Here is a 69,546-nt window from a genome sequence, read left to right as displayed (position 1 = left end):
ATATACACCCTAGACAGGGCCGGACACACACACACACCCTGTTCATTTCTGTAGAGGATTGAACCCAGGTGTCCGGTGAAGAGACGTGACTTATGCCGGGTGGTGTTACCAATACACCACGTCTCTGCACATGTATCCATATTTTTCCTGTTTTACTGGGACTGTCCCGGCATTGGTGTTAGGATGAATAGATACTTGTCATCACTGCTCAAACACACACGCCCCCATGAGGTTATGTGCCTAATGTTGATAAGGAACTCTCACACAGCGTCCATCTCACTACTGTAGACTGGGTGTGTGTTTGAACTCTGCCTCCAGGACTGTTTGTTGTTTATCTGTGACGTTCTTGGGAAGGAGAAACTCCTGGGAACTTGGGTTATGTCCCGGCTGTGTTTTCCAGTGTTTGAATACCAGGAAATACAAAAGCCTCTGATAGCCACAACGTTTTAGTTTTTCATGCTTTGATAAACATGAATTACTGTCCATGATGAAAACACTGGACTATCAAAGAGGAGCACCATCCCATAGACCGTGTTAGGATGACCGTATGTTTGTTCACTGTCCAAACTAACAAAATTACCCAATTCCTCACTAGTCTTCACTCAAGGATACATCGGCAGTGATATTACAGACCTGTCTGGCCTAAGCTGACAGAAAAGTCAAGTCAGTAGTGTTAATAAATAATGTTTGCACAGTAATAATGTTTGTTTCCTGTCTTCTAGCTGTGGTGGATCTGAACGGGAGGTTCTTTGGTGGTCGGGTGGTAAAAGCCTGCTTCTATAACCAGGATAAGTTCCGAGTGTTGGACCTGGGAGAGCAGATGTGAGACACACACACGGTCCAGCCCACCTGAACCATTACGACCCGCCTTATCCATACCCACAGGGACAGAAGAAATGCTCTGACACACACACACGCGCATTGGTAATCACCAGTAGCTCTTTCTGTCTCTGATTAGCCCAAACATTTATACTCTCAACAGCAGCACAGTGTGTCTGTATTTAGTATAGTTTCACGTGTAGTTTCTGTTTTGCCAGCAGAAAATTCATGTATGTGAGGTAATGAACTTGGTCTCTGTGTCCTGATATGAACCTGTACAATTGAAACCTGGAAATAAATGTTCCTTTTGTTTTAATCTCTCACTCTTCTAGGGCAGATCGTAGTCTAGGAAGCCCAGTTTTTTTTCCTCTGACATAAGAGGCTCTCAGAGGACCAGACCCTCAGCTTTCCATCTTTACATAGCCCGGCACGGTGAGGGGGTACTGGGGCAGTTATGAAAGAAACACAGCCCTCCCCCCTCTAGCCTCATTCAAATCTTATGTAAAACAGACAGGGGGCATAGGAGAGTTAGAGGACTGTCATAATGACAAATCTCTGGAGGATTAAATCAGAACAAATTTATTTCGATATGGTAGTACACAGAAATTAGCTAATTCATAGAAAGGGAATTAAATTCTACTCTCAGACTTTATGACTAACCTCAAATTAAGGTTAGATACATAGAAACTAGTGGAGGATGCTGAGGGAGAACGGCTCATAATGGCTGGAACCGAGTGAATGGAATGGCATCGAGCACACGGAAACCATGTATTTGATATCATTCTGCTCCAGCCATTAACACAAACCTGTTCTCTCCAATTAAGGTGCCACCAACCTCCTGTGATAGAAATGCAAATATGTTTGGGTAAAGCAAAGTTGAGATTAAGTGTGTGTGTCTGGGGGGGTTTATTAGGGTAAGGTTTTCAGGTCACGCATGCAGAGGGTGGAAGGAGAGCATGCTTGGCTCATGCAAGGGGAGTGAGATAGTGTCTGGGTGGAGGAGTGACAGTGCTCTTTGCCTAACCTAAGTACCACTGGTGGAGTTGAGCTGGGTCTAGGAGGTCAGAGAGCATGCGTATTAGGGAAGGGGGGGACACAGTGTGTTTTATGGGGAGGGGAGCCTCTCCCCTGGCACCCAGACTGGGTCACAGTCTTGTCAAGGGGAGGTATTCCCTAGAATCCCTAGTGTGGGTGATTGGGGTCTGTGTCAGTCTCTGACCTGGCCTGGTTCAGGAGAGAAACAGAGGGATGAAGAAGTAGGCTAGGCTATGAAGAGTTGTGTGTGTGTGTGTGGAGAGATTGACGGGCCCACATACAAACACATGCACTCTTGTATCTCCCCCACTCTGAAATATACACCTTGCACTTGGAACCAGAAGAATTTAGAAATAATCAGATCCAAATGGCGCAATACCATTCTCTCTATTCACTGGACAAATCCTTTCACTGTTATCTTAAGTTTATTGATAACACAAACTCAAATGGTCCTACATGACTGCAGGCTGTAGCCATGCTCAGGGCAAGTCTACGTGCCACTATGGCAGTAACATAGCCAATAATCACTGTTACCCAGAAGTAAAATTCTTGCCGAAGTTTGTCACTTCCTGTTTTATGCAGACTCTGTCCAAAAGAGATTAAAGAGCCTATTGAGAGTGGAGCCTGTTATTTTGAAACCCAGCACTTCTCTACTTTGTATTTTCCTTCACCATATCCTATGTTGCTGGACTGAAAAACATTTAACTTGATAATTTAGGGTGATATAGTTGTTGCCAAATTGTTAGAATGATTTGCATAAAATAAATACTAATCTGCACCAGAAAGTGTCTGTATAGGACATTGGCATGACACTACATAATATTTGGAGACCGCAAAGTGCAAATGCAGTAAAAACCTCTCTTTGGGTCATATTTGTTCCTCTGTCTGAAGGTTTACTGGGATGCAATTCTGCACGTGCACCGCCGGGATACTTCCATTTGCCATAATAGTGGATTACCGTCATCAGCCACAAGGGAGCGCAGCATCACCCTCTCCGAGAGCGCGGTGGATGTCATCGATGTCAAGTTGTTTCCTGCTGGGACAGGTTAAATAAAGGAACTGGGACACAGCGGGGTAGATTAATACACCGGCAAAGGCTGAACAGCATTAGAATAGAACACAGCAGCTCTTAACGAGTGCTTAGCGCGCCAATATATTTGATTACAGGCTACTTGTCTGGTAGAGAGAACGACAGCCGATCCTACTGTTTTTATTTCATCCGTGCTGATCTGAAAGCACGTAAAGGTGGTATTTTGGGGGGACCGATATTAGTGGGAAACCTAGGTTTCTTTCGTGTTTTATTTCACTACCCTCTAGGAATGCTTACCCAGAACAGGATACAAAAGATCTGGATTCCTTCAAAGGATGACAAACCGGCAGTCTCCCGGGGAAGTAAGTAGTAGCCTAACCCGCGGCTGGTATCAGCACCCATCTGATTCATTCAGGTTTCATTTAGAAAACGTCCATAGGATAAATGTATTACATGCAATTATCTTTGATAAATATTATGATTATCTTTGATAATCAGATAAAGAATCATCTCATTGAGCCTCTAATAATATATACAATGTAGCAGCTTGTTGGAATATTAGACTACATTAGCGGTCCAGGATGGGGAGACCCCAGACAGGTCACCAGAAATCAGGGAACGTTGAAAAATGTAGTGTATTGAACTTTAAGTTCGAGGGTGCACAGAATGTGTGAAATAAAAACAAGTAATGTGATTGCATGTTTTGATGTTTTACTCGCATGGCTTTATTTTCAATTGGCGTGGCATACAGTAGGTAGCCTACTTTTTGAAACCATTCAACAGAATAATTTTAAAACCGCTTAAGTTTTCAAAATAACCTACCGACTTGAAAAAAATAACACTATGTGTGTAATTACAATAATTATGCTAAAAGAATATGCCCTATTACCCTAGCCTATCCAAACTGGCCATTGGCACGCAGCCAGGTCAGGATTCACAAGTAGCTGTAGAGGGTAATGGTTGATAGTGCTCACTATAGCAACAAAGCCCCTATCCGGTCCCTAGTTTGCACGAGTTACCACAGCCACAAAATAAAAAATACTTTTTGATCTTAATTTAAGGTTAGGGCTAGGCATAAGGTTAGCAGTATGGTTAGTTATGTTCAAAATTACATTTTAATAAGAAGAAATAGGCGGCCTGTATGACTTTGTGGCTGTGGTCCCGGGGGCTCCCCGCTCTGCTCGTGACAGCCAGGAACCGTTGTGTGGGTGGGAGAGACTGGGGGGATTTTACATGCAGACGCATCGGGATTGGACGAACTATCGTGCGTGTCCGCATGGGGCGAGCTGGATCATGGCTGAGAAATTGCAGAAATGGGCGGGGTTTATGACTTTGTGGCTGTGGTAACAAGTGACGACAGGTTGTAAAGAGCCGACTGATCAATATCAACGGCCTGAATAGCCACTGCTTAAATCAATGACGTCAGTTTGTTTGTCCTGTTGTGTGTCATAAGGAGGGTGAATGAGTTTATGCCGCGTTCATAATAACAGTGATCTCGCAACTCAGAAATCTCCTACTTCGGAAAAGAACTAGGTCAGACTTGGAAAATCGTTTTGAAGGTCATCCAACTCGGAATGCAAATCGGAAACTGGAACATCCCTAGGTCGCTCCTCTTTTCATTTCGCTGCAGCTAGCGACTGGAACGAGCTGTAACAAACACTCAAACTGGACAGTTTTATCTCAATCTCTTCATTCAAAGACTCAATCATGGACACTACCTTCTTGCCTTTGTGTTGTTGTCTGTGCCCAATCATGTTTGTACCATGTTGTGTGTTGCTGCCATGCTATGTTGTTGTCTTTTGTCTCATTATGTAGTGTTGTCTATTGTCGTGATGTGTGTTTTGTCTTCTATTTCTATTTAATTTATTTTTATATTTAACCCCAGCCCCCGTCCCCGCCTTTTGCCATTTGGTAGGCCGTCATTGTAAATAAGAATGTATTCTTAACTGACTTGCCTACTTAAATAAAGTTTTTTTTAAAAATACAAATTATTTATAGAACTCCAACTTTCTGACCTGAAGATCACTGACATTATGACCTAGTTTTTCCCCCAAGTTCCCAGTTGTCTTGAAAGCACCAATAGCTGGTGATGTCTGTATCACATGGAGATTCAGGCAATGAAAACTAATACCCACAAACATTTTCATCCCTTAAAGACTGACTTGCATAGACTAATGCAGTGGTTTTGACATTGGAACCATCTCTCTAGTAGGAGGTTTATCAGCCGACTGTTTAGTCAGGTTGGGGGGGGGGGGGGGGGGGGGGACAGCTTCAGCAGTGTCTGCAGGTAAACGCACCATCTTGACCACTGGGGAAGGGTCTAGCTGGGGGGAGCACAGCAGACAAGACTGGTGGGAGGGAATTACTATTAGTGTCTATCCATGACCATGACCATCACTGTGCTGCAAGGACCAGCCACACAGACAGAGCCTCAGTCTCCCAAAGTCTATAAGAGGATGTACAGCTCTCTGACACTGAATGAGAGATGGAGAATGATAGAGGGAGGGAAAGGAGGGTGTGATGACCTAATAGCTTTATAGCTGTTTTTCCATCGAAGAGGTACTGTGTCCTGGAAAGTGGATTAGAGCTGGTAGGAGCGTGTGAATGAGAGCCATTCGTCACTGAATGAAGATGCAGTATTATTGTGTGTAAATTAAGAGTACACGATTAATCAGATTGATTGTGTGTATGGCCATTGAACAATATTTTAATCTCTCTGTCTCTAGCGACGGGGGCCCCACACCTGGCCAACCCCCCCACAGTGATTGTGATGGTGGGTCTGCCAGCCAGGGGGAAGACCTACATGTCCAAGAAACTCACCCGATACCTCAATTGGATCGGCATGCCCACCAAAGGTACACAGCAAACACACACAGTACACACACTCAGCACATGACGAGACACATCAACAGGTGTAGCTAACAGATTAGTAACTTTTGTTATTGGTCATAGTAATGTGCCTCACACTGCCCTAAAATTACCTTTATTTTAGAAATGTTTATTTGATCTTATTGTTGTATTTGTTCACTAAGAGGAACGTTGGGGTTAAAAGGGCGTAGGTTGGATTATTGTTCTTGAATCGGCATTCCTGCCATCTAGTCTAGTTCCTTTCCTCTGTTTTAGTTTTCAGATTTACCACAAACTGGGCTTGGGCTCACTTTCTCCCTCCAGAACATTCCATTTACCATTGTTAGTTTGTTCTTTGCCTCCAGTCTTCAATGTGGGAGAGTATCGCAGAGAAGCAGTCAAGAACTACAGCTCGTACGACTTCTTCAAGGCTGACAACGAGAGTGCCGTGAAGATCAGACAGTGAGTCCACCCCTGCTCCCCATCCTACTCTGTGTTTTACCATGACAAATTCTGAGCATCATGTGACGTCACTGATCATCAGTGTACTTGAAACAAGGCTAACAGAGATTATTTATTTTCTTGCTTAGACAATGTGCCTTAGCAGCTCTGAGGGACGTTGAGTCTTACCTGACAGAGGAGGGAGGCCAGGTTGCAGTCTTTGATGCCACCAACACTACTCGTGAGAGACGAGACATGATCCTGGACTTTGGCAGTGAGAACGGCTTCAAGGTCAGTGGTGTTTCTATGGTTACGAGCGGCTTGATGCATTCTCAAACAGATACGCGATCGAATGACTCATCATGTCTTTCAATGTGAAGATGATAAAAGGACTCTAAATGACTTTAAATGTATGTGTGCAGATCTTCTTCATTGAGTCGGTGTGTGATGATCCCAGCGTCATCGCCACAAATATCATGGTGAGTCAGAAATCTGAACAGAACATCTGAAGAAACATGTTAATGGTTGGCTCCTGCAAGGTTCCTCTAATGTTGCAGCCTGACGTTAGCTACTGACGTTGTAATATCTATAATGTAATTTTAATGAGTGTCTTACGCTGTCACCTGACCTTTTACTTCCTCCCATGACAGGAAGTGAAGGTGTCCTGCCCAGACTACCAGGACTGCAACAAGACAGACGCCATGGAGGACTTCCATAAGAGGATAGAGTGTTACAGGGTTCACTACGAACCCCTGGACCCAGACCAGTACGACAGGTAGCCCCTAAACCTCATATAGCTTATTCACTGTTTATACCTGTTGACCCTAGCTACTGTTTACTGTGTGATCTGAGAGTGGCTTAAACCTGATTTAGAATCAGTTTGGCCTTTTTAAATAATAATAAATAAGATTATATGGAACTCTGAGAAATGTTGTGAATTCAGGCCCTAGACTAAACTTGTTCTAACCCCCTACGTAGGAGCCTGTCCTTCATCAAGGTGATCGATGTAGGCAGAAGGTTCCTGGTGAACCGGATCCAGGACCACGTCCAGAGTAAGATCGTCTACTACCTGATGAACATCCACGTCCAGCCCAGAGTCATCTACCTGTGTCGCCATGGAGAGAGCATGCACAACCTGCAGGGACGCCTGGGGGGAGACTCAGGGCTGTCGCCAAGGGGGAGAAAGGTACGAGAGTAGAAACACACTCGTATACACACACACGCACACTAAGTTGACACATGAATACACACACACACTTTCTGGTCTCTTACTCTTTCCCCTTTCTCTATGTGTAGTTTTCTGGGGCGTTGTCGACGTTTGTTAAAGAGCAGAACTTGACGGATCTGAAGGTGTGGACCAATCAGATGTGTTGCAGCATCCAGACTGCTGAGAGCCTGGGAGTGCCATACGAACAGTGGAAGGCCCTTAACGAGATAGACGCTGTGAGTCACACACACTAGAATAGACTACTCACTGGACTGTGTGTGTGGTGCTTCATTTAAACAGCTCTAATGTGAGGTGTGTGTTGTGTGCACAGGGGGTGTGTGAGGAGATGACGTACGATGAGGTGAAGGAGAAGTACCCTGAGGAGTTTGCTCTGAGAGACCAAGACAAGTATTACTACCGCTACCCCACAGGAGAGGTTAGCACAGTACAATATACTACTAGAATCAACCTGCTACTGCCAACTACTGTACAGTTAGTTACACATGGACATAGTTCTTGTGTTTAAAATGCTGCGAATCGATGTGTCTGTGAAAATATCGAGTTAACCCTTCTCTCTTCTTTCTCTCTGTCTGATCCCTCCCTCCAGTCCTATCAGGACCTGGTCCAGCGGGTGGAGCCAGTGATCATGGAGCTGGAGAGACAGGAGAACGTTCTGGTTATCTGTCACCAGGCTGTGATGCGCTGTCTTCTGGCTTACTTCCTGGATAAGAGTGCAGAAGAGATGCCCTACCTGAAGTGTCCCCTCCACACGGTGCTGAAGCTCACCCCCATTGCCTACGGTGAGAACTTGTGTACACTTCTCACATTACCAAGCCAATGTGACCAAAAAATATCAGAGACAGAATAGTACAGTTCAGATTGGCTCTATAGTGTGAATTGGGCATTAGGGTCAATTGTATGTTCTCTAGCTTGTCTAGGGCAGGAGAAATAAGGTGAGGTCTAAATATCTGTTCTGACTGTGGTGTGTGTGTGTGTGTTTTTACTCTGTGTGCAGGCTGCAAGGTAGAGTCCATCTCGCTCAACGTGGAAGCGGTGAACACCCACAGAGAGAGACCAGAGGAGATGAAGAAGAATTCTGGGACTCTGATCAGGAGGAACAGTGTGACCCCCCTGACCAGCCCCGAGCCCAACATCAAGAAACCCCGCATCGACGGCCTGGACGAACCCCTCCAGGAGCTGCCCATGTCCCTCTGCACTCCTTCCCACCTCGCCTTGGCCGGACAGGTGAGTGTCTCTCTCGCTTTCTCTCTCTCTCCTCTCTCTCTCTCCTGCTCTAAGCAATTTTCCATTCTACACTGTTGTCTCTTTGCTCTCTTATCATTCTTATCATGACCTCACACATGTCTCTTTGCTCTCTTATCATTCACTCTTCTTTTCTTTCTTTTCTTCCTTCTCTTCTTCACCGTGCAGCACTGGCTGGGCAAACTCTGTCTGTAAGTACCTGTCTCTCTCCTACAGGAATACATGTGCCAAGTGCCTCCCTCCTTCCCGCTCACTATGACCTCACGTCCTGTGTACCATTTCAGACTCGCATTTTTTTCGAACTGATTTCAGAGCATTGCACGAGCTTTGTTGTCTGCATGTTACTACGGCAACCCCTACACACTGTTCTGTCACTCACGTCTTTAGAGCGTCTATATTTTAAATGTATTTTCTGTTCTGTTTAAAGACCTCCGCCCATCTGCACCATCCTTCACTGTCTGAAACTCGTCTCTCTTTTAGTGTTTCAAAGGTAAAGTGCGAAAGCAGCTAGATTTAGCTCCCAGCTTATTCTGTAGTAGTAGTGTTGTTGTGTCTCAGACTCTGCAGGCACATATTGAAAGGTGATAATTATTCAGGGTGTGGTAAGATCCGGTCAACTTAAGTCACAGTCAGAAGGGGCACTTATACACGGAGTTTGCAAAACATTAAGAACACCTTCCTAATATTGAGTTGCACCCACTTTTGCCCTCAGAACAGCATCAATTAGTCGGGGCGTGGACTCTACAAGGTGACGAAAGCGTTCCCCAGGGATGCTGGCCCATGTTGACTCAGTGCTTCCCACAGTTGTGTCAAGTTGACTGGATGTCCTTTGGGTGGAGGACCATTCTTGATACACATGGGAAACTGTTGAGTGTGAAAAACCCAGCAGCGTTCAATCTTGTGTCTTGCCCGTTCACCCTCTGAATGGCACACATACATGTCTCAATTGTCTCAAGGCTTAAAAACCCTTCTTTATCCTGTCTCCTCCCCTTCATCTACACTGACTGAAGTGGATTTAACAGGTGACATCAATAAGGGAGCATAGCTTTTACCTGGATTCACCTGGTCAGTCTATGTCACTGAAAGAGCAGGTGTTAGTGGTTTGTCCACTCAGTGTACAGTAACACCCATAGACAAGTAAAGACACACACTCTTACACACTTATTGTAGCTCTATAGTTAGTTGTTGAGGTGTACTTAGACGTGGGATAGGGAGATTGGATCATCGTTTTTGAGCCTACACATGGTTGACATTTACCATGGAATATGAATGAGTAGCTCATCGAGGCTTCAGGCGACATGGATGAGCAGAACCAAAGTCTCTGTCATGTTACGTCATCTCATGTTAAGCCTCGAGTCACTTAGCCTATAGGACAGGGTCTTTCCCTCACTTTATGTTTTATGTGTCTTGTCTCACAGACGACTCTTAGTTTGTTTGTTATATTGTGATGGTTTCCCCAAGTCTTCTTAACCATTTTAGGCCTTCTGTTTCCCTCAGAACATGAAGAGAATGTCCAACGATCGCCATGAGATCCTGCAGCTCTGCCAATGAGATCGCACTGCCTCGTTACCTGATCCAAGACCCCAGGAAGTGAAAGCCGGCAAAGAAAGTTCAACAATGTCACCAAAATGGACATTGTTGTGTGTGTGTGTGTGTGTGTCCCATCTTCCTCTTTCTGGAGATCACAGGGCACTTCTGTTTTCTTTTCTCACACAGGCGTGTTAGTGCGTTTCTGGCCTGTGTTATCTGCCAGTGCTTGTAGTTCAAACACTTTGCCTCTGGGAAAGAGAGAGATAACACTGTACATTAGAGGTCTTCACAGGTCCACCCAAAATACCCGAGCGTGCCCGGGTCCAAAATTCTAAGTTTTCCATCCGGTCTGAGCCGGGTCTTGGGTCAATGTAACTATAGCCGAAAGATGCGACTGGACCCGGCCATGGCTCTGCATAGCCTATAGCATATTTATTTACCAGTAAAACATAATGTATGCTACTATACAATACTGTACAACATGTCTCAATCACTCTGCTTTCTCTGGTTCCTCCGAAGTGAATCTGTAGTGACAGCTCACCCTGCAATTATGGTTTAATTAGTGTAATAGCTCTGTGATTCTAAGGAACTATTATATCTGGTTTGAGTGACTACTTGGCACTCGGCAACGCATCCGTCAGAGAGCTGGAACCAGGCCAAATATTTGAAATCTCCCTTTCTTGACAACCTCCTGAGGTCTGAGTAAGGAGTCATGGTTATATCACTTTTTTTTAAACAGATGGAATCGTTTAGTTTACGATGTAAACATTTTTCTATAGGAATGCCTCTGAAATAATGACTACCCAAATTGTGTTTGTCACTTTTGTTGATGTTGAGCACTTGTTCACTTTTTTTGTTATGATTTTATTTCTAAAGATTTGAGTATCATACTGTTACTGAACAACCGGTGTACTCATGCTATGACATGAATGATTATTTTGCACAGCAAAGTTGATATTCCTATTGAGTGGTGTGAATGACTGTGTCCATAGACACAATTGTCTCTTTCTGTCTTTCTCTCTGAAAGGAGATTTGGACCTAGAGTGCCTAGCTTGTCCTGCAAGCCCAATGCTGCTTCTGCACCCATATAGCTGCCAATAGAAATTCAGACATATGCTACCTTCCGAGTACATGCAGTGTAACGTGTTTCACTTTTCTTTGTAAGCCAGCTACTAACATGTGTGAGCATTTATATCTTTGTTATGAAAATACGTTCTGTAAATAGACATGTACATATATCAGACTTGAAGGAATGCTCAGCGTTTGGAATGTTCAAGTCTAGAACTGAGTGGAAAGGTATTTTGTAGATGCTCTTTTTTTTTTACCTCTCTCTGATTGGCTGATTTCTACTTAATTGTAAGTCGTGTACTACTCTGCCCTACAAAGGTAAAACGCAGTAATTACGCCAACAGTGAAACTGAGAAAAATGGCTTTGAAGTTGTTTTGCTAGCCAGCCAAATATGTTCTGCATATCACATTGGCAGTACTACTTTTGTTCATTTGTTTGCTTCTGATACTTGAATTTTGTTTTTTTGTAAGACATTTTTTCTCAAGCTATTTATTTCTATGTAGATTTAGATAATCGTTTGGAGCGGATGGCACCTGGTCTTGCCTGAGTACTGTGTATGACTTGTGTATGGCAAGCAAAGCGTCTGAGAGAACATGTGTAAATTCTGCATTTGCTGGGCCAATAAATCTCCAGGAAAGTAAGCCATCTTGTGGATGTCATATCTTCATTATTTATGTTTTTTGGGGCACACTATCTGATAGGCAAACACCCTATCAATGTGTTTCACTTTGGAGAAGTATGCTAGAACCTTTAAAGCAACTAAATTGTCACCAAAACACTTCATTCTAAAAGGTACTATAGGACAATATAGAAGTGTTTTGAGAGTGCTGAGGCCTGTCGAAACACTACTTGATAGACAAACACCCTATCAATGTGTTTCACTTTGGAGAGGGAGCCCAGAAACTTCAAAACAACTGGAAGCTGGAGTTTGTTTTACCATGCCACATTCAAACACATCTGTTTAAATAGTGTCACGCCAGATCAACACTAGCTGTCAACACCTATACTGACCTATAGGTAACTGCCAAAGTAAAGGAAACACCAGCATAAAGTGTCTTAATAGGGCGTTGGGCCGCCACGAGCCAGAACAGCTTTAATGCACCTTGGCATAGATTCTACATAGATACTCCTATTCTAACCATGGTAGACAAAATAACGGGCAACTGGGCATTTTTATACATCACCCTAAGCATGATGGGATGTTAATTGCTTAATTAATTCAAACCACAGCTGCTTTCAATATACTTTGTATTCCTCGTTTACTCAAGTGTTGGCAGTTACCTGCTGTAGCTTGATGTGTCTGGTGCTGAGAACAAATGAAACCATTCTCTGTTAAAAATGCTCTCCCAGACAGTCCATGGAGTAAAACATGTTAGAGTAGCTGTTTTACAGGTCAGTAGAACACACACTCAAGAACAGGGATGAGTGTTTCGCAGTGTTTCTTAATCCTAGTCCTGGGGACCTAAAGGGGGGTTATTTTTTGTTTTTGCCCTAGCGCTACACAGCTTATTCAAATGATCAGCTTATCATCGAGCTTTGGTGATTCGAATCAGGTGTTTGGTGCTAAGGCAAAAACTAAAATGTGCCCCTTTGGGTCCCCAGGGCCAGGATTAAGAAACACTGGTGTAATGTAATTGGACACAGTACAATTCATTAAATCTGTGTTGAACTGAGGTAGGTCCAGCTGTCTCCGAACTCCTCTTGTTATTTACCCCTATTCCTGTCTCCTCTCTCCCCTACTCTTCTCATTTGGCTGTCAGATTTCAGTCAGATGGATATCAAAGGAGAAGTCAATGATGCAACAAAGGCTCTGAAGCAGTGCCCCCGGAATGAAGCTGCTTGTGTGTAACAACAGGGGCTTTATTTATTCATTATTAATCCTCCTAGAATAGCAGGGTCCAAGCCTTCTCTGTCCGTTTCTCTATTGTCTAGACACACAGAGCTGCATGACAGTACAGAATGTCTCTGTGTCCTACATTCAGGGAATCCCTGTGCTGTACAGGATTAGCCTAGCATTCTGTCCTCTGGCCCTCAGCACTACAGCAGTCTATAAACCACTGTCTCTCAACCCATACCCAGCTCTACCATGTATCGCCCTATTGGAGAGAAAGTGACAGCAGTCTCCCTCTTCATATCTGAGACAAGCACCGTTCTCCATCTATTCTACGGATGCATACCAAATGCCATCCTATTCCCTACAGCCTGTTACTTTTGACCAAGGCCCACAGGGCTCAAAATAAGTGTACTATGTAGGGAATAGAGTGCCATTTGGGACACATCCTATTTCCATGTGGTGGTCCAGTAGCCTTCGTCCTGGTGAGATTCAGTAGTGTCCATAAAACAGCTGAGGCCATCAGGCCCATGTCATGTGCTGTTGATATGGCACAGGCCAGAGGTTTGATGTGTAAACCAAGGGCAGGCCAGCAGCACTCTAGCTCTGATGGCAATACAGTACTATTTACAGTGGTCACATGGCTGCAGTTACATGTAACTCAATCACTCATGATTGCAAGGTCGAGGGATTTTTGTCTTGCAAATAGTCAGACTATGTTGTCTGGGCAGAGTTAAAGATGTTGCTCTTGATAGTTGTTGCTGTGTTGTCGTTGTATAATTAATTCAGATGGGGTTTGTGCAGGGAGCATGGGGTAACTGTGGCATGCATGCTGCGGTGATTCAACTCCAGCCAAACATACACTTTTGCTACTTGCCAACCCCGGCAGGCGCTGCTGTCGGATTCACGGCCCGAAGTGGCTGGCCTGTGCTGGGTTGGCTGGGGTTTTGGTCTACAGCAGCCAGAGTGTATGTGACTACTCTCATGTACACTTGTCTCGACCCAGTCACATGACCTCACACAAGCAAACTTCAGGAAAGTTAATTTGCATTGGATTTTGCATACCCAGCTCAGGTTGAACTAATGTTTGATAGACTCAAAGTCCCTATACATGACAGATACCTGCATAGACTATCTACTCTCACTTGTGTATGGTTATACATAAAGAATCCTGGTTTTGGCTGCAGGCTATTGGGCCATGTTTCTGTCTGTGTTTGTATGTTCAGTATGTGGTGGTGCAGACCGGCTTTCTCCCTGTGTGTGTGTGTACAGTATATGCATGACTGTATGCATGTGTGATAATCTCTGTGGGAGAGAAGAGAAGCTGCAGTCAGAGTCATGAATGGAACATGGGTCTGGTTTACAGTGCATTCTGAAAGTATTCAGACCCCTTGACTTTTTCCACATTATATTACGTTACAACCATATTCAAAATTGATTCAATTGTTTTTTCCCCTCATCAATCTACACACAATGCCCCATAATGACAGAGCAAAAACAGTTTTTTGGAAATTTTTGCAAATGTATTAAAAATAAACTGAAATCACATTTACATAAGTATTTAGACCATTTACTCAGTACTTTGTTAAAGCACCTTTGGCAGTGATTACAGCTTGGAGTCTTCTTGGGTATGACTCTACAAGCTTGGCACACCTGTATTTGGGGCGTTTCTCCCATTCTTCTCTGCAGATCCTTTCAAGTTCTGTCAGGTTGGATGGAGTGTTGCAGCACAGCTCATTTCAGGATCCTTCCGAGATGTTCGATCGTGATCAAGTCTGGCCTCTGGCTGGACCACTCAAGGACATTCAGAGACTTGTCCCGAAGCCACTCCTGCATTGTCTTTGCTGTGTGCTTAGGGTTGTTGTCCTGTTGGAAGGTAAACCTTTGCCCCAGTCTGAGATCCTGAGCTCTCTGGAGCAGGTTTTCATGAAGGATCTCTCTATACTTTCCTTTGTTTATCTTTCCCCCTATCCTGACTAGTCTCCCAGTCCCTGCCACTGAAAACATCCCCACAGCATGATGCTGCCACCACTATGCTTCACCATAGGGATGGTACAAGGTTTACTCCAGACGTGACACTTGGCATTCAAACCAAAGAGTTCAATCTTGGTTTCATCAGACCAGAGAATCTTGTTTCTCATGGTCTGAGAGTCCTTTAGGTGCCTTTTGGCAAACTCCAAGTGGGCTGTCATGTGCCTGTATTGAGGAGTGGCTTCCGTGGAGTGCTGCAGAGATGGTTGTCCTTCTGGAAGGTTCTCCCATCTCCACAGAGAAACTCTGAAGCTGTGTCAGTGAGCATCAGGTTCTTGGTCACCTCCCTGACAAAGGCCGTTCTCCCCCGATTGCTCAATTTGGCCGGCGGCCAGCTCTAGGAAGAGTCTTGATGGTTCCAAACTTCTTCAATTTAAGAATGATGGAGGCCATTGTGTTCTTGGGGACCTTCAATGCTGCAGAACTTTTTTGGTACCCTTCCCCAGATCTGTGCCTCGACACAATCCTGTCTCGGAGCTCTACGGACAATTCCTTCGACCTCGTGGCTTGGTTTTTGCTTTGACATCCATTGTCAACTGTGGGACCTTATATAGACAGGTGTGTGTGCCTTTCCAAATAATTTCCAATCAATAGAATTTTAGCATAGGTGGACTCCAATCCGGTTGAAGAAACATCTCAAGGTTGATCAATGGAAACAGGATGAACCTGAGCTCAATTTCGAGTTACTTCTGTTTTCTAAAAATATGTTTTTGCTTTGCTATAATGGTGTAATAAGTTAGACGAGGATTATTTAAAATAATACATTTTACTATAAGGCTGTAACGTAACAAAATGTGAAAGTCAAGGGGTCTGAATACTTTCCGAGTGCACTGTAACTGTCTCTGCTAAGCCAGCACTCCACAAATAGATCCCTAATGCTGCACTGACTAACTGATGCTAATCACTTTATCTATTCATGTTCTGTATGGGAAACTAGTGTTGCAGACCTGCGTCAATGTCACTTCCTCTCATGTGTCATTTTCATGTCCCCGTTCAGGGGAAGTTAATTTTAAAGTGTTGTCTCATGTGCTTTCTTCTCTCTCTTTCATATTTGCTCATTTTTTTCTCGCTTTGTCATTATGGGGTGCACTGTAACTGTCTCTACTAATCCAGCCCTCCACAAATAGGTCCCTAATACTGCACTGACTAACTGATGCCAATCACTGTTTTATCCATTCATGTTCTGTATGGGGAACTAATGTTGCAGTGCCTAGTAATTTCATTTCTGCTCATGTGTCATGTCCCCGTTCAGGGGAAGTTCATTTAAAAATGTTGATATACTTTCTCACTCACTCACATAGCTGTGTCATGACTCAGCTCTCTGTCCTCTCCAAGGTGATGAGCTCTTCCTCATTAACAGATCAAGTTCTGATAAGACAGACACAGTAATCCTGTCAGTCTAAACTGACCCCTCTGATCTACCCAGCATAATCACACACGCACATGCACGCACACACATACAGTTCCTTCAGAAAGTATTCACACCCCTCGACTGTTTCCACATTGTTGTTTCACAGCCTGATTTTCTTAACTCGCCTACACACATTATCCCATAATGTCAAAGCAGAATAATGTTTTTCAAACCTTTTACAAATGAATAAAACATGAGAAGCTTACATTTCTTGAGTCAAGAACCATTCAACCCATTTGTTAAGACTAAATAAGTTCAGGAGCAAAGATTTGCTTAAGCATGGACTCACTCTGTGCAATAATAATGTTTAACATGATTTTTGAATGACTACCTCATCTCTGTACCCCACACATACAATTATCTATAAGATCCCTCAGTTGAGCAGTGACTTTCAAACACAGATTCAACCACAAAGACCAGGGAGGTTTTCCAATGCCTCGCAAAGAAGTGCACCTTTTGGTAGATGGGTTAAAAAAAGACATCCTTTTCAGCATGGTCAAATATGAATTACACTTTGGATGGTGTATCAATACACTCAGTCACTACAAAGATACAGGCATCCTTCCTAACTCAGTTGCCGGAGGAAGGAAACCGCTCAGGGATTTCACTATGTTAGAGTTTAATGGCTACGATAGGAGAAAACTGAGGATGAATCAACGACATTGTAGTTACTCCACAATACTAACCTCATTGACAGAGTGAAAGGAAGGAATATATTTCAGAACGTGCATCCTGTTTGCAACAAGGCACTAATGTAATACTGCAACAAAATGTGACAAAGCAGTTCAACAGTTTTCAGGCTGTAACACAGCAAAATGTTGAGGAAAGCGAGGGGTGTGAATTACTTTCTGAAGGCACTGCACATGTACACTCACATATATACACACACACACACACCTGGAAAAAGTCATCATGATGCGACCTTGTGACCATTAATCATCATGTTGTAAACAGTCCTAAATGGCTTTATTAGTGCTGCATCAATCACAAGACACACCTTCACACACACTCACTGTCACACTCACTGTCACACTCCCTTACAAAGCCTGTGTTTGTCAAACCTGTCTGTAACCCTAAAAGGAAATTAAATTAGAGACAGTCACAGAGCCACTCCTCTTTCCATTCCTCTCTCTTTGTCTGGGGGTCATTGACGGGGAGATTCCATCCCTCTCTCCCCTAACCTGGACAATGCTGGGCCAATTGTACACCACCTCATGGGTCTCCCGGTCACGGCTGGCTGTGACACAGCCTGGGATCGAACATGGGTCTGTAGTGACGCCTCAAGCGCGGCGATGCAGTGCCTTAGACCCCTCGGGAGGCCCTAAGAATAGGCTGTTTAAGTGCAAATCGAGGGCTTGTCTCTTTCTGGTGTCACTTTATTTTTCCCTCATTGGAAAATATTGGAGTCCAAACGTTGACAAGAAAATACAGATGAGTAGGCAGATAGACAAGTGGTTCTGTCGTTTATGAATTGGTGCCCAGAATTGGTTCCAACTGTTTTAGTATTTCCTGTGACTGTTTTGATATTTCCACTAAAGAAACAAAGGCAGTGATTCAAGTTAGGACAGCTTCTAGCCATGATGACCCAGCTGAAACTGCCAGACGAGCTGGGAAGGATTGCTGTCGAGGGAAAGTTAGAGTAACATTCGGTCGGAGATATTTGGTGTACAAACTTAAGGGGGTTATAAAATGGAGGTAAAATCTGGGCCTCCCTCACTACAGTAAATGGGTTAAAGCTTGCTGTGGGCTAACAGGATTGCTGCGGAGGACACGGCAATGCCAACTGGCACTGGTACAGATGGCATCACCCTGTGTGTGCATGTTCCTTTCCTCTCCAAGAAATACACTCTAGTCTCCACCACTCCCCTTTTCAGACTTTTCAGCCTCAATCATTCTCATTTACATCTCTCCTCTCCCTCCCTTTCCACTATTGAGCCTGACCCGCTCAAGGGTACGTGAGCCTCCACACATCACTTTACATCACTCTCTGGAATCAATTATAAAGTCACAGTGGAGGCCAACGTATCCCTGAGTGGGTCAGGCTCAATAGTGCAGATGAGGAAAGAGAGAGAGAGAGAGAGAGAGAGAGGCATTAGGAGGGTGGGGTCATTTAGGTGGACGTGAGTTTATTCACATCCCACTGAGGGGCATGAATCAGGATGGCTGTGTGAAAGCACGTTCCAACACTATTCTTCCAGTAGGCTGACTAACAGTGTATCTTCTCTCTCACAGCTGTATCTCAGCGTTGCAACTTCAGACTCCTTCAGCCTGTCTGGCTTCAGTACCATGAAACCAGTCAGACTCATGATCCAGATTGCCCCCAGCTCTCGTTCTCTCTGTTCCACTTCACTCCCCAGTGACAGATGGAATGGGGTTGGTGGACTGAGAGACCAGTATCCCCAGTTACCATTTACCCAGCAACAGGATCAACATATATCTGCTGTAAGTGACCTGCACCTTCACCCACATACACCATGTCACGGTTCATTCACATTGATGGTTAAATGATATTTCTGTAGGCTATTGGGCCATGTGTTTGTGTGCTCTGTATGTGGCGGTGCAAACTGACTTTCTCCCTGTGTGGGTGTATGTTCATGCATGAGTGAGTGCACACGCGTGTGTGTGCATGTGTGTGTACAGTATATGCATTAATGTGTGTATGTGATCATCTCTGTGGGAGATAAGAGAAGCTGCAGTCAGACATGAATGGAACATGGGTCTGGTTTACAGTGCATTCTGAAAGTATTCAGACCCCTTGACTTTTTCCCCATTTTGTTACGTTACAGCCATCTTCAAAATGGATTCAATTGCTTTTTTCCCTCATCAATCTACACACAATGCCCCATAGTGACAGAGCAACATTTTTCTTTGCAAATTTATTAATATCACAAATATCACTTATTCAACATTTTGTTGTGTTCCAGCCTGAAAAAGTTCATTGCTATGACACATTTTTTGCAGTATTACATTATTGCCTTGGTGCAAACTGTACGCATGTTTCAGAATATTTTAATTCTGTACTCTGTCAATGAGGTTGGTATTATGGAAAAGCTACCATGTTGATCCATCCTCAGTTTTTTCCTTTCATAGCCATTAAACTCTGTAATTGTTTTAAAGTCCCCATTGGCCTCATGCTGAAATCCCTGAGTGGTTTCCTTCCTCTCCGGCAACTAAGTTAGGTCGGAAGCCTGTATCTTTGTAGTGACTGAGTGTATTGATACACCATCCAAAATGTAATTTCATATTTGACCATGCTCAAAGGGATATTTCATGTATTTTTTCCCCATCTACCATAGGTGGACTTCTTTGCGAGGCATTGGAAAACCTCCCCTGGTCTTTGTGGTTGAATCTGTTTGAAATTCACTGCTCAACTGAGGGACCTTACAGATAATTGTATGTGTGGGGTACAGAGATGAGGTAGTCTTTCAAAAATCATGTTAAACACTATTATTGCACACAGAGCGAGTCCATGCAACTTCTTATATGACTTGTTAAACAAATTTGTACAACTGAACTTATTTAGTATTGTCATAACAAATGGGTTGAATTCCTATTGACTCAAGACATTTCAGCTTCCATGTTTTATTAATGAGTAATTGTTCATTTTTTTAAATCCACTTTGACATTATGGGGTATTGTGCGAAGGTCAATGGAGAAAAAAATCTAAATTTAATCCATTTGAAATTCAGGCTGTAACCCAACAAAATGTCAAGGGATCTGAATACGTAATGAAGGCACTGTGTGTGTGTGATAATGCTGGGTTGATCAGAAGGGTTAGTTTTGACTGACAGGATTACTGTGTCTGTCTTATCAGACCTAAGAGAACATGATCACATGATCTGTTAATGAGGAGGAGCTCATCACCTTGGAGAGGACAAAGAGCTGAGTCATGACACAGCTGAAAGAGAGAGAGAGATAGTAAGTGAGACATTTTTAAATGAACTTGAGCAGAAATTAAATGAAATTACTTAGCACTGCAACACCAGTTCCCCATACAGAACATGAATGGATAAAACAGTGATTGGCATCAGTTAGACAGTGCAGTATTAGGGACCTATTTGTGGAGGGCTGGCTTAGTAGAGACAGTTACAGCGCACCCCATAATGACAAAGTGAAAACATATTTTTAGACATTTTAGCAAATGTATTACAAATAAAAAACAAACTTAATTTACATAAGGATTCGAAACCTTTACTCTGAGACTCGAAATTGAGCTCAGGTGCATTCTGTTTCCAATGATCAACCTTGGGATGTTTCTTCAACCGGATTGGAGTCCATCTGTGGTAAAATTCTATTGATTGGAAATTATTTGGAAAGGCACACACACCTGTCTATATAAGGTCCCACAGTTGACAGTTCATGTCAGAGCAAAAACCAAGCCATGAGGTCGAAGGAATTGTCTGTAGAGCTCCGAGACAGGATTTTGTCGAGGCACAGATCTGGGAAAAGGTACCAGAAAAGTTCTGCAGCGTTGAAGGTCCCGAAGAACACAATGGCCTCCATCATTCTTAAATGGAAGAAGTTTGAACCTCCAAGACTCTTCCTAGAGCTGGCCGCCTGGCCAAATTGAGCAATCGGGGGAGAAGGACCTTTGTCAGGGGGAGGTGACCAAGAACCTGAAGCTCACTCTGACAGAGCTTCAGAGTTTCTCTGTGGAGATGGGAGAACCTTCCAGAAGGACAACAATCTCTGCAGCACTCCACAGAAGCCACTCCTCAGTAAAAGGAACATGACAGCCCGCTTGGAGTTTGCCAAAAGGCACCTAAAGGACTCTCAGACAATGAGAAACAAGATTCTCTGGTCTGATGAAACCAAGATGGAACTATTTGGTTTGAATGCCAAGTGTCACGTTTGGAGGAAACCTGTCACCATCCCTATGGTGAAAAGAATAGGCTTTTTTTTTTTTGCCCCAATTTCGTGATATCCAATTGGTAGTTACAGTCTTGTCCCATCGCTACAACTGCCCTATGGACTTGTGAGAGGTGAAAGTCAAGAGCCATGCATGCTCCTAAATGCGACCCTACCAACAGCACTGCTTCTTGACACATTGCTCGCTTAACCCGGAATCCAGCCGCACCAATGTGTGGGAAAAAAACACCATCCAGCCAGCCACCGAAGTGCTTTTTCATGTGCCCGTCCCACCTCAAGGAGTCGCTAGAGCGCAATGGGACAAGGAAATCCCAGCCAGCCAAACGCTCCCTTAACCCGGATTACGCTGGGCCAATTGTGCACCACCTCACGGATCTCCCAATCACAGCCGGCTGTGACACAGCCTGGAATTGAACCGGGGTCTGTATTGACACCTCAAGCACAGTGATGCAGTGCTTTAAACAGCTGCGCCACTCAAGAGGCCCTAAGAATAGGCTGTTTAAGTGCAAACCGAGGGGTTGTTTCTTTCTGGTATGACTGTATTTTCCCCTCATTGGACAATACTGGAATCCAAACAGGAAAATGCAGATGTAGACAAGCTGTTCTGTTGTATAAGAATTGGTTCCAACTGTTTCAGTATTTCCTGTGACTGTTTTTGTGTTTCCACTAAAGAAACTAAAAACAATATTTCTTGTTAGGACAGCCTCTAGCCATGATGACCCAGCTGAAACTGCCAGATGGGCAGTGCTGTCAAGGGGAAGTTAGAGTAACATTCGGTCTGAGATATTTGGTTTACAAACTTAAGGGGGTTATAAAATGAAGGTAAAATCTGGGCCTCCCTCACTACAGTAAATGGGTTAAAGCTTGCTGTGGGCTAAAAGGATTGCTGCGGAGGACACGGCAATGCCAACTGGCACTGGTACAGATGGCATCACCCTGTGTGTGCATGTTCCTTTCCTCTCCAAGAAATACACTCTAGTCTCCACCACTCCCCTTTTCAGACCTTTCAGCCTCAATCGTTGTCAGTTACATCTCTCTCCTCTCTCCCTCTTTCCTCCTCTCTCCACTATTTAGCCTAACCCACTCAGGGGTACGTGAGCCTCCAGACATCACATCACTCTCTGGGATCAATTATAAAGTAACGAAGGAGGGGGAGAGAGGATGGGGAAAGAAGAGAATTGGGGCATAGAAAGAGAGAGGGAGAGAGGCAGAGGATTAGGAGGGTGGCGTCATTTAGGTGGACGTGAGATTATTCACATCCCACTGAGGGGCATGAATCAGGATGGCTGTGTGAAAGCACGTTCCAACACTATTCTTCCAGTAGGCTGACTAACAGTGTATCTTCTCTCTCACAGCTGTATCTGAGCGTTGCAACTTCAGACTCCTTCAGCCTGTCTGGCCTCAGTACCATGAAACCAGTCAGACTCATGATCCAGATTGCCCCCAGCTCTCGTTCTTGCTCTCGTCCACAACTCTCGTTCTCTCTGTTCCACTTCACTCCCCAGTGACAGATGGAATGGGGTTAGTGGACTGAGAGACCAGTCTCCCCAGTTACCATTTACCCAGCAACAGGATCAACATATGACCCATATCTCCCGTAAGTGACCTGCACCGACTGCACACACACACACACACACACACACACACACACACACACACACACACACACACACACACACACACACACACACACACACACACACACACACACACACACACACACACACACACACACACACACACACACACAGTCACTGTTCATCCACATTAATGATTAACTGACACAATTACTCACGTACGGTGTCTGTCTACCCTCACCTGTTGAATATACTGTATGCAGGCGTGTTTGCACCTTCACCCATGGAATCTGATCCATTGGAAGGTAACTACATTGATCTTCTAAGGTAAACTGCACAGATCAGATGATTGAGTAGAAGAAAGGTTACGATAGAGTTAACTCTCCCTTTTGCTGGGTCTACAAGGCCTTGTAGGGATGTGAGCTTTCATACTGTCCAGTAGGGATGTGAGCCTTCAAACTGTCCAGTAGGGATGTGAGCTTTCATACTGTCCAGTAGGGATGTCAGCTTTCATACTGTCCAGTAGGGATGTGAGCTTTCATACTGTCCAGTAGGGATGTCAGATTTCATACTGTCCAGTAGGGATGTCAGATTTCATACTGTCCAGTAGGGATGTGAGCTTTCATACTGTCCCGTAGGGATGTCAGATTTCATACTGTCCAGTAGGGATGTGAGCTTTCATACTGTCCAGTAGGGATGTGAGCTTTCATACTGTCCAGTAGGGATGTCAGATTTCATACTGTCCAGTAGGGATGTGAGCTTTCATACTGTCCCGTAGGGATGTCAGATTTCATACTGTCCAGTAGGGATGTGAGCTTTCATACTGTCCCGTAGGGATGTCAGATTTCATACTGTCCAGTAGGGATGTGAGCTTTCATACTGTCCCGTAGGGATGTCAGATTTCATACTGTCCAGTAGGGATGTGAGCTTTCATACTGTCCAGTAGGGATGTGAGCTTTCATACTGTCCCGTAGGGATGTCAGATTTCATACTGTCCAGTAGGGATGTCAGATTTCATACTGTCCAGTAGGGATGTGAGCTTTCATACTGTCCCGTAGGGATGTCAGATTTCATACTGTCCAGTAGGGATGTGAGCTTTCATACTGTCCAGTAGGGATGTGAGCTTTCATACTGTCCAGTAGGGATGTGAGCTTTCATACTGTCCAGTAGGGATGTCAGATTTCATACTGTCCAGTAGGGATGTCAGATTTCATACTGTCCAGTAGGGATGTGAGCTTTCATACTGTCCCGTAGGGATGTCAGATTTCATACTGTCCAGTAGGGATGTGAGCTTTCATACTGTCCAGTAGGGATGTGAGCTTTCATACTGTCCAGTAGGGATGTCAGATTTCATACTGTCCAGTAGGGATGTGAGCTTTCATACTGTCCCGTAGGGATGTCAGATTTCATACTGTCCAGTAGGGATGTGAGCTTTCATACTGTCCAGTAGGGATGTGAGCTTTCATACTGTCCAGTAGGGATGTGAGCTTTCATACTGTCCAGTAGGGATGTCAGATTTCATACTGTCCAGTAGGGATGTCAGATTTCATACTGTCCAGTAGGGATGTGAGCTTTCATACTGTCCCGTAGGGATGTGAGCTTTCATACTGTCCCGTAGGGATATGAGCTTTCATACTGTCCCGTAGGGATATGAGCTTTTATACTGTCCAGTAGGGATATGAGCTTTTATACTGTCCAGTAGGGATATGAGCTTTTATACTGTCCAGTAGGGATATGAGCTTTTATACTATCCAGTCAGCAGAGACTCTGGTTCAGAATGAGAATAATAACATTGGGCATAGCTCTAGACTGTTACAACACAGTGAATCAATGTTTTATATGAGAAGAGCGTTAGGAGTGAGTATTTTTCCAGTGAACATGTGGGACAGACAGACATAGGACTCTGTTTCTCCTTTCAAAACCGTGTTCTCATAGCTGACCCTGGTCCCCAGTTGCCCGCAAAAAAGGATTTCCTGTGAGCTCTCTGAATGGTCTCTAGCCTGTGTGTGTGTGTGTGTGTGTGTGTGTGTGTATGTGTGTGTGTGTGTGTGTGTGTGTGTGTGTGTGTGTGTGTGTGTGTGTGTGTGTGTGTGTGTGTGTGTGTGTGTGTGTGTGTGTGTGTGTGTGTGTGTGTGTGTGTGTGTGTGTGTGTGTGTGATTATAGCAGCAGCAGTGGTCAGAGACCCAGCAGTAACAACTATGGAGATTTCCCCTGAGTTTAGTCCTCTGGTAACAAGGCTGCATTGTACTGTGTGCATCTGGTGTGGAGTCATGTCTCCCAAACACATGCACACACACACAATTCACAACCACTGTCTACCTACTACACGGCTTGGTGTCTCACTCCGACACTATGCCGACACTAAGTGGGTGGAAGAGGGACTAAAATAGACTATTTAGTACATGTGTGGTCCAAGTATAGAAAGAGAGAGGAGGAAATGGGAATAGTTGTTTTCTAAAAAGGCAGGAGGAGATGGAGGAAATAATTGTGAGAGCTAAACTTCAGTGTATGTGTTTATAGACTATCTGAACAGTATTCTGAATGAGGAGAGGAGCTGATGAGAGTTGAACTGGAAGTACAGCTAGAGAACATACAGTTGAAGTCGGAAGTTTACATACACTTAGGGTGGAGTCATTAAAACTCGTTTTTCAACCACTCCACACATTTCTTGTTAACAAACTGTAGTTTTTGCACCCATGGCCTCAGAAAAATATTTGTAGACCTCCACAAGTCTGTTTCATCCCTGGGAGCAATTTCCAAACGCCTGAAGGTACTACGTTCATCTGCATAAACAATAGTACACAAGTACTATCGTTTGGCAGCATCATGTTGTGGGGGTGCTTCTCTGCAGGAGGGACTGGTGCACTTCACAAAATAGATGGCATCATGAGGGTGGAAATTTATGTGGATATTTTGAAGCAACATCCCAAGACATCACTCAGGAATTTAAAGCTTGGTCGTAAATGGGTCTTCCAAATGGACAATGACCCCAAGCATACTTCCAAAGTTGTGGCAAAATGGCTTAAGGACAACAAAGTCAAGGTATTGGAGTGGCCAACACAAAGCCCTGACCTCAATCCTATAGAACATTTGTGGGCAGAACTGAAAAAGCGTTTGTGAGCAAGGAGGCCTACAAACCTGACTCAGTTACACCAGCTCTGTCAGGAGGAATGGGCTAAAATTCACCCAACTTATTGTGGGAAGCTTGTGGAAGGCTACCCAAAACGTTTGACCCAAGTTAAACAATTTAAAGGCAATGCTACCGAATACTAATTGAGTGTATGTAAACTTCTGACCTGCTGGGAATGTGATGAAAGAAATAAAAGCTGAAATAAATAATTCTCTATACTATTATTCTGACATTTCACGTTCTTAAACCAAAGTGGTGATCCTAACTGACCTAAGACAGGGAATTTTTACTACAATTAAATGTCAGGAATTGTGAAAAAATAGTTTAAAAAAAAAAACTGTATTTGACTAAGGTGTATGTAAACTTCAACTGTATCAGTGCCCAGCATTTTTGGACCCAGTGGATCACAGCAAATGAATCTCTTCCATCACTGATCACAAGGTCTCTGCGCTGGCCATCTATGCTTGGACAGGTCACAGTTATGACTGACTGTGTTATGTGACAGTTTAAATCATTTTAAAACCAATCAGCTGTAATTTGCTTATCAAATGAGATTTGAACGATCTGTTTTATATGTGACAAGGATCAAGGACAATAATTAATATGGTGTTATATCACTTTTATAATATGCAATAATAAAATGTCTCCTGTCCGCCTTGACCCATATTTTACCTTACAGACATTGAATTCAGTTCAGATGACGACTTTGCAGTACATTTGTGGAAGTTGCACATACAGCTCACATACAGCAAAATTATCAGTTTCTCTGGTTTTACTATTTATAGGTATCTTTGGTTTAACATTTTTTTATTTATTTTTTATTCCAGAAACAACTGACAACATTTATCCCAAATTCGAAATAAAAATATTGTCATTTAGAGCATTTATTTGCAGAAAATGACAACTGGTCAAAATAACCAAAAAGTTCCAGTGTTGTCAGACCAAGAATAATGCACAAAAAAAGAAGTTAATATTCATTTTTAAACACAATACTAATGTCACCGACCAGTGTGTGTGAGACTTGGAGAGGCCTACAAGCCACAGTGTCTAGCACCCACTGTTCCCCATATCTGAGGATTGTTTTTTTCCAGCAGGACAATGCTCCATGGCACACAGCCAGGTCAATCAAGGTGTGGATGGAGGACCACCAGATCAAGACCCTGTCATGGCCAGCCCAATCTCCAGACCTGAACCCCATTGAAAACCTCTGGAATGTGATCAAACAAAGCAGAGCTGATTGAATTGTTGCGCCAGTAGTAGCATAAAGTCACCCAACATCAATGTGAAAGACTGGTGGAGAGCATGCCAAGACGCATGAAAGCTGTGAATGAAAATCAGGGTTATTCCATCAAATATTGATTTCTGAACTCTTCCTAAGAGTTGTGTTTAAAAATGAATATTAACTTATTTTCTTTGCATTATTTGAGGTCTGACAACACTGCATCTTTTTGGTTATTTTGACCAGTTGTCATTTTCTACAAATAAGTGCTCTAAATTACAATATTGTTATTTGGAATTTGGGATAAATTTAGTCAGTAATTTAGTAAAACCAGAAAAATGGACAAATTTGCAGTGGTCTCTTAATTTTTTCCAGAGCTGTATATATGTGCGTCATGCACAGCATGACTTTTGACAATGTAATTAATCAATCTACCCCTTTTTTTTGAATACACATCTGAGGTTCCTTAGAATAACACAGAATATCCAATTCTCCAGTGTTTTCATTCCTTAGCCCACTGCAACCGCAGTTTCTTGTTTTATGCTGAAAGAAGTGGAACACTGTAAGGCCGTCGGCTGCCATAACCCATTCGTATCAAGGTACGAGTTGTGCATTATTTTATGGGTCTTTGGGCAGCAATATTGTACTGGACTGTCAGTTGACTAACTGTAGCCATTCTGTTGCTCTGCACAATTCGTGTCAGGCTCTTTTGTCCTCTTTCATCAATGACCCGTTTTTGACCACTGGCTGGATGTCCTTTGGGCGGAGGACCATACACACGGAAAACTGTCAAACGTGAAAAACCCAGCAGCGTTGCAGATCTTGACACTCAAACCGGTGTGCCTGGCACCTACTACCATACCCCGTTCAAAGGCACTGAATGGCACACATACGCAATCCATGTCTCAATTGTCTTACAAATCCGTCTTTAAATCATCTCCCCTTCATCTACACTGATTGAAGTGGATTTGACATAAGGGATCATATTGTTCACCTGGATTCACCTGGTCAGTCTGTCATGGAAAGAGCATGTGTTCCTAATGTTTTGTCCACTCGGTGTATATTTGGACGCCTACCTGCCCTTGTGTTCAACATGAAACTCTCCACTGACAGTGTAATTCATCAACCTAACCCTTTATTGCGTACACATCTGAGGTTCCTTAGATTAAAACGGAACACATGTTTTGCAATTAATTTAAGCAACAATGTGCATAGATGGGTACAGTACTGTGAAGTAAAATCCCATGTTGCAACAGCAACTTTATATCACTCTATCACGTACTTCTTACTCAACTTCCTCCTAATTCTAGATTTGACATTACCACAACGGAATAACATAGCTACTGGTATATGTGTGCCTGTGTGTTTACACACCCTATTTCAAAGTCAGCCTTGAGCGATCTGGCTGGCTAAAATAGCCATAAGACTGCTAAATAGTTAAATAAATGGTTACCTAGATTATCTGCATTGACCCTATCTTGCTCTGACTCTATGGACCCTCACCAGACTATATACATGTATATACACAGTGTATCGTATACACACTCAGTCTCACACATTATACTGACACACTCACACAAAACCCATACACATTCACATACAAACACAACACACACACACAACTACACAATCTTGTTTAACTAACCTTGTGGGAAGACACAATTGATTACCATTCACAATTATATTTTACCTAACCCCAAAACCTAACCCTACACCTAACCCTTAACTCTAACCTTAACACTAAATCTAAACTTAACCTTAAACCCCCTAGAAATAGACTTTTCCCTTGTGGGGACTAACAAAATGTCCCCAGTTGGTCCGCATAAAAATGTTTACTATTCTTTTGGGGATATCTGGTCCCCACAAGTATAGTTAAACATGTCCACACACACACACACCAGTGGAGGCTGGTGGGAGGAGCTATGGGAGGATGGGTTCATTGTAATGGCTGGAATGGAATAGATGGAACGGTATGTATCAAACAGATAAAACAGAAAGGATGAAGAACGTATTAAGATTGGTGGAGAGGAACATAAGATTTCACGATATGAAGATGACCTTCCCCTCTATCTGAGCCACAGGCATCCATCCCATCCGCCTCATGAAGATTATTACATTGTTTGGTCATTAATCAGGGTACAAAGCCAACGTTGACAAAACAGAACGCATGGAAATAGGAGCCGATATTCCACAGCAAACAAAGGCATTGCTGTCCTTTAAATGGCCAGACTGGTATTAAATATGTAGGAATTACTATACCTTGTATGAGGCAAATTATATTAAACTTAGCAATTGAATTAGAGCAGATACGGACAGACGGAACATTCTGCCTCTCTCTCTAATGGGGAGAGTAGAATCAGTCTGAATGAACATCCTGCCAAGATTACTTTACCCATTTCAGATGTTACCTATCCCTATAGCGACCTCGAGAACGGTTCAAAAAATATTCCATATACACACATCAGTCTAAACTTAGCTCTATGGGTTTAATTCAGGGCCTTGGGCCATCTCTGTGGTCTGCATTTAATCTGTCTTTCATACACCAACTTTTCCATGGAGACCAATTAAAGTCATTCCAGCAGTTTACAGAAGAGTTCGGCCTCACTAGGACATATTTGTTAACAGATTCTAACAAACCCAGACACTTTCTGGAGAAGCATAAAGATTGGGCTATCATCCAGTATCTGAAAACACTACAACTGCTCCTGATGAGGTCTCAAAATCAAGAGCGTGTCACCGACAGTATCTCCCTTTTGTACCTGAACCTTGTTTCAATGGCTGATTATGACTCTTTGTACTTGAAAAGTACATGGGAGACAGAAATACAGGAGCCTATCTCAGATCAAGAATGGTGTGTAATACTGTATGTACTGCGGTACGCCAATGACAACGCGTGGAGAGAATTTAAGTGGAAAGTGACTTCTAGATTTTTCAAACTTACAGCAAAAGCTGGAATCACCCCCACCAGCGAGTTCTCGAGCCAGTGTGGAGAACAAAAAGGTAAGCACCATCATATATTCTATGACTGTCCAAGGTTGAGCAACTTCTGGGACTTGGTGTACAGGGGACCTGTGCAAAGTTTTTGAGGCAAAAATCCCACCAGATTTTAAGACCGCTTTATTGGGTGTTATACCTGCTGGTATCATAGGCAGGAAAAGTATTTATTTGTTACAAATTCTGCTTACCGCAGCTGTTATTTATTTAAATGGTCACCTATAGAAATCCCCTTTTTTTCGGACATCCCCCACCTCCACCCCCCAGCTCCACCCCCCAGCTCCACCCCCCAGCTCCACCCCCCACCTCCACCCCCCAGCTCCACCCCCCAGCTCCATCCCCCACCTCCACCCCCCACCTCCACCCCCCACCTCCACCCCCCACCTCCATCCCCCACCTCCATCCCCCACCTCCACCCCCCACCTCCATCCCCCACCTCCATCCCCCACCTCCACCCCCCCACCTCCATCCCCCACCTCCATCCCCCACCTCCATCCCCCACCTCCACCCCCCAGCTCCACCCCCCACCTCCATCCCCCAGCTCCACCCCCCACCTCCATCCCCCACCTCCATCCCCCACCTCCATCCCCCACCTCCATCCCCCACCTCCATCCCCCACCTCCACCCCCCACCTCCACCCCCCAGCTCCACCCCCCAGCTCCACCCCCCAGAGGACTCCGTCCTCCTATAGCTCCTCCCACCAGTCTCCACACACACACACACACACACACACACACACACACACACACACACACACACACACACACACACACACACACACACACACACACACACACACACACACACACACACTTTATTTTACTATTATCGTTTATCTATCCTGTTGCCTAGTCATATAACCCTGCCTTCATGTACAGACTCTACCTCAAATACCTCATACCTCTGCACATTGATATGGTACTGGTACTTCCTGTATACAGCTTCACAGTGTGTATTTTATTCCTCTTGTGTTTATATTTGTATTATTTTTTAACTCCACTTCGTTTGGGAAGGGCTCATAAGCAAGCATTTCATGGTAAAGTCTACAGCCATTGTATTCTACAAGCTCTCACAGTCTCACGTTAGAATTAGACATTCATCTATGTTTCTCAAGCATCACATTTTGAAGTTGTTCCAAACATAACCTTAAACACTTCAAAATATTAAGTTTAGACATTAACTCTGAAATCTTAAGGTTATGCAACTCCGAAACGCTTGAGGTAAGGGTTAAGGTTTAGGATAGACTTAAAACTAAAATCTCAAAAACAACTTTTGATCAAGGGATTTGAACATTCAACCTTTTCCACCAGATGCAAACAGACATCCTCCATCCCCGTCCACAAAACCCTAGCAAAACTGAAACCTACTTGAAGCTTAAAGCACTCACTGTTGCCCCTAGTGGCCGGTTTCCACATCATCTCCTGATGTTCTCAGACATTTGATGGACATGGACTGACTTGTATCACGGGTGACCAGGTTGGTTGTATTAGGCGCATGTGACAAATACAATATCATTTGATTTGACGCCAGTGCGTGTGCGCGCTGATGTGTGTGTGTGTGTGTCTGTGTCTGTGTCTGTGTGTGTGTGTGTGTGTGTGTGCACGCTGATGTGTGTGTGTGTGTGTGTGTGCGCTGATGTGTGTGTTTTCTGAGGTCTTGACGAATTTCTGACTATTCCCTCAGTGTTGTTTGCAGTGCTGTTTCACCATGTTCCCATGAGGCTGTGTTAGCTAGAGTAGAGGGGATTTAGACAATGCCGATGTCCTGAAGTTACATCACATTCTCAAACAGCCTGATTACTACCGTATGGACTGAAGTTACATCATCCCAGAATATCAGGTCCTCTGCCTGTACTCGTGTGTGTTGTGTGTGTGTATGTGTGATCAAACAGGTTTGAAAACCCATCTCATGACAGTGTAGTGAAATCTGTCTATCTGTCTCTCTCTCTCTCTCGTTTAGCCCTTGGAGTCTGTGTTTGTGCCACCTCTCTCTTCTGTCATTTTATCTTGACTCTAAATGTCTCCCCCACCAAGTAACCCTGACTCATGTAACTCCTAACTACACAATACCTCTTCCTCAGTTCCTGTCATGCTAACTAGCTAAGCATTAATCCCACCTGTGTGAGTGTAAGAGAAGGCCTATGGAGATGTCACGACTGCCTTATACCTGCCCTAACCCATTAGCTCCCTTACTGCCCCAGGAAGCTGGCCTTGATCTCTGACACAACTCCTTAGGTTGACAGGAACTAACACACACCAGAGTTAACTGGTGACGGTAGGGGTGCATTTCAGAACACCTGTGTCACACCTGTGTCACACGTGGTAAAAAAGAGTAAAGTTAGGTAACACTAAAGCGCCTTACATTCTGGGAGGTCAACAGGTCGTAGAGAGCAGAGCACAATCATTGTTTACAACATGAACACACACACACTCAAGGATCTTCAATGGTAAACCAGGGGAATCCAGTTTTAAATAGCTCAATGTTTAGCACGTGTGTGTGTGTGTGTGTGTGGTTGGGGTGTGTATGTTGAATTATTAACTTCCATTAGCTGTAAATGTCCAGTCAGCAGACGTGTCTGTGTTTACAGTAAGTCTGGGAATGAGTCAGAACTCACACATTCAGTCAGATCGGCACGGTCCACTGCTACTTAACTCATGTATCTTCTGGTGGGGTAACACAGTCTGATTCACTGCCGATTTATAGACATTTCCTGCTTTATATAGGCCATGACCATCTCATGTACGTCAGATTATATTGCCACAACGACGCTGTTGTACGTGACTATCTATTCTGTTGGCATAACGCAGGTGCACATGAGGTTACCTTAGATAAGATAAAAGACTGTCACTCAGGCAGACGGACAGACTGTCAGACAGACAGTGTCACCTGTCTAGAGGTGAGAGTCCACCTGTATGTGTCAAATCAAATCAAATGTAATTGGTCACATAGATATGGTTAGCAGATGTTAATGCGAGTGTAGTGAAACGCTGTGTGCGTGTGTCCTACTGGACAGTATGAAAGCTGACATCCCTACTGGACAGTATGAAAGCTCACATCCCTACTGGACAGTTTGAAGGCTCACATCCCTACTGGACAGTATGAAAGCTCACATCCCTACAAGGCCTTGTAGACCCAGCAAAAGGGAGAGTTAACTCTATCGTAACCTTTCTTCTACTCAATCATCTGATCTGTGCAGTTTACCTTAGAAGATCAATGTAGTTACCTTCCAATGGTAATATAATATACCAGAGGTCAGACGATGCCACCACATAGACAGGTTGGATCAGATTCCATGGGTGAAGGTGCAAACACGCCTGCATACAGTATATTCAACAGGTGAGGGTAGACAGACACCGTACGTGAGTAATTGTGTCAGTTAATCATTAATGTGGATGAACAGTGACTGTGTGTGTGTGTGTGTGTGTGTGTGTGTGTGTGTGTGTGTGTGTGTGTGTGTGTGTGTGTGTGTGTGTGTGTGTGTGTGTGTGTGTGTGTGTGTGTGTGCACAGATGTATAGAGATGAGCATTGACCTGTGTGGTGATGAGACAGTAAACGTTCTGTCTGACTGGCAGTCACATTATAGATATAGGACACTCAATCCATTATGCCTTCAAAATAATACATAATTCATAATGCCGTCCACTTTCATAACTCCATATTTATAGATTACATACATGACGTCAGACAGTGAAAGCCTGTAGTCCTGTCCACTGATAACATCAAACATTCAAACATTTCAGCTATGAGTCACTTACTGAGTCACATCATCCGCATGACTTGTGGGTTTCCTGTAAGGAAATGAGGGGATATGTGGTAGTTCACTGCCCTCCGGTGGTCACTGGGTGTAAATGCATATGTGTTGATTTAATTATCAGGGAACATAGTCAAATGGTCTCCTCTAGCCCAAACCTCTCCTCGAGTAGTCCCAGCCAGTCCACTTCATTAATGTATTTCAGAACTAACACAGCTGATTCAAATGGTCACCTAATCATCAGACCCCTCATTAGTTAAATCAGCTGTGTTAGTTATGGAATTCGTCAAATACGTGGACAGGCTGTGGGTACTCCAGGAGAGGTTTGTGAAACACTGCACCAGAAGATACAGACAGTTTGATCACCTTTATAAAAACAGTATCTTATCAAACTATTTCAAAGGGCAGACCTTTCTAAACATTTCAAATCTACATTTATAGTCCAGCTTCTGTTCAGCAATCTGTACATTGGAGCTCTACATTAAAATGCTTGCCATACCCATCTCAACCCTTGTTGGTGTGACATGGTTGTCAAGTGGCGACTGTACCTTGGCCAGTGGCAGGAAATAGTTTGCTGCTGTGTCTAAGTGGATTATGGGTCAGTGACGGATCGCTCGCTCTCAGATTAGTCTGTCTGTCCCAGGGTACCACAGCGCTGGGGAGAGGGATGGTGGGGCGGCAGGGTGAGGCAGAGAGAGATTTGTCGGAATGAGGAACAAACATTAGGGAGGGAGGGTAGGAAGGAAGGGAGGGAGGAAAAAAGCAAGGGAGGGAGGATAGAGCCAAATATGCATAGACAGTAGGCTACAGGTGGGTGAGTGAATTAATGAGTCAGTCTACCACTATGCTGCCCTCCACTGGAGAGAAAAGGAACTGCTACTGATCTGCCCGGTGAATGCACAGAACTGTTGTGGCACTGTATCTATCTATCAAGGAAGTACTGTATCTAATCACAGATTAATCATAAATGACCTTTATAGCTAGTGAGATGATAGTACATTATATCACAGTGTAACACCAGGATCCCTGTTGCAGATAGAAAGAGCAATAGTAACTTTAACCTGCTTGTCAGTCTCTGAGAGGGTGAGGCACAGGAAGGAAAGAGTGGGAGAGAGAGGCAGGAAGATAGCGGTTTTAGGGTTTCAACTCAATTCTCATTCTCCTCGATCTCTGTGACATACACTGATGCTTGAATGCAAATACGTAATGGGACATGTGTTTACAAAAGTCCTATTTTAATGTACAGGATAAAAAACAATAATTACTGCTGAATCTAGGCATCTATAATCATTTAGTCAGAGCGATCACATGCCTCTGAAGTGCAATTATAAAGCACAGTATCATGTAAACATAAACCATTAATTTATCCATGTACATTGAAACCAACCACTCCACCGTCCGATAGTGTGACAATCTACCTGTATCTGAGCAATAACAATGGCAAAACAACACATTTGAATATACTAAGCTAACTGCCTAACCGTGGCTCTTTTGAATAAAACTACAGATACACTCAGAATTAAATAGAAAATGTCTCAGTAAATGGTTAAAGTAGATTGAACAGACACTTATGTGCAGGGATAAAACAGACACTATTGAATAACAGGTTATGAGTACAATACAACATTCTCAGTATTCCACACAATCTGGGGAATCAGGTAGTGACTCCTAAAGTAGTCTGTACACCACAGGAGGTTGGTGGCAGCTTAATTGGGGAGGATGGGCTCGTGGTAATGACTGGAGTGGAATGGTATCAAATACATCAAACACATGGTTTCCATGTGCCATTCCACCTGCGCCTTTCCCGGCCATTATTATGAGCCGTCCTCCCCTCAGCAGCCTCCACTGCTGTACACCTTGGCTGTATAAAAGAGCTGAGGCGTTATTGACTGATTGTGGACATGTTATTGATCTGTTAGGTAAGTGTCCTTGACTCCTGTCTGCGATGTGTTGTCGTAATGAGTAATTGATGCGTTGTGAATAGGTTGTCCGAAGGTAATAGATGGGTTGTGAATATGTTGCTGGTACAAGTGGGTTGTTGATGGATTGTGAATATGTTGCTGGTAGGTTGTTGTAAGGTTATCACAGGTCAGGGGCCTTTGATGTGGCCCACAGCTGGGTTGACGAAGGAGAAGTTGTTAAACATGGTTTGGTCCACACTGTTCATGAGTGTACGATCTGCACACGACAACCAGGGTTTCTCATTGATAAACTCCTTGTCAAAGTTACTGACGTCACTGGGGGATTTCTGCATGGACAGGAGAGAGGGGAGAGGTTACAACGCACACCCACACAGCGAGCACACACACATGCATACAAATGCAGACTTAAACAAACACACACACTCGCAGTCTGAGGATGTACGTACCACGGTTGGCCTGAAGGGCGGCGCCACCTCTCGTTTCTCCAGAGCGTTCCAGTCTGTGTCTTTGAAGAAGGAGTGTTGACGGATGTTCCCCTTCACACCCAGCCTCCTCTCCGGCTCCCTTACAAACAGCTATAAAACAAGCACACCATAACGTTGAAGTCGGAAGTTTACATACACTTACGTTGGAGTCTTTAAAACTCGATTTTCAAACACTCCACATATTTCTTGTCAACAAACTATAGTTTTGGCAAGTCGGTTGGGACATCTACTGTGTGCATGACACAAGTAAGTTTTCCAACAATTGTTTACAGACAGATTATTTCATTTATAATTCACTGTATCACAATTCCAGTGGGTCAGAGGTTTACATACACGAAGTTGACTGTGCCTTTAAACAGCTTGGAAAATTCCAGAAAATTATGTCATACCTTTAGAAGCTTCTGATAGGCTAATTGACATAATTTGAGTAATTTGGAGGTGTACCCGTGGATGTATTTCAAGGCCTACCTTCAAACTCAGTGCCTCTTTGCTTGACATCAAAATAAATCAGCCAACACCTCAGGAAAAAATTGTAGACCTCCACAAGTCTGTTTCATCCTTGGGAGCGATTTCCAAATGCCTGAAGGTACTACGTTCATCTGCACAAACAATAGTACACAAGTATAAACACCATGGGACCACGCAGCCGTCATACCGCTCAGGAAGGAGACGTGTTCTGTCTCCTAGAGATGAACATACTTTGGTGCGAAAAGTGCAAATCAATCCCAGAACAACAGAAAATGACCTTGTGAAGATACTGTAGGAAACAGGTACAAAATAATCTATATCCACAGTAAAACGAGTCCTATATCAACATAACCTGAAAGGCCTCTTAGCAAGGAAGAAGCCACTGCTCCAAAACCGCCATAAAAAAGCCAGACTACGGTTTGCACGTGCACATGAGGACAAAGATCGTACTTTTTGGAGAAATGTGTGCGAACAAGGATTCATACAAACCTGACTCAGTTACACCCGCTCTGTCAGGAGGAATGGGCCAAAATTCACCCAACTTATTGTGGGAAGCTTGTGGAAGGCTACCCAAAACGTTTGACCCAAGTTAAACAATTTAAAGGCAATGCTACCGAATACTAATTGAGTGTATGTAAACTTCTGACCCACTGGGAATGTGATGAAATAAATTAAAGCTGAAATAAATCCCTCTCTCTACTATTATTCAGACATTTCACATCCTTAAAATAAAGCGGTGATCCTAACTGACCTAAGACAGAGAATTTTTACGAGGATTAACTGTCAGGAATTGTGAAAAACTGATTTGAAATGTATTTGGCTAAGGTGTATGTAGACTTCTGACTTCAACTGTACACACACACACACACACACACACACACACACACACACACACACACACACACACACACACACACACACACACACACACACACACACACACACACACACACACACACACACACACACACACACACACACACACACACACACACACACACACACACTCACACATCAAGACAGAGAACGCCTAGGTCACAACCTCCACTCCAATGGGAAAAAGACATCAAAGCACCCTCATGAAAGGTAACCAATCACACGCAGACACACACAGTACAGGTCACATCCATCCCGAACGTCAATCATTCATGTTGATGTATGTAATCTGGTGCATAGTGGACAACGTTGCCGTGGTTCATTCATCGTGGCATTGCAGTGAGTGGACCAAGTTGTTGCATTGAGTGAGACCTTGATGAGGATGTCTCGTGCGTCCTTGGCTAGCCAGCGGGGGTAACAGGGGTCATCTGTCCTGATGGACTGGAACAGTTCCTCCTCATCGCGACCATGGAATGGAGACTGGCCAATCAGCATCTCGTACAGCAAGACCCCGAACGACCACCAGTCCACTGAGCTGCCGTACTTCTGCCCCAGCAGAATCTATAAAACCATGACCGTTCAGTTCAACATGATGTCTCTTCATCATCATCACTTCATGATGTTTATCTAAACATTTATCTCAGCCAGTACATTAGACAGTACATTAGGCTTGTATGTAATTGATTAATGATACAAATCAATGAGATCAGAATTGAGTGTGAGAAACATTACTTCCCTAAGGATAACATTTCTATTGGTTATACACCTTTTAAGGGTTGCAATTCTGATAGAGTGTAGATTCCTATAGTGATGGTGGAAATGCAGTCACCTCTGGGGCGATGTAATCTGGTGTTCCACAGAAGGTGCAGGTCCGTGTTTCTCCCTCCATGTTCTCCTTACACATCCCAAAGTCTGCTATCTTTATATGGCCTTCTGAGTCTAGCAACACATTGTCCAGCTTCAGATCCCTATAGACAATGCCTTTGGAGTGGAGGAACTGGAGCCCACAGATAATCTCAGCAGCATAGAACCTACAGCCAGAGGGAGGAGAGAGGGGATGTGAGGAGAGAGGGATTGGGTGGAGAGAATGGAGTGTGTGTGTGTGTGTGTGTGTGTGTGTGTGTGTGTGTGTGTGTGTGTGTGTGTGTGTGTGTGTGTGTGGTAGACATAGCCTGGTAGTGTGTACGGGTTAACTTACGTAGATCTCTGCACGTCAAACTTGTGACAGTTCTGGATGTGGAACATGAGGTCACCTCCGTTCAGATACTCCATCACAAAGAACAGGTTCTCCTGTCACACACACAACACAGTCATATCAACAAAAACCTGTGGTTTGTTTGTGTGTGTGTGTTGAGTGCGCGTGTGTGCGTGTGTGTGTGTGTTGAGTGCACGTGTGTGCGTGTGTTACCGTGGTCTGGAAGGTGCAGTGGAGGTGTGTGAGGAAGGGATGTTCCCAGGCCAGGGAGAGGACTCTCCTCTCCACCATGGTACACTCCACATCATCATCCAGCAGAACCACGTCCTTCTTCAGAGCCTTTACCGCAAAGAACTCTCTGCTGCTCTTCAGCTCGGCCAAGAACACCTAGCAACACACACAGATGATGCGTACATGTAGGAAATCACTGTATTCAGCTATTCAGGGCTTGTCAAATGGAAGGTGAAGGATCCGTCAGGCAACGTCTAAGTACAATCGAGAAGTCTCTTCAAGTCCACTGGATCCAGGAACACAGAGCATGGCTAGAACATGTTCAAAGACCAAGCAACACACGTCACACTTTTAGATTTTTCGGTTTCATAACATCACTATGAATATGACATTTTAGAAAAATGATTCCGGTAGAATCACCATAAATCACCAGCAAATGTACTGAGATAAATGAATGGGAGTTTTTCGAATCAAATCAAATCAAGACAAATAAAATGTGTCTCATTTATCTAAGTATATTTTCTGGTAATCTATGCTAATTTTGGTAATTTACACCGGAATAACATTTCTAAAATATTTTCACTCACAATATTAATTTTTTCTTTATCTTTATATCTGTGTCCATATTGTCTGTGAGTTTCTAGTGGATAGACCGTATGATTCACGAGAAAACAGCCTAATTCATGGAAAAAGCATCTAATCAACAATGACATGATTTCCAATTGACTCTGCAACTTTTCCAACTATTTACTTTTTTCACAATTGCCAACAGTTTGGCACCAACACATTAATAAAAACATATTGATATATTATTCCGAAACACTCATATTCAACACCAATGGTATTCACTAAGTTGATGGGTTATATTTAGGATAATGTTTTAAAGCTTTGTCATTCTAGTTTGTTTATTCAAATCGTCTTAATTGATTATTTTATATACTTTACATTTTATGAAAATTCCATAAAATCCTGAAAATTTCCAAAATTCTGGTGGTTTCCCTTTGTAACCCTAACTATGACTAAACATTATTGGTAACACTCAGGTAGTGGCCAATCAGTGTCCAAAACACTACCCTATTGGCGTCTATTCTAGCGAAGTTCTAGTACATTCAGGATCTGGAACATTCTGACCAACATGTTTACAGATCCAAACATAATCATCACAACACCAACATTATATTAGTATTAAGGTTATGTTACTCCTCGTGGATAGGCTCTCTTCCTATCACAATAAACTCCCACAAGCAGGGTGAAGATGGCAAGCAGGCCCTCTCCCCCTGCTACAAACTTCTGCTTAGGTCATGCTGACCCAGGCTCACAGGCTTGAGTATAATAACAGAATATACACTGAGTATAACAAACATTAAGAACACCTTCCTAATATTGAGTTGCACCACTTTTTGCCCTCAGAATAGCCTCAATTCGTCTGGGAATGAAACTCTACAACGTGTCAAAAGCGTTCCACAGTGATGCTGGCCCATGTTGACTCCAATGCTTCCCACAGGTTGTGTCAAGTTGGCTGGATGTCCTCTGGGTGGTGGACCATTCTTGATACACATGGTAAACTGTTGAGCGTGAAAAACCCAGCAGCGTTGCAGTTCTTGACACACTCAAACCGGTGAGCCTGGCACCTACTACCATACCCCGTTCAAAGGCACTTAAATATTTATTATTGCCCATTCACCCTCTGAATGGCACACAGACACAATCCATGTCTCAATTGTATCAAGGCTAAAAATCCTTCTTTAACCCGTCTCCACCTAATGTTTTGTACACTCAGTGTACAAGTGTATGTTTGTTCACAATGCAATCCCTGTAAATCATGAAGTACACTTTAATCTGCACGGTTTCCATCAGCTAGAGCAAGACACATCATAAACTGAGACAAGACTTGGGCTTGATAAATGTCATAGTTATCAATGGACTGAGAAACGGGTTGCGGGTTCAATTCCCATGGGGGACCAGCACGTCAGATTGTTTTTTAAATCTATGTACTCGCTCTGGATAAGAGCGCCTGCTAAATGACTCAAATCTAAACGTCATTGTAAACTCCTGGTCTGTTATAGAAACACTAGACCCATGTTGGTGATATGTCTTAAGCCCAGATAGACAGCGTATACCCCCAGGGCTCACTAGGTGCAGTGGTTTCCCTCTCTCTGGTACCTTGCCAAAGCTGCCTTTGCCAAGCATCTTGTGTAGGATGAAGTTGTCCAGGGTGAACTTGTGAAGGTGTTCTTTTCTGGGGACGGCGTACAGCGTCTCAGGCTCCTCCATCACAGGGGCAGGCATGTCCCCCTCCGCTGGGGTGTCCCACGATATCCCCTGCTGCTCTGGAGAGGGGGGGGGGGGTGGAGAAGGGGAGATAGTAATTTAGTCCTATTAAGTCTCAAGTTGACTACAAAGTCCTCACAGTTGCATGAATGACCAGGTTGAGGAGACCTCCTTACCTTTTCGCCCAGCGGTGGCTGCGGTCGGGGGGAGACCTGCTACTAAACCTGAAGGTTCCCGCACCACCCCTGCCTGGCCCACACCCCCCGGCCCGCCTCGACTATAGAGCTCACTCTCTCTGGAGCCCCTGGACTATAGGAAAATGCAAAGACACATGTAATAATTAATAACATAACGCAATGCTACAGTATCTGTATAACGGGCAGGGATAGATTCCTTATTTACAATCAACATACATTTTTCTTTCTTTCTTTCTTTATTTTTAATGCAAAGCACTTTGGAGCTATTGTGGATCTGTCGGAGAGCACTGACTTCCTAACCCCTCGACCCCTGAACGCTGACCTGCTGTTTAGTCTCGATCGTGGCCAGGGCTTCAGCCATCAGTTTCTGGTTGACTCCACACAGGTTGGCCACCTTTTTCTGGCACTTGTGATGAACGTTCATACCGCACTCTGCATGGACAACACACATGGTTACACAGTATACAGACACAGATGGAATGGGACGATGAAATCAATACATTTTGATATGTGGACTCCTGTAATAGTGAAATAGGGAATCATGTGAAAAGGTACGGTGAAATATAATGGTTTGATAGGGCACTGTTATGATTTGAGTTGGCAATGGTATGATGTGATTGTGTAATGACAGTGATGTGATGTTATAATGTGATCAGGGTCTCTTCCACGGGAGGTTGGTGGCACCTTAATTGGGGAGGACGGGCTTGTGATAGTGGCTGGAGCGGATTCGGTGGAATGGTATCAAATACATCATACACATGTTTTCCATGTATTTGATGCCATTCCGTTTGCTCTGAGCCGTCCTCCCCTCAGCAGCCTCCTGTGGACTGTCCTCTCACCCTCACACTTGAGTCCCTGCTTGGCCAGCCCCCACAGCAGCGTGCCACAGTGTTCACAGAACGTGGGGCTCTTGTAGTTGTACACCTTAAACCTGTGGGGCATGTCGATCTTAAAGCGCTCCTTGTGGATCTGCAACACACAGCAAACACACTCGGTCACCTGAACACGCCGCACTACAACCCTTTGTCGCCACTGAAATATGACACAGGAAGTAGGCAACAACTGCTTTGGACGTTTTAGGGAAGTAAAAATCCCTGGGATAAAACTGTAATTTTTTTCTCTGTCCAGGATCGCTGAGTACTGGTAAACAGTGAGTACGGTAACCACAGAGCTGTCTGCTTCGAAGAACCGACCCACTATCTCAGTGTGTACTGTGAGAGAGTGTGAGTTAGTCAGTGTGTACTATGAGAGAGAATAAGCTACAGTCAGTGTGCATGCGGTTGACTTTAACCAACAATAAACAAGTGTGTTACCTATGAGCTAAACCACAGTCACCAGAAGCCCAGATACACTGTATGTCAGTCTGTCTGTATGCAATCTAAGAGGGACTGGAGGTCCTCTTAGATTGCATGCAGACAGTCTCATCCCCCCACTCTCATGTTTACATTGAGGCTCCTCATGTCACAAACACCAAGACAAAGTGGACACATCACAGTTTACTGACACTATTATTGGAACCCGAGCAACTAAATATAATGACAAATCCAAGATGCTCCAAAATGCTCACGGTCACTTATTGTCATCGTTGTATAGAAACGGACTACAATGCACAGGCCTACCATGGTCTCTTTGCTGTTGATGGCCGACCCAGTGCACTTGGCGATGATTTTGTCAATGCATTTCTTGTGGATGGCTGCGTTGCACTCTGAAAGACCAAGGATGGGGGGGATGAGAGTGTAGACAGGAGAGAGGACGGAGGAGTGTAGGGATAGAATATGGAATAGATAGAATATGAGGGGAGAGAGAGAGAGCAGAGGATGGGGGATGAGAGTGTAGACAGGAGAGAGGACGGAGGAGTGTAGGGATAGAATATGGAATAGATAGAAGATGAGGGGAGAGAGAGAGAGCAGAGGATGGGGGGATGAGAGTGTAGACAGGAGAGAGGACAGAGGAGTGTAGGGATAGAATATGGAATAGATAGAAGATGAGGGGAGAGAGAGAGAGCAGAGGATGGGGGGATGAGAGTGTAGACAGGAGAGAGGACAGAGGAGTGTAGGGATAGAATATGGAATAGATAAAAGATGAGGGGAGAGAGAGAGAGAGAGCAGAGATACTCACGTCGACACTGATAACCCTGCTTATTCAGACCCCTGTGGAGAAAAGAAACACAACATGAACAGGAATCAGGAAACAAACACTGGATGATGTGGAGGATGTTTAAATAGAAATACTGTAGTGAAAAATAGAAAAATAGAGAGGATCTATGTGAATGATGTCATTACAATATAGTATTCGCACTCCAATTGACAAGGTTTTAAATAAAGTGAAGTTGTGATATACATCCTGTACAGACAGAAGGGGTACTTGGTGTTTAATAAAGTTAGGTTGTGATATGCATCCTGTAAGGACAGAAAAGGTACTAGGTTTTGAAATGGGTTTCCATGGCCGAGCAGCATCACGCAAGCCTAAGATAACCACGCGCAATTCCAAGTGTCGGGTGGAGTGGTGTGAAGCTCGCCGCCATTGAACTCTGGAGCAGTGGAAATGTGTTCTCTGGCAGTCTGATGGACAAATTTGGGTTTGGCGGATGCCAGGAGAACGCTACCTGCCCCAATGCATAGTGCCAGCTGTAAAGTTTGGTGGAGGAGGAATAAGGGTCTGTAGCTGTTTTTCATAGTTTGTGCTAGGCCCCTTCGTTCCAGTGAAAGGAAATCTTAATGCTACAGCATACAACTACATTCTAGACAATTCTGTGCTTACAACTTTGTGGCAACAGTTTGGGGAAGGCCCTTTCCTGTTTCAGCATGACAGTGCCCCGTGCACAAAGTGAGGTCCATACAGAAATGGTTTGTCGAGATTGGTGTGGATGAACTTGACTGGCCTACACAGTGCCCTGACTTCAACCCCATCGAACACCTTTGGGATGAATTCGAATGGCGACTGCGAGCAGTGCCTAATCGCCCAACATCAGTGTTCGAACTCACTAATGCCCTTGTGGCTGAATGGAAGCAATGTTCCAACATCTAATGGAAAGCCTTCCCAGAAGAGTGGAGGCTGTCATGACACCAAAGGGGGGACCAACTCCATATTAATGCCCATTGTTTTGGAATGAGATGTTCAGGTGTCCACATACTTTTGGTAATGTAGTGTATAGACTGACCAGGTGACCAGGTGAATCCTGGTAAAAGCTACGATCCCTTATTCATGTCAACTGTTAAATCCACTTCAATCCTTGTAGATGAAGGGGAGGAGACAGGATAAAGAAGTATTTTTAAGCTTTGAGACAATTGAGATGTGGATTGTGTATGTGTGCCATTCAGAGGGTGAACGGGCAAGACAAAAATTAGGTATGGTAGTAGTTGCCAGGACCACCGGTTTGTGTCGAGAACTGCAACGCTGCTAGGTTTTTCACGCTCAACAGTTTTCCAGTGTGTATCAAGAATGGTCCACCACCCAAAGGACATCCAGTCAACTTGACACAACTATGGGCAGCATTGGAGTCAACATGGGCCAACATCCCTGTGGAACGCTTTCTACAGGTTGTATAGTCCATGCCCTGACGATTTGCTGCTGTCCTGAGGGCAAAAGGAGGTGCAACTCAAAATCAGGAAGGTGTCCCTAATGTTTGGTATAGTCCGTGTACAGTGTTTTGGCTCAGTGGACGTACCAGACAAACTCTTTACAGACGGAGCAGAAGGTGGGCTGGGGGAAGAAAGTGGCGCTGAACTCGTGACATTTGACCTCATGGATCTTGGCCTGTTTGATGGCTCCGCGTCGTGCGTGGAGGGCAAAGACTCCCGGATCCCTGTCTCTCTCTCCAAATCCATCTCCCTCACCTGAACCTGTGGCGTCTGGGAGACAGGCACACACACATGAAAGTTATGTACAGCGCATAGTCTTGTCACAGTTAAAAGACAGTGGAAGAGAAAGACATGCGAGTCATATTTGCACGCTCCTCTGTGAACGCATGATAGGAATGCCCCTCTGCCAGTCTGTGTGCGTGTGAGTGAGTGACTGTGTGTGCGTGTGTGTGTGTGTGTGTGCGTGTGCGTGTGCGTGTGTGTGTGTGTGTGTGTGTGTGTGTGTGTGTGTGTAACGACAGAGAGATAGAGGTAGAAAGGGTAAAGGTGAGGTTTCCTCTCGCCTGTTTACAACATGACTTTATAACCCTTCAGAGCATGTTAATAAGACCCCAATAAGAGAGGGCACTGACAGAAACTCTGGGGAAAAGATGGAATGGTTATAGGAACAGACATACGCAGACATTACATCTGCGTATACGATCCCTCACCACTCTTCTCCAAGTAGTATCTGGCCTCCATGAGTAGACGACCCTGTGGCTTCAGCTCCACCTGAGACAGAGCGAGAGATAGAGAGAGAGACAGACAGAGAGACAGACAGAAGTAGAGAGAGAGAGAGAGAGATAGAGGTAGAGAGAGAGAGCGAGAGAGACAGACAGAGGTAGAGAGAGAGAGAGAGAGAGAGAGAGAGAGAGAGAGAGAGAGAGAGAGAGAGAGAGAGAGAGAGAGAGAGAGAGACAGATAGAGAGAGAGAGAGACAGAGGTAGAGACAGAGAGAGAGAGGCCAACAGAGAGAGAGAGAGACAGAGACAGAGGGAGACAGAGGTAGAGAGAGAGAGACACACAGAGAGAGAGAGAAACAGAGGTAGAGAGAGAGACAGACAGACAGTTGTAGAGAGAGAGACAGAGACAGAGGGATAGAGAGAGAGAGAGAGAGAGAGAGAGAGAATGAGACAGATATATCCCCATATCAAATTGTGTGGACACAACACATTCCCATCACTCCAACCCTAAGGCAGTGGAACCCCCCACCCCCCCCCGTTGTCTTACCCAGATCTCCAGCTTGCCGTTCTCCTTTTTGCAGCGTGAGGCCAGGGTGTCCAGCTGCACGATGGCTTCAGACTTTAGCTCGGCTTTATCCTTCACCACCACGTGCATGACACGCCCCCGGTGGACATGGGCGTCAAACGTGCTGCTCCAGGGGGGGTACATGGTGGGCTTCTTCTGCTTGTACACCTGGCCCTTCTCTGGAGGGGTCAGGGTGTGTATGTAAAGGGGGGAGAAAGACAGGTAGAAACAGTCAAGAATCTTAACATTAGTCCATCTGTCATTGGTCCTACATTCTTCCTGACATGTGACCTGACCAGGAGCAAAGAGTGGTCTGTCTCTACCACAGGAGGTTGGTGGCATCTTCATTTGGGAGGACAGGCTGGTGGTATTGGCTGGTTTCCATGTGTTTGATGCCATACCATTAACTCCGTTCCGGGACGTCATTATGAGCCGTCCTCCCCTCAGCAGCCTCCTGTGATGTATAACTTTCACTTTAACTTCAAACTATTTTCCTTCTGCCATTTAAATGTAACCTTTTTAGTGACTAACCCAAACTAGTCATTTGACAGGCCTTCCTTTCCAGAGATGCATGTTCCTGCCATAGATAATTCTATCACTGTCTGCTCTGGACAGCGACAACGCTACCAACTGAAAATCATTTCCCTCAGACGGGGAAAAACTGTCAAATTCTCCCCAGACAGACGGCTCATATTTTTCATCATGTTTCCAACCCGCCTTTGGCATGAGAGGGCGATACGGTTTGAGTCCCACGCAGCTCTGAGTAGGCTTCTGTCAGCCCAAGTCACGATCCGTTCCTTTGTTTTTCTCTCTGTAGTGGTTAGGTGACATTTGACTGAGGTGTTGCTTTCATTTTTCTGTTAGGTGATTTAGCCACAGTGGAGTTAAGAAACGAGCCTGAGCCGGTCACAGCTTTGTAGTAAGGACTCCCTTAAACTACTCTGACTCCAGACCCGAAACACTCCTCCTCAATTAGGTGTTCTGTTCTATTTCCGATCGCTCTATTGGCTCAACTGAATGCAATCAGTTTGCAGCTGCTTGTAGGCTAGCTAGTGGTAAACATCATACTGTACTGCTATTTACTCTGGTATGGGCCTTTTGATGGCATGGCAAAAAGCAGTACAGAAATCAAATTGAATTGAAATGAAACTGAATAACACAGGTCTTCCTGTGAGCTAATACACCCACGCACATCTCTCTCTGTCTCACACACACACACACACACACACACACACACACACACACACACACACACACACACACACACACACACACACACACACACACACACACACACACACACACACACACACACACACACACACACACACACACACACACACATGCAGACACACACATGCAGACATCCACATGCAGACAGACACACACACACACACGCAGACACACACACACACACACATTCACATGCAGACATCCACATGCAGACAGACACACACACACACACACACACACACATGCAGACACACGCACACGCAGACACACACGCACGCACACACACACACACACACAGCGTTTCTCTACCACTCTATCTCGGTCCAGCTACCAGAACAGCTCTGTGGTTGAAGTGAGAAAGAAATGGGAAAAAAATACGTAGATCCCTCCTCTTTCCTCCCCACGTCTCTCTCTGTTTTTAGCCTGTAACTGTCATCTTTACCAACAGTTAAATATAGTCAGCAAGGAAACAGAACTGTCCATCAGCACTCTGAAGTACTGCTATTTAGAGGTAATACTAACATGAATCATAAGCCCATTTACACTAATGGAACCCCTGGAGAAGAAAGGTCTGTTCTATTAAATGTCTGTCTATAAATATATCTGCCCTCTTTAATGCATAGCCACTGTAGATGGAGTAAACAGGGACATGCTTACTGGGCACAACTTCTTCCTTCACTTGCAGCCCATGCGACACAACAGTCCTAAAGAGAATCATAGAGATTCCCATGTTTCCCCATCACATCTCTCTGAGACAGACACACCCACACTCCAACTGACCTGTGTCTATAGCCTCCTTCATGTAGACAGCACAGTACGGGTTGATCATCTCTTCATGGTAGGCCAGACCTGGGTCCATCTCGAAGCTGGAGAAGCCGATACGCAGGAACGGAGACATGGCTGCAGGTACCACTCACTCGCTGACCTCCAGACAAAAACCTAAACTCAATGGTCACACAACCTCCAGAAAACCTTCAGAGAACCTCCCTCGCCACGGAAACAGCGATCCTCACAGTGAAGAGTTGTGCTTCAGTTAGTCCTTCTCTTGGGGAGAGGGGTCTTTGTGTGGATGTCAGCCCCCTCTGTGACACAGTCCCCCTCGCGCTGACTGGCCTTTTCCTCCTGATGAGAGATGGGTTGGCGAGGGAGGGAGAGAGAGAGAGGGAGAAAGAGGAGAGTAGGGCTCTTTGGCTCGCAGCGGCAGTCCCACCCTTGACACCTAGCTCCTCTGGTACTGATAAGAGCTGTCCGTCACCCTGAGAAAGGAAGAGAGAGAGGGAGAGAGAAAGAGAGAGAAAGGGAGAGGGAAAGAGAGAGCGAGAGAGAGAGGGGGAGAAAGGATGAGAAAGTCACAAGTCAGCATTAGTTATACCAATTCTCTATAATGAATTCCACCAGACCAGTACATTGTACACCAAACAAATACAGACCAGTACCCCTCGTTTACATTACAAACAAACTAATCAGCCCTTTTAGTACCTAAAGCAAAACACCATATATTTAGCACTAAAGACCAAACAAACCAGCACTCTCTGGGTATCCAAAACAGCTTATACTTCCAGGGGCTAGTCAACCTCAGCTAGCCTATTCCCCAAGCACCTTGGAGTCCAGTATAATCCCTGAGTATCAGTCAGTGCACAACTCGGGTGCTACCAGCTAGCTCTAAACTGTGGTGCTCCCAACACCAGTGAGCTGTCTGTGGTTAGCTAGGTGGCAGTGCTGATGGAGGAGAAAGAGACTGAGCGTCAGAGTGATATTTGAGGCCAGGATGTCAGAGAAGAGACTGGGAAGGCCCTATTAATAGATGTGTAATGCTCTGATCGGGAATACGTAGGGAAGAACTTCCAGCCCAACCCGGGCCTGGGTCACCCACAAACATACCCACGCAGGTGCGCTCGCACATACACACACACACACACACACACAGTGCCAAATGTTGTGTGTGATGTCACCATTACTGTTAACAGGTGTGATTTGTGGAGAAGGATCAACAACTAAGTATAATGGACATCACGCTGCCTGCTTCTTCTTGATTCGTCTCACACCGAGGCTCAAACCTAGGACCTCTGCCTTGCTAGCACATGTGACTGCCCTCCTGACTAACCTGTCAGAGCAAGTGACGACACTTCCGGCTGAGGAGTGCATAAGCATCAACACAACTATTGATATACACACAAAGTTCAGCTGTGCTACAAGATAGATACAAAGCTCTTCTGTTCTCGGTAACTATTAGGAACACATCTATAATACCATACAACAATATAAAGTACTCATCCTCAATAATCAACAAGCATTGACACACACACACACACACACACACACACACACACACACACACACACACACACACACACACACACACACACACACACACACACACACACACACACACACACACACACACACACACACACACACACACACAGCCATACCTCCCAAACTGTGATTCTGCACCACCAAGCTCCTTGTAGCTGTCTTTAGTACCCACCACCTCTCTGTATGTTACACCAAGCTCTCGTTAACATGATGGGACTTCCTGTAGTCTGACTCGTTAACCACACTTCCTGTTTCTGAGCTGTTCTGTGAAGTCACACAGGTGGGTCTCTCTCTCTCTCTCTCTGACAAACAAGAGAGAGAAAAACACTGAAATGTACCTACCAACATGACTTAAAGTAACACTAGAGAGCCTGCGTGAGAGATTGTTGGATTAGGAAATGTTCAGTCACGATCAAAACATGGAGAGTTCACCTGCTTTGGCTGTTCTGTAACAGTAAGAGAACGTTAGGTGAGGACCACCTCAGGGCATATTGTTGTTCGGTTACACTCTAATGAGCATTTCCCTATCTATCCACACAACTTCCTCACCCCATCTCTCTCATTAGCCATCATCTCTCTCATATCTCTGTCTCTGTCTCTGTCTCTGTCTCTGTCTCTGTCTCTGTCTCTGTCTCTGTCTCCGTCTCTCTCTCTCTCTCTCTCTCTCTCAATTCAATTCAATTGGCAAGTTCATTATTACTTACAATGTCAAAGTATACATATATAAATATATATATATAAAAATATATATAAAATAAATAAATGGTGGGACCAACAGCAATAATAATATTAGTAGTGGACATGGGATTACCATTGACAACAACTACAACAACAATATTAATGCAACAATACATTAAAGCCATGGTAGTAGACCAGTGTCAATGTGACTGAGAAGACACATGACCTGGTATGAAAGACAAAACAAAACCAGATGGGAAATATTATTGACATTACATTGCACCTTTCACTGGCTGTCCCTCAGGTTGTGGCAGGAGGACATATTTTGGCTGCCAAAACTGCACATTTTAGCTTTTCAACCAATAATTGTTGGATTTTTTTCTTAATCTTTTATAGTTTCAAATTCTTTGTATTGAATTGTAATTTTGGGAAATACATTTTCTCTTAGGTCTGAGTATTTGTCGCAGTGTTATAGGAAATGCAGCTTTGTCTCTACCTCTCCCCTGGAGCAAAGTAAGCACAGCCTGTCCTCTCTGGGCAGCCAGGTTTATCTCTCACGATCGGTCTCTATAGCCAGACTATAGCCTAGTCAGTGTTTTCCTCCGTTTTCTATCAGTCACAGTTGTCAGATAGTCTGCCACCATGTACTGTCTGTTTAGAGCCAAATAGCATTGAAGTTTACTTAGATTGTTTTGTGGTGTCTTTCCAATAGGTGATATATATTTATTTTTGTTTTGTGATGATTTGGTTGGGCCAGATGTTCTGAGTGCTGTCCTGAAGCTCTATGGGGTTGCTTTGGGTTAGTAAACTGAGCCTCAGAACCAGCTGGCTGAGAGGACTTTTCTCTTGTTTCATCTCTTGACATTGTAGAGCTGTGTGATGGAATGTTTTGGGGTCAATTGTTTTTAGATGGTTGTAAAAATTCGATGACTCTTTTTCTATTTGAATGAGGAGGGGGTATTGGCCAAATTCTGTTCTACTTGCGTTATTTAGAGTTTTTATTTGCACTTGCAATACAGTCTTGCAAAACTCTGCATGCAGTATTTCGATTGGATGTTTGTGTCACGGATGACTAGGAGGGGAAGGTAGGAATCAGGCGCAGAGAGCAGAGGGTTCACGGAGAAATGCACTTTATTCCGGCACAAAATGATCATGCCCAAAACACAGGGCGGAAAACACAGACCAACCCAAAACACAGGGTAACACGGTCCGGAGCACAATAACACCTCCAATACAAGATGTGAACAAAATATAATCCCGCACAAACAAGGGCGGGATTCACAAGCTAGGTAAGCAAATCAAGAAAACACAAATAGGAACAGGTGCAACTCATAAGACTAAACTAACAGAAAAGGGAAAAGGGATCGGTGGCGGCTAGTAGGCCGGTGACGATGACCGCCGAGCACCGCCCGAACAGGCAGGGGAGCCAACTTCGGCGGGAGTCGTGACAGTTTGTCCCATTTGGTAAATTCATTGTTAGAGATTGGACGCCATACTTCGTTGCCATATAGAGCAATTGGTTCTATAACTGATTGGAACATTTTGAGCCAGATTCTAATTGGAATTTAGATTTTAATGCTCCTTTTAATGGCATAGAATGCTCTTGATTTCGGTGTTGTGTAGGGTGATACCAGGTGCTGCCGATTCTTCTAATGTTTTAGCCAATTCATTAATGTAGATGTTAAATAGTGTTGTACTTATTGGGCAGCCCTGTTTCACTCCCCATCCCTGAGAGAAGAAGTCTGTTTGCTTGTTGCCAATTTTAACCGCACATTTGTTTATAGTGTACATTGATTTAATAACATTGTATGTTTTCCCTCCAATACCACTTTCTATTAGTTTATAAAAAAAAGACCTTTGTGCCAAATTTAATAAAATGCTTTCTTGAAATCTACAAAACACGAGTAGATTTTGCCTTTGTTTTGGTTTACCTGGAGGGTGTAAATGTGGTCTGTTGTACGATAATTTTTTTGAAATCCAATCTGGCTTCTGCTCAGGATGTTGTGTTCGCCAAGGAAATGATGTAGTCTGCTATTTATAATACCGCAAAGAATTTTCCCCAAGTTGCTGTTAATGCAAATTCCTCTTTAATTATTTGGGTCAAATTTGTCTCCATTTTTATAGATTGGTGTGATCAATCCCTGGTTCCAAATATCGGGGGAAATACCTGCAGTGAGGATAATGTTGAAAAGTTTGAGTGTAGCCAATTTGAATTTGTGGTTTGTATATTTGATCATTTAATTTAAAATACCATCAGCACCACAGGCCTTTTTGGGTTGGAGAGTGCATAGTTTTTCCAATGATTCTTCTTCTGTAATTGGGGTATCCACAGGATTCTGATAGTCTTTGACTGCTGATTCAAGGATTTGTAATTTTTCTTGTATATCTTTTTGTTCTGGGCTCTTTGTTATATTGCTGTAGAGTTTTGCAAAGTGATTTCTCCACATATCCCTGTTTTGAATAGCCAATTCCTCCTGCTGAGGTTTGTTTCATTTATTCCAATTCTCCCAGAAGTGGTTTGATTCTATGGATTCCTCAATTCCATCAAGCTGATTTCTAATGTGCTGTTCCTTTTTTGTTCAGCCTACAGACCCGGTGTTCCACAGAGCTTCACGAGCTGTACTCCATTTTTGTTTTTCAATTTGTCATAGTTGTTTCTGTGGGGGTATGTGGGGAGGGAAAGGTTGTTGCTTCCTGGTAGGTGTTTATCCCCATGACTGTTAATAGTGTCTTGTTCTTCTGCTGTTCTAGCATTCAGGTATACACAGACCAGTGCGTTGCCTCGGGCCTGAAAGTGACTAATTTCCCCCTCTAGAATGGAGAAACTCTCTTCATTGAAGTAGGGTGACTCTGAGGGGGGAATGTATGAGGCACAGAGGAAGATGTTTTTATCTGTCAAGATTTTTAACCAAATAAAGAATTCTCCTGTTTTGATCAATTCGATTGAATTAATTAGTTCAGATTTATACCATATTAGCATTCCCCCTGAGTCTCTGCCCTGTCTGATTCCTTTTAATTTAGTGGATGGTATGATTATCTCCCTATATCCTAGTGGACAGCCAGTGGAATCATCACCTCTGAACCATGTTTCCTGTAGTTCTACAATATCAATATCATCAATTTCTTTCAGAAAGTCTGGGTCTCTGCTCTTTAGACTCCAATCCTTGTAAATTCCAACATGCAACGTAAAAAGATTTCATAACTTTTTTTCTTTACCTTCCAAAAATGAGACAAACACTCACAATCCAACAAGAACTATTGAAATAGGATTTTTCAATTAACATAAACTATTATTATGCAAATGTGATTCGTTTATCATTTAAGATAGCATTTGTGTCATGCCACTTGGGTGGATGAAGTGTGCTCATCTTACCATGACCTTCGGCCTATCACATGTGAGCATAGCAGACTCAGAATTTGTTTAATGTCACTCATTTAGTTGTTGGGGCCTGGGCCAGTTGCTCCTCTCACAGCCTGTGCGTAGCTCTGTCTGCTGGGCTGTGGCTCCTCCAAGTGTGGGTCTGCGGTGGGGGGCAGGGGGGTGGGAGGCATTGTCTGGGTGGGTCTAAAGCTGGGCTGGGGTGGTCTGTGCTGTGCTGGCTGTGGTGGGCATTGAGGTTGGTGGTGCTGTGGTCATGGCTGGGGGGTTCAGGGTGCTGGTCCAGGGTGTTGTCTCGGTGATCTTGCGGGGTGGAGATTGCTCCACTGTTCCTGGGTGGAGAGGTCGGGCTGCGGTTTAAAGCGACGTCCTTGAGAGTCTTGGCAAGGATGGGGACTGTCTCCTTGTACAGGTGAACATGGTCATAGAGACAGTCCAGATCGATGGTGGGGTGGTGGGCCAGGTGTACATTGGGTCGCAGGGCTCAGTCCCGGGAGAGGCTGCCGTTTATTCTTTGGATTGTGGCGGGGTGGAAGTCCTTCCTCTGTAGAAGGGTTGACACCACGATTCTTGAGTTGGGGAAGATTGCGGAGGCCTTCTCAATCACTCCCCGTAGTGAAGTCGCCACCCTCTCCTGCTGAGCACGCCGGTCGTTGCTTCCGGTGTGTATGATTATGTGGCTTGGCGACCCGAGATGGGCCTTATCAAGCAGCTCCATGGCACTCTGCGTTGTTGGGCACCACACCTTTCTCCTTTTGTGTCGAGGGAAAAGTTTATTCTCCTGAACAAACTTCCCATTTGAGTCCATCAACAGGACGATGTCAGCCAGTGTTTCTTCTGGACTGGAGGGGGCAGAGGGGGGTCTCGTGGGTGTTGGAGCTGGGGTGAGTCTGATCTGTGCCGGTGCCACTGTCAGTGGTCTGGGGAAGAGGTGTGCAGCAGGCAGGGCTGGGGAAGCCTGGCTGGTTGAGCTGGGCTCCTCTGCTGTATGAGGGCAGGTCATAGAGTAGTGATCTGGCTGCTACTGAAGCCTGTCCTCTGTTCTCTTTCTCTCCTGCAGCTCCTCTCTTAGTGTGGTCAGATCGTTATTACTACTCTGCCTGTCTTTTTGGAGCTCTTTCACCTCCTTTGTTAGATCAGCCATCTCTCTCTTGATGAACCTCTTTCAGTTGTGTTGCAAGGCTGCTGTCCTGCTCTGTCCGCACCTTGGTTAGGAGCTCCTCTAAGGTGTGGTTGTCTGGTTGCTGTTTGCTCACGCTCTCCCTGAGCAGGACCACCTCCCCCTCCAGTTTGGTGAACTCATCCCTCATGGCAGCCATGGGGGTGAGGAGGGCCTGAGCCTGCTCTGCACTGAGGGGGTAGCTCTCCTCCTGGGGCGTGTCCTCCACTATGGTGGGAGAGAGGTGCTGGATGTGCCATTTTGGGTGGGGCTAGTAGGGGTGAGGGTGGTACCGTTAGCTAGCTAGTCAAAACTTCTTAACTTGGTGCAATGTTACTTTTTTATAGCCTGAATGAGTAGAGTTGTTGTTCATCACTTGTCTGGAATTATTTTTCGATTAGAGTGTTTATCTCATTCTAAAAACATTCTCTCTCTCTCTCTCTCTCTCTCTCTCTCTCTCTCTCTCTCTCTCTCTCTCTCTCTCTCTCTCTCTCTCTCTCTCTCTCTCTCTCTCTCTCTCTCTCTCTCTCTCTCTCTCTCTCTCTCTCTCTCTCTCTCTCTCTCTCTCTCTCTCTCTCTCTCTCTCTCTATTCAATTCAAGGGGCTTAATTGCCAAAGCAACTGAAATGGATAAACGAAAGTGAAATAAAAACTTAAAAGTGAACAGTAAATTTTACACTCACAAGCTCCAAAATAATCTCTCTCTCTCTCTCTCTCTCTCTCTCTCTCTCTCTCTCTCTCTCTCTCTCTCTCTCTCTCTCTCTCTTTTGTTATAAGTGGCCCTAATTCCCATGTATTTATGCTGGAACAACAACAGTGGTCCTTGTTACACCCAGAGGTTCTTACATCAGATTAGCAACCCCAGTCATTTCTGTTGTAAACACAATCACTTCATGTTCTGTATCGTTATGTGTTGGTTATGATGCTCTGTGGACACCTTAAGGGTCATAGATGTTTGACACAAGATGAACTCTTTCAATACTGTTTCCCTCAACTACTCAACTTACTGTAGTGAGTGTGTGTGTGTAGGCATGTCTCCCCACAAGCCCTCATGAAAGGCTAGCGATCTCTTTCATCCTGACCTCCAAACACACACACACACACACACACACACACACACACACACACACACACACACACACACAGAGTCGGGAGATCAAACACAATGACCATCGCCATATTAACAACTTTTTCCTCAGTTTAACCTTTAGTGGACCTTTCATGAGGGTCAAAGAGCCTCGCATCAAACCCTCTTCTGTAGGCTCCACCATCAGAGAGGAGTGTGTGTGTGTGTGTGTGTGTGTGTGTGTGTGTGTGTGTGTGTGTGTGTGTGTGTGTGTGTGTGTGTGTGTGTGTGTGTGTGTGTGTGTGTGTGTGTGTGTGTGTGTGTGTGTGTGTGTGTGTGTGTGTGTGTGTGTGTGTGTGTGTGTGTGTGTGTGTGTGTGTGTGTGTGTGTGTGTGTGTGTGTGTGTGCGTGTGTGTGTGCAACCAGGTCACCCATGATGTAAGACAGTATTCAACGTCCATACATGTCTGAGGCCATTGGGAGATGATGTTGAAACTGGCCATTAGGGGCAGAGGTTAGCGCTGTTACCTTCAAGTAGGTTTCTGTTTGGCTAGGGTGTTATGGACAGGGATGGTGGATAGGTTGAAAATTGTTCTTGAAATGTTGGTTTTAATCGTATCCCAAACCTTAAGCCTTACCTCAACCAATCAGAGTTGGTTGAGGTAACCTAATCCTAACCTTAATCTAATCCTAACCTTAAAATTTCAGAGTTAATGCTTAAACTTAACCTTAAACACGAACACATTTTTTGGAACAACTTTTAAATTTGATGTTTGAGAAACATGGATAAACGTCTAATTCTGACGTGAGAGTGTGAGAGCTTGTTGGTGTGTGTCTTTGTGTGTGTGTGTGTGTGTAGTCTTTGAAGAACTTCCCTTTGTTGTAATTGACAAGGACACGCGTGTGACATCTGTAGAGGTCCTCAAACATGTGACGGTTAGACAAGGCACTCAACTAGTGGCTGGTGGGTAGAGTGTTATGAGACCAAATGGGAAATAAGAGCAAAGTGATTGACCTCTGTTTCCACAAAAGGAATTACAACAAGGTGCTATCTAGAACCTAAAAGGGTTGTGCGGCTGTCCCCATAGGAAAACCATCTGAAGAATTTGAAGAAAAATGTTATGCAATGGGGGCAGCCAGCCAAATAACCTTTTGGAACCCTTGTTTTCTAAGAATGTGGCTTTGACCCTTGAGGTGTGCCTCATAATAACATGGAGTGATCACATCAATGGAGTACAAGTAAAAACAAGGAGAGCTTTGTCCATAAGTACAACTACTTAACTCATTCCTGGCTTACATTTAGAAACATAGTAAGTTTTACAGCACTGAATACATGAAACATGTCAATTATGTCAGCAAATAAGTGCCTATGGCAGGCTACTAATCCTATTACTCAACTCTACTCCACACACATGCATATTAGGCTACGATGCAGCATATCATTCATATTTCATTCCTCTTTCTCTACCATTGACTATAGGCCTACCTCCTTTTGAAGTCTATGGTGTATTTTCAAAGGAGAATATTGATTCTCTGACAAGTTGGTGCCTGGGTGGGACGGTTATAAGTGCATGCCAATCAGGATTTTAAACTGAAATAGTCTTTTAATTCAAGCAGGAGCCTATATTTCAGACTAGTGGAATGATCAAAATACCCAAATAAATCCAAATAAATAGGCATAGCTAGTAATACACAATGTTCTTCTATTACAGGCTGGAAATGTGTCAATATGCAAATGAGGAATAGGTATAATGGAATAAATGTATGCCTACCTTTAAAAGTCAAACTACAAAACACAACTTCTTTGGTGTTGCGGTTCATTTGAAGCTAATGTCCATCTTGCTGCTTCAGAGTTTTGTAATAACTGTGTCGAAGTAGCCTTGTGGAGGCACCAATGATCAGAATAAGTGCACCTCTATTTTACCACCAGCAGCACCACCGCAGAAATCAAGGTAACGCCCCATTACTATAAATCGGATTAATTAATGAAGAATACAATGATGCCCCCCTGTGGAGTGAAGTGGTTACAGGTAGGCAATGCACAGGTATGCTGGAATGGATTTCCGCAATGCGGATCTATCGTTGTGCATCTATGGTTGAATATCCCAAAAAGTCAGAGTCTTTTCAGATCCTGAACTCCCCCCACTCAGGTTCGTCCTATTTACTACCAGTGTTTGTAGGAACATACCCCGTCGATCAGTTTATAATTGGGTAGGAAAATTCCCGAAAACCAGGGGTAGGCTATCACGCCAGAAAAGGGTCAACAGTAAAGGGTCATTGGAAGATGGACGATAATCCAGCTGTCCCGCAGCTGTTGAGCTGCTCAAATTCCCATCCCAGCTGCAATTGTATTAATTCAACTCATATCGTGCATGTCAGCTGCTTCCACTAGATGGCGATACTTGACTATAGAGTAAATGGTGTGTCTGGCAAATGCACAATACATGATCCACAATGCCTAATATCTGGATGCAGATACTTAAGATATGTGGGTGTGGAGTGGGAGTTATGGGGGGGGGTGTAAATATGAGGTTTTAGATATATTTCAATGTTGTCTTTTACTTTACAAAAACACTTGAAAGAAGGCTATTCTATCACTGGTAAAAATGACTGTTAGTTGTCTTCTGCCCAGCCTGTTAGTCTTGAATGCCAGGGCTTGTGTAACGTACATCGAATGCTTTGCTGGTCATGCAAACCAGTTCTCCCACTCTCTCCAGCCTGCGTGTTCAGCCCAGTCAGTCTCTGAGTCCGGAGATAGGAGATAAGGGAGATAGCCAGGCTGGTCTGTGCGACTCCCCTACTAAAGCCAATGCCATGAGTAAACACAGTACTGCGCTGGCAGTTTCATATCCATTTCTTCTGTTGTTCGTTAGTCATGCTATTGTTATGAAAACCCTTCACAATGTCATATCCCTTTTCTTTGTAATTTCCTATGACGTACTCTTATGGTGTAGGACATGGGAAATGTCTCTCTATATCAATTTAATTCAATTCATGGGGCTTTATTGGCATGGGAAACGTGTTAACATTGCCAAAGCAAGTATATCTCTCTCTCTCTCTCTCTCCATTTTTCTGTGGTATAACAAGGGATAGATTCTTTGGAAAAAATAAAAAGGGATTTTTGAATAATTCTGCTCTACACTGGTAGTCATTGCCCCTTACTGTTAGACATGATATAGTACGCTCTTAGAAAAAAAGGTGCTATCTAGAACCTAAAAGGGTTTATCAGGTGTCCCAATAGGAGAACCCTTTGAAGAACCCTTTTGGGTTCCAGATATAAGCCTTTTGGGTTTCTTGTACAACCCTTTCTACAGATAGTTATACATGGAACGCAAAATGGTTCTCCCGAGAACCAAAAAGGGTTCTACCTGGAACCAAAAATAGTTTCCCCATGGGGACTGCTGAATAACCCTTTTGGAAACCCTTTTTCTAAGAATGTAGACCTGCGTCATTTTACAACGTCATCATTTATTTGTAATTTCTCTTCTTTTCTTTATTTACTATGGCTAAAAAAACACCTATTCATTATTAAATTCATTCAATAAAATCCAAAAGATTAATCAATTCAGTAGATTCTGTTCCACTGAAAGAGGAAAGCATATTCATGTTTCAATTTTTAATCTCTGTCTACCCCTCTCATCTCTCTCTGTCTTTCTCTGCGTTTCTGCAGTAGCCTATAGCTGGGGGAATCTATTTTACATTGCCAGAAATGATCCTGTTTCATAGTGACCCAGGTGTGTTAAACCCCTAGAACTCCCTACACCATCAATGTCACAGTTTCCAGCTAAATGATACAGTCAGAGTTACGTTACATATACACAATCCTTTTCCTGTTTAACGATACATTGTATTAATAAATGGTATCCTCAGAATCTCCCAACCAAAGCCTCACACCAAACTGCACTTATTAACATGAACCTATAATGGGGCAACTCTTTCATCTGTGCAAATCTCTTTTTGAGTATGTGAATTGAATGGGCAAATAAATGATGCCTAGTGTGTGAGGTAGTGCACAGCAGTACGATAGAGCTATATTATCGACATGAGGAGAGTAAGGATGGGAAGATGGAGGACAGAGAGAGAGAGAGAGAAAGAGCAAGACAGAGACAGAGAGAGAGAGAGAGAGAAAGAGCAAGACAGAGACAGAGAGAGAGAGAAAGAGAAAGAGAGAGAGAGGTGGGGGGGGCAAGAGCGAGAGTGAGAGATAGAGAGGGGAGAGAGCGAGACAGAGAGAGAGAGAGAGAGAGAGAGAAAGAGAGAGAGAGGTGGGGGGGGCAAGAGCGAGAGCGAGAGATAGAGAGGGGAGAGAGCGAGACAGAGAGAGAGAAAGAGAGAGAGAGAGAGAGAGAGAGAGAGAGAGAGAGAGAGGGGAGGGGAACGTGTGTGATTTCAAAGTGTTGTTCCTTTGTACGGCTCACAGATACGGTACTGAGGGAGCCAGCCTGTACCTCTTTTACACACGTTGCCATGGAAACCAGCCCAGCAGCCAACCAGCGGCTGTAAGAATCCCAAGAAATTCCTCCACACATTCTCCCCCATACTACCCCACCCCCATGCACACATACTACACACACACACAAACACACACACGCAAGCATGCACACACACATACATACCCACACACACACACACATTCCTCACCACATACACACATGTAATACACACATTAACATCTCCCCCCATCCACAATTAGGGTTTCACTAATCCGATAACTTTCCCCAAACCTGGTAGATATCCCCAAATTCCCTGCTTTTCCAGAAAACATGGTTGGAAACATTCCGGAATCTGGAGGAAATAAGCAGGAAATCCGGAATCCTCCATGTAGGTTTCTGGAAGACCTGGGAATTTTGGGAAACTTTTTTGTAACCCTATCCACAACGCATGAAATTACCTAATTTAATAGTAAGCCCTCTATAGCAGAACCCCTGTAAAGGCTCTAGTAACCAGGGGCTTAGTAACCAGGGGTACTCCTCTAGTAACCAGGGGTGTTCCTCTAGTAACCAGGGGTACTCCTCTAGTAACCAGGGGTGTTCCTTTAGTAACCAGGGGTACTCCTCTAGTAACCAGGGGTGTTCCTCTAGTAACCAGGGGTACTCTTCTAGTAACCTGGGGCTACCAGGGGTACTCCTCTAGTAACCAGGGGCTACCAGGGACACACCTCCAGTAACCTGGGGTACTCCTCAAGTAACCTGGGGCTACCAGGGGCACTCCTCTAGTAACCAGGGGTACTCCTCTAGTAACCAGGGCACTCCTCTAGTAACCAGGGGCACTCCTCTAGTAACCAGGGGTACTCTTCTAGTAACCTGGGACGCTCCTCTAGTAACCAGGGGTACTCCTCTAGTAACCAGGGGTACTCCTCTAGTAACCTGTGACGCTCCTCTAGTAACCTGGGACGCTCCTCTAGTAACCAGGGGTACTCCTCTAGTAACCAGGGGTACTCCTCTAGTAACCAGGGTTACTCCTCTAGTAACCTGGGACACTCCTCTAGTAACCAGGGGTACTCCTCTAGTAAACCAGGGGTACTCCTCTAGTAACCAGGGGTACTCCTCTAGTAACCAGGGATACTCCTCTAGTAACCAGGGGTACTCCTCTAGTAACCAGGGGTACTCCTCTAGTAACCAGGGGTACTTCTCTAGTAACCAGCGGTACTCCTATAGTAACCTGGGACACTCCTCTAGTTACCAGGGATACTCCTCTAGTAACCAGGGGTACTCCTCTAGTAACCAGGGATACTCCTCTAGTAACCAGGGGTACTCCTCTAGTAACCAGGGGTACTCCTCTAGTAACCTGTGACGCTCCTCTAGTAACCAGGGGTACTCCTCTAGTAACCAGGGGTACTCCTCTAGTAACCAGGGGTACTCCTCTATTAACCTGGGACACTCCTCTAGTAACCAGGGGTACTCCTCTAGTAACCAGGGGTACTCCTCTAGTAACCAGGGGTACTCCTCTAGTAACCAGGGATACTCCTCTAGTAACCAGGGGTGTTCCTCTAGTAACCAGGGGTACTCTTCTAGTAACCTGGGGCTACCAGGGGTACTCCTCTAGTAACCAGGGGCTACCAGGGACACACCTCCAGTAACCTGGGGTACTCCTCTAGTAACCTGGGGCTACCAGGGGCACTCCTCTAGTAACCAGGGGTACTCCTCTAGTAACCAGGGCACTCCTCTAGTAACCAGGGGCACTCCTCTAGTAACCAGGGGTACTCTTCTAGTAACCTGGGACGCTCCTCTAGTAACCAGGGGTACTCCTCTAGTAACCAGGGGTACTCCTCTAGTAACCTGTGACGCTCCTCTAGTAACCTGGGACGCTCCTCTAGTAACCAGGGGTACTCCTCTAGTAACCAGGGGTACTCCTCTAGTAACCAGGGGTACTCCTCTAGTAACCTGGGACACTCCTCTAGTAACCAGGGGTACTCCTCTAGTAAACCAGGGGTAATCCTCTAGTAACCAGGGGTACTCCTCTAGTAACCAGGGATACTCCTCTAGTAACCAGGGGTACTCCTCTAGTAACCAGGGGTACTCCTCTAGTAACCAGGGGTACTTCTCTAGTAACCAGCGGTACTCCTATAGTAACCTGGGACACTCCTCTAGTTACCAGGGATACTCCTCTAGTAACCAGGGGTACTCCTCTAGTAACCAGGGGTACTCCTCTAGTAACCAGGGGTACTCCTCTAGTAACCAGGGATACTCCTCTAGTAACCAGGGGTACTCCTCTAGTAACCAGGGGTACTCCTCTAGTAACCTGTGACGCTCCTCTAGTAACCAGGGGTACTCCTCTAGTAACCAGGGGTACTCCTCTAGTAACCAGGGGTACTCCTCTAGTAACCTGGGACACTCCTCTAGTAACCAGGGGTACTCCTCTAGTAACCAGGGGTACTCCTCTAGTAACCAGGGATACTCCTCTAGTAACCAGGGGTACTCCTCTAGTAACCAGGGGTACTCCTCTAGTAACCAGGGGTACTCCTCTAGTAACCAGGGGTACTCCTCTAGTAACCAGGGATACTCCTCTAGTAACCAGGGGTACTCCTCTAGTAACCAGGGGTACTCCTCTAGTAACCTGTGACGCTCCTCTAGTAACCAGGGATACTCCTCTAGTAACCAGGGGTACTCCTCTAGTAACCTGGGGCGCTCCTATAGTAACCAGGGATACTCCTCTAGTAACCTGGGGCACTCCTCTTGTAACCAGGGGTACTCCTCTAGTAACCAGGGGTACTCCTCTAGTAACCAGGGTTACTCCTCTAGTAACCTGGGACACTCCTCTAGTAACCAGGGGTACTCCTCTAGTAACCAGGGGTACTCCTCTAGTAACCAGGGGTACTCCTCTAGTAACCAGGGATACTCCTCTAGTAACCAGGGGTACTCCTCTAGTAACCAGGGGTACTCCTCTAGTAACCAGGGGTACTTCTCTAGTAACCAGCGGTACTCCTATAGTAACCTGGGACACTCCTCTAGTTACCAGGGATACTCCTCTAGTAACCAGGGGTACTCCTCTAGTAACCAGGGATACTCCTCTAGTAACCAGGGGTACTCCTCTAGTAACCAGGGGTACTCCTCTAGTAACCTGTGACGCTCCTCTAGTAACCAGGGGTACTCCTCTAGTAACCAGGGGTACTCCTCTAGTAACCAGGGGTACTCCTCTATTAACCTGGGACACTCCTCTAGTAACCAGGGGTACTCCTCTAGTAACCAGGGGTACTCCTCTAGTAACCAGGGGTACTCCTCTAGTAACCAGGGATACTCCTCTAGTAACCAGGGGTGTTCCTCTAGTAACCAGGGGTACTCTTCTAGTAACCTGGGGCTACCAGGGGTACTCCTCTAGTAACCAGGGGCTACCAGGGACACACCTCCAGTAACCTGGGGTACTCCTCTAGTAACCTGGGGCTACCAGGGGCACTCCTCTAGTAACCAGGGGTACTCCTCTAGTAACCAGGGCACTCCTCTAGTAACCAGGGGCACTCCTCTAGTAACCAGGGGTACTCTTCTAGTAACCTGGGACGCTCCTCTAGTAACCAGGGGTACTCCTCTAGTAACCAGGGGTACTCCTCTAGTAACCTGTGACGCTCCTCTAGTAACCTGGGACGCTCCTCTAGTAACCAGGGGTACTCCTCTAGTAACCAGGGGTACTCCTCTAGTAACCAGGGGTACTCCTCTAGTAACCTGGGACACTCCTCTAGTAACCAGGGGTACTCCTCTAGTAAACCAGGGGTACTCCTCTAGTAACCAGGGGTACTCCTCTAGTAACCAGGGATACTCCTCTAGTAACCAGGGGTACTCCTCTAGTAACCAGGGGTACTCCTCTAGTAACCAGGGGTACTTCTCTAGTAACCAGCGGTACTCCTATAGTAACCTGGGACACTCCTCTAGTTACCAGGGATACTCCTCTAGTAACCAGGGGTACTCCTCTAGTAACCAGGGGTACTCCTCTAGTAACCAGGGGTACTCCTCTAGTAACCAGGGATACTCCTCTAGTAACCAGGGGTACTCCTCTAGTAACCAGGGGTACTCCTCTAGTAACCTGTGACGCTCCTCTAGTAACCAGGGGTACTCCTCTAGTAACCAGGGGTACTCCTCTAGTAACCAGGGGTACTCCTCTAGTAACCTGGGACACTTCTCTAGTAACCAGGGGTACTCCTCTAGTAACCAGGGGTACTCCTCTAGTAACCAGGGATACTCCTCTAGTAACCAGGGGTACTCCTCTAGTAACCAGGGGTACTCCTCTAGTAACCAGGGGTACTCCTCTAGTAACCAGGGGTACTCCTCTAGTAACCAGGGATACTCCTCTAGTAACCAGGGGTACTCCTCTAGTAACCAGGGGTACTCCTCTAGTAACCTGTGACGCTCCTCTAGTAACCAGGGATACTCCTCTAGTAACCAGGGGTACTCCTCTAGTAACCTGGGGCGCTCCTATAGTAACCAGGGATACTCCTCTAGTAACCTGGGGCACTCCTCTTGTAACCAGGGGTACTCCTCTTGTAACCCGGGGCGCTCCTATAGTAACCAGGGGTACTCCTCTTGTAACCTGGAGCGCTCCTCTAGTAACCAGGGGTACTCCTCTTGTAACCTGGGGTGCTCCTCTAGTAACCAGGGGCACTCCTCTTGTAACCAGGAGCACTCCTCTTGTAACCAGGGGCACTCCTCTTGTAACCAGGAGCACTCCTCTTGTAACCAGGAGCACTCCTCTTGTAACCAGGGGCACTCCTCTTGTAACCAGGGGCACTCCTCTTGTAACCAGGAGCACTCCTCTTGTAACCAGGGGCACTCCTATAGTAACCAGGGGTACTCGGTCACACCTCTATCTGAGTTTGCATTTCAAGGGTATGTGGTTGACCTGCTGCTGCCTGCTGTGCTCATACACACACACACACACACGCACGCACGCACGCACGCACGCAGGCACAAACACACACACGCAGGCACACACCCTTAAGGTGCATAGGGAGCAGCAGATGCTTGCACTGTGACCATAGTTCTGTGCAAGGCCGTAGACAAGGTCATTTACTGCATTTCTATACAATTTTAGAACACTAACATGCTTTTTGGAGAAGAACAAAAACAAGCATAAATGACCCCAGCCATTATGACCTTGGCTACTGTAGCTTCATTTTTCTTCAGTCCATCTACAGACACATAGCCTATAAGCTATACAATTAGCCACTGAACATTTCCTCAACACAGGGACTAAAATCTATATTTCAACACGTACAGCGCAATCTGTTAGCAGAAATTAGCAGTTTTACAGCTAATTTACAGCAATTCTACCCATTTTGCCATGCGGTGGAAAGACATTTTTGCAGTTTTAAAAGCTAGTTTCCTGCAATTCTACACATTTTGCCATGACTTACACCATGTTAATATGATATCTGAGTGAGAGTGACTAACAAAATCAGTGGGGGACCCCTGGAGGTCAAGGCCCCTTGGCACATGCGCTGTGTGCCCGGTAGGTAATTCGACCATAATTACTACGTTTAGTGAGCTGGTTAGACTAACTACACTAATGAATCCAATTGTAACAGTTTTAACGGACGGTGCTAAATGAGAGACTGTCAGTGAGTGGCGCATAACGAGGAAAACTGCCGATGCACAACCACATTTTGAAATTGCACCTAGTGTATTCAACTATTCTAACTCTCAATAGTCAGATGAGACCCGACTGAGTTCCCCCCCCCCAAAAAAAATTCTAAAAATTTAACTGAAAGCTGCGACCCACAGGCCTACAATGAGATGCACAGCGAGAACAGAGATAGGTAGACAAGCAAGGAAGCAACTACAGAGAAAACAAACCGCAAACTTTGACTTCGGGGAAACCACTACCATCAAACCATGTTGCCTATGAGCAAAGACAGACCAATTAAGTACTTTCATTACTGTCATTTTCCACATGGAATGAAAAGTTACACATGCACTTACAGTACCAGTCAAAAGTGTGAACGCACCTACTCATTCAAGCATTTTTCTTTATTTGTACTATTTTCTACATTGTAGAATAATAGTGAAGACATCAAAACTCTGAAATAACACATACGGAATCATGTAGTAACCAAAATTTGTTTTATATTTCAGATTCTTCAAAGTAGCCACCCTTTGCCTTGATGACAGCTTTGCACACTCTTGGCATTCTCTCAACCACCTTCATGAGGTATGCTTTTCCAACAGTCTTGAAGGAGTTCCCACATATGCTGAGCACTGCTTTTCCTTCACTCTGTGGTCCAACTCATCCCAAACCATCTCAATTGGGTTGAGGTCAGTTGATTGTGGAGGCCAGGTCACCTGATGCAGCACTTATACACTTATACACTTATAAAGCCCTTATACACCCTGGAGGTGCGTTTTGGGTCATTGTACTGTTGAAAAACAAATGATTGTCCCACTACCACCAAGCAAGTCTCTTCTTATTATTGGTGTCCTTTAGTAGTGGTTTCTTTGCAACAAGTCTCCTCTGAACAGTTGATGTTGAGATGTGTCTGTTACTTGAACTCTGTGAAGCATTTACTTGGGCTGCAATCTGAGGTGCAGTTAACTCTATTGAACTTAGGGTCTTCCTTTCCTCTGGGTCTTCCTTTCCTGTGGCAGTCTTCATGAGAGCCAGTTTCATCATAGCGCTTGATGGTTTTTGCAACTGCACTTGAAGAAACTTTCAATGTTCTTGGAACTTTCCGGCATTGACTGACCGTCATGTCTTAAAGTAATGATGGACTGTCATTTCTCTTTGCTTATTTGAGCTGTTCTTGCCATAATATGGACTTGGTAGGGCAATCTTCTGTACACCAACCCTACCTTGTCACAACACAACTGATTGTCTCAAACGCATTAAGAAGGAAAGAAAGTCCACAAATGAACCTTTAACAAGGCGCACCTGTTCGTTGAAATGAAGCTGGTTGAGAGAATGCCAAGAGTGTGCAAAGCTGTCATCAAGGCAAAGGGTGGCTACTTTGAAGAATCTCAAATATAAAATATATTTTGATTTGTTGAACACTTTTTTGGTTGCTACATGATTCCATGTGTGTTTTTTTCATAGTTTTGATGTCTTCACTATTATTCTACAATGAACAAAATAGTAGAAATAAAGAAGAACCCTGGAATGAGTCGGTGTGTCCAAACCTTAGACTGCTACTGTATGTCCTGTACGTACGCACCGACACACACAGAAATGGAGCATGATAATTAGAACATGTCTTGTGTTAACCATCTGGGCTGATTACTCCAATAGGGTACAATACTGAGCAGCATGAGAGGGAAATGGGTTCAAAATGGAACGTGGGAGAGGGGGATGAGATAGAGTAGAGGAAGAGAGGAGAAAAGAAGAGTAGACGCTCTGTGATGTCCTGTCAGCTCTCAGTCTTGCAGGCTTTGAATTTCACTGACACAGCGTGAAGCCTTAGTGATCACCATGAACACTATGACCTTAGAGAGACGGACAAAAAACCTTCAACAGACCCCCTCCATCTCACATTAGGCCAACTACTGACAGATAGTCCTCTTAGGGAGGTTTAAACAGACCACACAACAACATCCCTTTATCAGAACAACAGGGAATAAATCCCACTCGTCTGTCTGAAATGGCACCTTATTCCCTATATAGTTCACTACTTGTTAATGCACTACCCATGGCTCTGGTAAAAAAGTAGTGCCCTATGTAGGGAATGGGGTGCCATTTGAGAGGCACCCATTGCCTTGAATTGGATCTCTGTGACGGGTAGTTAAAGAGATTCCACAATAGTTGAAGTTGACCTCCCTAGTGGAGCTGTAGTTTAGTTGTGTTCATTACTTGTAGCTTTAGCTAGCTGTCCTATATGTCGTGCAGATATAAGATCTGCTTACTCTTCCTGGTTCCGACTGTATGAAGAGTTTGCCCTCCACTGTCCTTCTCCACTGGGTTCCATTGTATTGAGTTTGAAGCCTCCTTGACCTCTCTCTGTGTATGATTTGGTTCGGAACTCACCTTCAGTCTTATTGTTAGAGCTGAGGAAAGATGTGTTTGATATTTCTCATAATGGAGTGATGTATTTTGTGCCTCAAGAGGCTCACGACTCGTCTCTTTTCTCTGCTTGGCTGGTTGGCAGTCAGCGGCGCATTAATAAATGATAAAGGAAATCAAAGGCTTACCAACAGCATGATTGGATACAAAATCTTGAATAATCAGTATATGTAGACAGTGCATATCATTTGAGAATCATGTTATTTTTGATTCTACCATTTTAAAGCATTTCATGAAAATGTTATTTGGTATGAAAGCCTAAAGACAAGCAGTGAAATTGAAATCCTTCTGACACTTCCTTTCTATTTTTCACCTTTCCTACACTTCCCCCTTACACACACACACACACCTCCCTCCCCCTCTAACACACTTCTGTTGTGCTTCTCTGCTAATTATTTTTCAAAGGAGCAATTTATTTCAATGTTTATCATTTCATCCATTCCCCCAAAGATAACATCAGTGAATTCATTATCTTTGAGAGAGAGAGAGACGAGGGGGTCCAGAAAAATATTCATATTGCATCTCTCTCTCTCTTTCTGTTTTTCCCATTTCAGATGCATCCTTCACTTTGTAAAGGCATATGGAAATGGGAGAGGAGCAGATGGTGATTTGGTCCCACGGGCAGTACAGATGACTTATGAATAATGAAGAATAGAGAGGAAATTGTTTGGC

The 69,546-nt window shown here is 44.5% G+C and overlaps 4 protein-coding genes across 6 annotated transcripts in view; 3 read left to right on the top strand and 1 right to left on the bottom strand.

Annotated features, from left to right (window-relative positions):
* LOC109879962 (splicing factor 45-like) overlaps window positions 1-1,142 on the top strand; it is a 13,853-nt gene extending 12,711 nt beyond the window's left edge. The window contains exon 13 of the mRNA XM_020472169.2: window positions 723-1,142. Within this exon, the coding sequence (XP_020327758.1) occupies window positions 723-826 (104 nt within the window). The 3' untranslated portion in view covers window positions 827-1,142. The remainder of the gene's footprint in view (window positions 1-722) is intronic.
* A 1,407-nt stretch (window positions 1,143-2,549) lies between these two features.
* On the top strand, window positions 2,550-11,886 carry LOC109879963 (6-phosphofructo-2-kinase/fructose-2,6-bisphosphatase 3). Of its 3 annotated transcripts, XM_031831774.1 has the most exons (14): window positions 2,550-3,246; window positions 5,611-5,739; window positions 6,097-6,193; window positions 6,322-6,463; window positions 6,595-6,651; window positions 6,823-6,947; window positions 7,151-7,358; window positions 7,469-7,615; window positions 7,711-7,815; window positions 7,987-8,179; window positions 8,395-8,624; window positions 8,811-8,833; window positions 9,070-9,132; window positions 10,140-10,257. In XM_031831774.1, the coding sequence occupies exons 1-14, from the start codon at window positions 3,174-3,176 to the stop codon at window positions 10,144-10,146; spliced, it is 1,599 nt and encodes a 532-aa protein (XP_031687634.1). In that variant the 5' UTR covers window positions 2,550-3,173; the 3' UTR covers window positions 10,147-10,257. The 3 variants fall into 3 exon arrangements, with proteins under 3 accessions (XP_031687634.1, XP_031687636.1, XP_031687635.1); XM_031831776.1 differs by lacking the exon at window positions 9,070-9,132 and having other exon boundaries at window positions 2,551-3,246; window positions 10,140-11,886; XM_031831775.1 differs by lacking the exons at window positions 8,811-8,833; window positions 9,070-9,132 and having other exon boundaries at window positions 2,554-3,246; window positions 10,140-11,886.
* Window positions 11,887-35,272: 23,386 nt separating this feature from the next.
* LOC109910350 (protein kinase C theta type-like) lies at window positions 35,273-58,311 on the bottom strand. Its single transcript, XM_031831772.1, has 17 exons — window positions 58,173-58,311; window positions 48,583-49,058; window positions 46,552-46,748; window positions 45,993-46,053; window positions 45,369-45,552; window positions 43,820-43,851; window positions 43,321-43,406; window positions 42,541-42,670; window positions 42,024-42,133; window positions 41,681-41,813; window positions 41,397-41,563; window positions 39,216-39,389; window positions 39,006-39,097; window positions 38,637-38,838; window positions 38,180-38,368; window positions 36,425-36,553; window positions 35,273-36,304 (listed from the first exon to the last, which is right to left on the bottom strand). Exons 2-17 carry the CDS (start codon window positions 48,698-48,700, stop codon window positions 36,146-36,148), a joined length of 2,163 nt encoding a protein of 720 aa, XP_031687632.1. The 5' UTR covers window positions 48,701-49,058; window positions 58,173-58,311; the 3' UTR covers window positions 35,273-36,145.
* Window positions 58,312-60,867: 2,556 nt separating this feature from the next.
* LOC116375331 (protein rtoA-like) lies at window positions 60,868-68,180 on the top strand. Its single transcript, XM_031832730.1, has 4 exons — window positions 60,868-60,899; window positions 63,474-63,671; window positions 65,247-65,665; window positions 68,107-68,180. The coding sequence occupies exons 1-4, from the start codon at window positions 60,868-60,870 to the stop codon at window positions 68,178-68,180; spliced, it is 723 nt and encodes a 240-aa protein (XP_031688590.1).
* Window positions 68,181-69,546: the final 1,366 nt, after the last annotated feature.

The sequence above is a fragment of the Oncorhynchus kisutch genome, linkage group LG9 (assembly GCF_002021735.2).
Source record: "Oncorhynchus kisutch isolate 150728-3 linkage group LG9, Okis_V2, whole genome shotgun sequence".
NCBI lineage: Eukaryota > Metazoa > Chordata > Actinopteri > Salmoniformes > Salmonidae > Oncorhynchus > Oncorhynchus kisutch.
This window is presented reverse-complemented; position numbering and strand designations above follow the sequence as displayed.

Excerpts from the sequence above, each read along its gene's own strand:
- LOC109910350 (XM_031831772.1), bottom strand. The coding sequence starts at position 48,700 with ATGTCTCCGTTCCTGCGTATCGGCTTCTCCAGCTTCGAGATGGACCCA. Across the intron at positions 46,054-46,551 it reads ACGGCAAGCTGGAGATCTGG|GTGGAGCTGAAGCCACAGGG; the intron begins GTAAGACAACGG and ends GCTCTGTCTCAG. Across the intron at positions 41,564-41,680 it reads AGCCACCGCTGGGCGAAAAG|AGCAGCAGGGGATATCGTGG; the intron begins GTAAGGAGGTCT and ends CCCCCTCTCCAG.
- LOC116375331 (XM_031832730.1), top strand. The coding sequence starts at position 60,868 with ATGGAAACCAGCCCAGCAGCCAACCAGCGGCT. Across the intron at positions 63,672-65,246 it reads CACTCCTCTAGTAACCAGGG|TAACCAGGGATACTCCTCTA; the intron begins GTACTCCTCTAG and ends ACGCTCCTCTAG. Across the intron at positions 65,666-68,106 it reads TAACCAGGGGCACTCCTATA|GGTACAATACTGAGCAGCAT; the intron begins GTAACCAGGGGT and ends TTACTCCAATAG.
- LOC109879963 (XM_031831774.1), top strand. The coding sequence starts at position 3,174 with ATGCTTACCCAGAACAGGATACAAAAGATCTGGATTCCTTCAAAGGAT. Across the intron at positions 6,194-6,321 it reads AGTGCCGTGAAGATCAGACA|ACAATGTGCCTTAGCAGCTC; the intron begins GTGAGTCCACCC and ends TTTCTTGCTTAG. Across the intron at positions 7,816-7,986 it reads ACCGCTACCCCACAGGAGAG|TCCTATCAGGACCTGGTCCA; the intron begins GTTAGCACAGTA and ends CCCTCCCTCCAG.